The 71422-nt window shown below is 40.7% G+C and overlaps 2 protein-coding genes and 1 long non-coding RNA gene across 4 annotated transcripts; 1 reads left to right on the top strand and 2 right to left on the bottom strand.

The window, feature by feature from the left end:
- Positions 1–35504: 35504 nt before the first annotated feature.
- Positions 35505–37187, bottom strand: RPP21 (ribonuclease P/MRP subunit p21). 2 transcript variants are annotated; one of them, XM_039220581.1, is made up of 5 exons: positions 37076–37187; positions 36903–37003; positions 36725–36807; positions 35779–35911; positions 35505–35644 (listed from the first exon to the last, which is right to left on the bottom strand). In XM_039220581.1, exons 1-5 carry the CDS (start codon positions 37130–37132, stop codon positions 35584–35586), a joined length of 435 nt encoding a protein of 144 aa, XP_039076512.1. In that variant the 5' UTR covers positions 37133–37187; the 3' UTR covers positions 35505–35583. The 2 variants fall into 2 exon arrangements, with proteins under 2 accessions (XP_039076512.1, XP_039076511.1); XM_039220580.1 differs by having other exon boundaries at positions 35786–35911; positions 37076–37185.
- A 1106-nt stretch (positions 37188–38293) lies between these two features.
- On the bottom strand, positions 38294–51390 carry LOC120222661 (E3 ubiquitin-protein ligase TRIM39). The gene is made up of 7 exons (XM_039220579.1): positions 51310–51390; positions 48833–49292; positions 47734–47829; positions 42969–43199; positions 41771–41793; positions 41071–41186; positions 38294–40335 (listed from the first exon to the last, which is right to left on the bottom strand). The coding sequence occupies exons 2-7, from the start codon at positions 49283–49285 to the stop codon at positions 39788–39790; spliced, it is 1467 nt and encodes a 488-aa protein (XP_039076510.1). The 5' UTR covers positions 49286–49292; positions 51310–51390; the 3' UTR covers positions 38294–39787.
- On the top strand, positions 51065–53053 carry LOC120222663. Its single transcript, XR_005526101.1, has 3 exons — positions 51065–51528; positions 52028–52140; positions 52996–53053. It is a non-coding gene; the product is annotated as an uncharacterized LOC120222663 (long non-coding RNA).
- Positions 53054–71422: the final 18369 nt, after the last annotated feature.

Here is a 71422-nt window from a genome sequence, read left to right as displayed (position 1 = left end):
ATTAACTTTTCTTTAATGTTCTATTTATTTATTGTTTTTGAGAGAGAGGGAGAGAGAGAGGGAGAGTGAGAGAGAGAGAATCCCACACTGACAGTGTAGAACATGGTGTCAGGCTCAATCTCACGAACTATGAGATCATGACCTGAGATCAAATCAAGAGTCAGACCCCTTACTGACTGAGCCATGCAGTTCCCTTAACTCTTTTTCAATTTTTAAAAATGTTTATTCACGGGGCGCCTGGGTGGCTCAGTCGGTTAAACATCCGACTTCGGCTCAGGTCATGATCTCATGGTTCATGGGTTCAAGCCCAGTGTTGGGCTCTGTGCTGCTAGCTCAGAGCCTGGAGCCTGCTTCAGATTCTGTGTCTCCCTCTCTCTCTGATCCTCCCCTGCTTATGCGCTCGCTCGCTCTCACACGCACAAATAAATAAAAAACATTGAAAAAATAAAAAAATAAAATGTTTATTCATTATTTTTGAGAGAGAGAGAGAGAGAGAGAGAGAGAGAAACAGAGAAACAAAGTGCCAGCAGGAGAGGGGCAGAGAGAAAGGAAGACACAGAATTTGAAGCAGACTCTAGGCTCTGAGCTGTCAGCACAGAGCCCGACACGGGGCTTGAACTCATGGACCATGAGATCATGATCTGAGCCAAAGTCAGGCATTTACCAACTGAGCCAACCAGGCGCCCCTCCCCTAAGGTTTTTTTTTTTTTTTTTTTTTTTTTAATATCTGGTAGAATTCTCCGGGGCAGTCATAGAGTTTTGTTTTGGGGACATTTTTGATGACTGATTCAATTTCTTTGCTAGTTATGGGTCTGTTCAAATTATATATTTCTTCCTGTTTCAGTTTTGGTAGTTTGTATGCTTCTAGGAGTTTGTCCATTTCTTTCATATTTCCCAGTGTTCTAACATATAATTTTTCAGAATATTCTCTTATAGTTGTTTGTATTCCTGTGGTGTTTATTCAATCTCTCCTCTTTCATTTGTGATTTTATTTATTTCGGTCTTTTTTATTTTAGAGAAGTGTGGCTAAGGAGTTTATCAATACTATTAATTCTTTAATAATAAGAACGAGCTCTTAGTTTCATTAATCTGTTATACGTTTTTTTGATTCTAAATCATTTCTTTCTGCTCTTTACTTTTTCCCTTATTCTGATGGCTTTAGACATTTGTTTTTCCTTTCTTAGCTCCTTTAAACATAAGATTAGTTGTGTATTTGAAACTTTTATTGCTTCTTGGAAGGAGGCCTGTATTGCAATATACTTCCCTTCTAGGACTGTCTTTTCTGCATCTCAAAGGTTTTGGACTGTCGTGTTTTCCTTTTTCATTTGTTTTCATGTACTTTTAATTTCTTCTTTAATTTTATGGTTAAGTCATTCATTCTTTTGTAGGATGTTTTTGAACCTCCATGTATTTGTGATCTTTGTAAATTGTTTTCTTGGGGTTGGCAGCAAGTTTCATAATGTGATCTGAAAATATGCATAGAATGTTCTAATCTTTTGGTGCTTCTTGAGGAATGAGGGAAGATTGTGACCCAATATGTGATCTATTCTGGAGAATGTTCCATTTGCACTCGAAAACAATGTGTATTCTGCTGCTTTAGGATGAAATGTTGTGAATGTATGTTAAATCCGTCTGGTCCAATGCGTCACTCAAAGCCATTGTTTCCCTGTTGATTTTCTGCTTACATGATCTGTCCATTGTTGAAAGTAGGGTGTTAATGTCCCCTACTGTTATTGGATTATTATCAGTGGGTTTTTTTAAATGTTTGTTATTAATTGATTTGTATATTTGGGTATTTCAAGTTGGGGGCAAAATATTTACAATTGTTAAATCTTCTTGATTGATAGATCTCTTAATTATGATGTAATGCCTTTCTTCATCTCTTGTTACAGTCTCTGGCTTAAAATCTAGTTTGTCTGATACAAGTATGGCTACTCTGACTTTCTTTTGACCACCATTAGTATGATAGATAGCTCTCCATCCTTTGACTTTCAATATGCTGGGTTCTTTAAGTCCAAAATGAGTCTCTTGTAAGCATCATATAGATGGATCTCATTTTTTAAACCAGTTCTGATAGCGATCCTATGTCTTTTGATTGGAGCATTTAGTCCCATTTACATGTAGAGTGATTACTGATAGATAAGAATTTAGTGCCTTTGCGTTACCTGTAAAGTTGGTGTTTCTGCTGATGATCTCTGTTCCTTTATAGTTTTTGTTTCTTTTAGTCCTTTTCTCCCCACTCAAAGAATCCCCTTCAATACTTCTTTCAAGGGCTAGTTTAGTGGTCATGAATCCCTTTAGTTTTTGTTTGTCTGGGAAGCTCTTTATTTCTCCTTCTATTTTGAATGACAGCCTTGCTGGATAAAGTATTATTGGCTGCATATTTTTCTCATTCATCCCATTGTATATATCATGGACTCCCTTCTGGCCTGCCAAGTTTCTGTGGACAGATCTTCTGCAAACTTGATCTGTCTTCACTTGTAGTTTAAGGACATTTCCCCCTTGTTACTTTCAATATTCTTTCCTTGTATGTGTATTTTGTGAATTTGAGTATGATATGTCATGGCAATGGCTGGCTTTTGTTAAATTTAATAGGAGCTCTCTGTGCTTTTAGATTTGGATGTCTGTTTCCTTCCCAGTTTAGTGCCATTTTCAGCTATAATTTGGTCAAATACATTTTCTGCTCACCTTTCTCCCTCTTAATCTTCTGAGATTCTTATGATACAAAATGTTACTATGCTTTAAGGACTTGCTGAATTTCCTACATCTACATTAGTGATCCAATACCTTTATTTCCCTCTTCTTTTCAGCTTCTTTATTTTCCATAATTTTATCTTCTACAATACTGATTTGTTCCTCTACTTTGTCCATTCTCATTGTCATGACATCCAATCATATTTTTTTTTAATGTTTTATTTATTTCTAGGAGAGAGAGAGACAGCGTGAGCAGGGGAGGGTCAGAGAGAGAGGGAGTCACAGACTGAAACAGGCTCCAGGCTCTGAGCTGGCAGTCAGCACAGAGCCCGACGCGGGGCTCGAACCCACAAACCACGGGACCATGACCTAAGCGAAAGTCGGACGCTTAACCGACTAAGCCACCCAGGCGCCCCCCAATCATATTTTTATATTGGCTATAGCATTTTTAATTTTGGCTTGACCAGGTTTTAGTTATTTTATCTCTGCAGTAAAGGGTTCTCTAGTGACTTCTATTCTTTTTTTCAAGCCCAGCTAATATCCTTATAATTGGTTTAAATTCTAGTTCAGACATCTCACTTATTTCTGCATTGATTTAATCCCTGGCCATTACTTCTTCTTGTTCATTGTTTTGGGGTGATTTCCTCCATTTTTATCATATTGTCAAGGTAAAAATAAAAAATAAAAAAGGAGCTAGCTGTTAGGTGTGTTTTATATTTTTGTATGTTTGTCAAAAGAAGCTAGACCCCAAAAAAATTAAATTAAAAAATTTTAATGTTTATTCATTTTTTGAGAGAGAGTGAGCAAGCAAGAGTTGGGCAGGGGCAAAGAGAGAGGGGGATACAGAATCCAAAGCAGACTCCAGGCTCCGAGCTGTCAGCACAGAGCCCAATGTGGGGCTCAAACTCATGGACATCCATATCATGACTTGAGCCAAAGTTGGATGCTTAACTGACTGAGCCACCAGGCACCCCCCCCCAATAAAATTTTAAAACATTAAAAAAATAAAAATAAATAAATTGGTTTTTATGTATCTGGAGGTGGGAAGGAGAAAGGAAGCTAGGTTCTATTTCCCCTAGAATTGAAGCTTTGTAGCATTCTATGATCAGCACACTTGTTGCAGTGATGGGTTTGTTCTGGTCTTGGGGGTAAAGCCTGCTTTACTGATTCTCAGGTGGACTTACCCTAGTGGAGATGCACTTCTAGGTTGCAGGAGGGGAAGGGAAGAGATAAGGTGGCCGGGTAATATGGGGACCCTGAACTTGTCTCATCCTTGAAACACAGCTAGATTAGCATCAAACCATTTTGAACATCTAGGAAATTGATCTGATGATTAACACAACAACCTGTATAATTTATGCAAGAGAACTTGGCAGATATGTGATGCAGAGAGATGAATTGGGGGAGAGAAGAGTCACAGAGCTGCAGAGGGTAGGAAGATATTTTCGTAGAAATGACAGAGAGAAAAAAAGAAAGGGGGAAATAATGCAGTGCATTGGGACCATGCAAGAAAAGCACTCCCCCTGAGAGTGGCTGGAGAGAAAGAGAAAGAGTGGAAACACTAGCAGTGGACTGAACAAGAAATCTGTTCCTCAAAATCATTGACAAGGATAAGGGAGAGGGTTTCAATACCACTAGTTTTCGATCAGTAGTGGAATGCAGAATCTGAAGTTTCAGAGCTCAGTGCCTGGAAGTGCTCCTGCTAGAAAGCAAGAGAATCCCTGGGAGCAGGTAATGCAGTCTGAGGGGCCCATGTATCATCATAGAAGAGCCATTCCACTGGTTGGAGTGCATTTGGTAGAAGCAATGCAGCCTCCAAGTGGGCAAAAGTCCCAGAAGATCCCAGAGAGCTGCGCATTTACTGATATTGGGAGAAGACACTGGCTGAGTGCAGCAAAAGCTGGTGCCTATGGTATGTTGTGATTTACCATAAACTCTGAGCCTCTGCTGCTGTATGATCCTGTGAACATTTCCTGGGACAAGTTGGTTCCTGGCCTTTGCTTGGTGAGACCCTCCCTCAGAGAGTCAGTGCAGGTCCAAGCCAAGGCGGTCTCTGAAGTGTGAGGTTTTGAAACACAGCTCCTCTGAGATAAAACTTAGGAGGAAGGCACTGCCTGGCAGTCAGACAGCATGGACACAGACAGGGTAAAAGTGGGGAGTGGATGGAAGCTTGAGACAAAAGAAGGGTGCTGGACTGCTAGGAATTTACCCAAGGGATGCAGGAGTGCTGAGGCATGGGAGCACATGTACCCCAATGTTCATAGCAGCACTCTCAACAATAGCCAAAACATGGAAAGAGCCTAAGGGTCCATCAACGGACGAATGGATCAAGAAGATGTGGCTTATCTATACGATGGAATACTACATGGCAATGAGAAAAAATGAAATCTGACCATGTGTAGCAACATGGATGGACCTTGAGGGTGTTATGGTGAGTGAAATACGTCAGGCAGATAAGGACAGATACCATTGGATACTCTTTCCTGCTTTGTCAAAGATTAGTTGGCTGTACACTTTTCGGTCCAAATCTGAGTTCTCAATTATATTCCATTGGTCTGTGTGTCTATTTTTGTGCCAATACTACACTGTCTTGATTATTACAGCTTTGTAGTAGAGGCTAAAAGTCTGGGATGGTGATGCCTCTCGTTTTGGTTTTCTTCTTCAATATTATTTGGCTATTCGGGGTCTTTTGTGATTTCATACAAATTTTAGGATAGTTTGTTATAGTTTTGAGAAGAATGCTGGTGCAATTTTGATTGGGATTGCATTGAATGTGTAGATTGCTTTGGGTAGTATTGACATTTTAACTATATTTATTCTTCCAATCCATGAGCATGGAATGTTTTCCCATTTCTTTGTGTCTTCTTCAATTTCCTTCATAAGTTTTCTATGGTTTTCATAATACAGATCTCTTACATCTTTGGTTAGGTTTATTACTAGGTATTTTATGGTTTTTTGTGCAATTGTGAATGGGATCAGTTTCTTGATTTCTCTTTTTGTTGCTTCATTGTTGGTGTATAAAAATGCAACCGATTTCTGTACGTTGATTTTGTATCCTGCAACTTTGCTGAATTCCTGGATCAGTTCTAGTAGGCTTCTGGGTGGAGTCTGTCGGGTTTTCTATGTAGACTATCATGTCGTCTGCAAAAAGTGAAAGTATGACTTCTTCTTTACCAATTCTGATGCCTTTTATTTCCTTTTGTTGTCTGATGGCTGATGCTAGGACTTCCAGCACTATGTTAAACAACAGTGGTGAGAGTGGACATCCCTGTCGTGTTCCTGATCTCAGGGGGAAAGCTCTCAGTTTTTCCCCATTGAGGATGATGTTAGCTGAGGGCTTCTCATAGATGGCTTTTATGATGTTTGGTAAGTTCCTTCTATCCCGACTTTCTCGAGGGTCTTTATTAAGAAGGGATGCTGTATTTGGTCAAATGCTTTTTCTGCATTTTTTGACAGGATCATATGTTTTTTATCTTTTCTTTTGTTGATGTGATGGATCACATTGATGGATTTGCGAATATTGAACCAGCCCTGTAACCCAGGAATGAATCCCACTTGATCTTGGTGGATCATTCTTTTTATGTGCTGTTGAATTCGATTTGCAAGTATCTTGTTGAGGATTTTTGCATCTGTATTCATCAAGGATGTTATGCCTGTAGTACTCCTTTTTTTCTGGGACCCTGTCTGGCTTGGGAATCAAAGTGATGCTGGCTTCATAAAATGAGACCAGATGTTTTCCTTCGACTTCTATTTTTTGGAATGTCTAGAGAAGAATGGGTATTAATTCTGTTTTAAATGTCTGGTAGAATTCCCCAAGGAAGCCATCTGGCCCAGGGCTCTTATTTTTGGGAGATTTTTGATAACTAATTTGATTTCTTCACTTGTTATGGGTCTGTTCAGGTTTTCTATTTCTTCTAGAGTAAATTTTGGTAGTGAGTGTGTGTTGAAGAATTTGTCCATTTCTTCTAGGTTGTCCAGTTTATTGGCATATAATTTTTGATAGTATTTCTGATAATTGCTTGTATTTCTGTGGGTTTGGTTTTAATAAGTCCATTTTCATTCGTGATTTTGTCTATTTGAGTGCTCTCTTTCTTTTTGAGAAGCCTGGCTAGAGGTTTGTCAATTTTGTTTATTTTTTTCAAAAAACCAACTTTTGGTTTCATTGATCTGTACAAGTGCTTTTTTGGATTCTGTATTGTTTATTTCTGCTCTGATTTTTTGAATTGGTTAAAAAAAATTTTTTTTATGAGAGAGAGACAGCGTGAGCAAGGGATGGTCAGAGAGAGAGGGACACAGAATCTGAAACAGCCTCCAGGCTCTGAGCTGGCTGTCAGCACCGATCTTGATGCGAGGCTTGAACCAACAAACCGTGAGATCATGACCTGAGCTGAAGTCGGACGCTCAACCAACTGAGCCACCGGGGTGCCCCTATTTCTGCCTGGATTTTTATTCTTTCTCTTCTCGTACTGGGTTTGGGATGCTCTTGTTGCTCTCCTTCTGGTTCCTTTAGGTGCGTTGTTAGATTTTGCACTTGCACTTTTTCTAATTTTTTGAAATAGGCCTGGAGTGCAATGTACTTTCCTCTTAGGACTGCCTTTGCTGCATCCGATAAAGTTAGGGTTGTTGTATTTTCATTTTCATTTGTTTCCATATATTTTTTAATTTCTTCTCTAATGCCTGATGGGCCCATTCGTTCCTTAGTAGGGTGTTCTTTACCCTCCATGTTTTTGGAGGTTTTCCAGACTTTTTCCTGTGGTTGACTTCAAATTTCACAGCATTGTGATTTGAAAGTGTGCATGGTATGATCTTAATTCTTTTATATTTATTGAGGACTGCTTTATGACCCAATATTTGATCTATCTTGGAGAATGTCCCATGTGCACTCGAGAAGAAAGAGAATTCCATAGCTTCAGTATGTAGAGTTCTAAATATGTCTGTCAAGTCCATCTGGTCAAATGTGTCATTCAAGTTCATTGTTTCTTTAGTGATTTTCAGTCTAGTTGATCTATCCATTGCTGTAAGTGGCGTATTAAAGTCTTCTGCAATTCGCACATTCTTACCAATAAGACTGTTTCTGTTTGTGATTAATTGTTTTATGTATTTGGGTGCTCCTGAATTCGGTGCATAGACATTTATAATTGTTAGCTCCTCCTGATGGATAGATCCTGTAATTATTACATAATGCCCTTCTTCATCCCTTGTTACTGTCTTTACTTTAAAGTCCAGTTTGTCTAAGTATCGCTACTCCAGCTTTTTTCTTGACTTCCTGTAGCATGATAGATATTTCTCCATCTCCTTACTTTCCATCTGAGGGTGTCCTGCTGTCTAAAATGAGTTTTTTGTAGACAGCAAATAGATGGATTTTGTTTTTTTATCCATTCTGCTACCTTATGTCTTTTGATTGGGGCATTTAGCCCATTTACATTCAGTGTTATTATTAAAATATATGGGCTTAGAGTCATTGTGTCATTTGTGGGATTCATGCTTGTGGTGTGTCTCTAGCATCTTGCGTTCCTTGCAACATTTCCCTCAGTCTGCCTCAGGATTTCTTGTAGAGCTGGTTTAGTGGTGACAAATTCTTTCCAATTTTGTTTATTTGGAAAGACTTTTATGTCTCCTCATATTCTGAATGACAAGCTTGCTGGATAGAGGATTTTTGGCTGCATATTTTTTCTGTTCACCACATTGAATATCTCCTGCCATTCGTTTCTGGCCTGCCAAGTTTCAGTAGATAGGTCTGTCACCACTCTGATAGGTTTCCCTTTGTATGTTAGGGCCCTTTTCTCCCTAGCTGCTTTCAGAGTTCTCTCTTTGTCCTTATATTTTGCCATTTTCACTATGATATGTCGTGCAGAAGATCGATTCAAGTTACGTCTGAGGGGAGTTTTCTGTGCCTCTTGAATTTCAACGTCTACTTCTCTCCCCAGGATGAGGAAGTTCTCTGCTATAATTTGTTCCAGGACTCCTTCATCACTTTTCCCTCTCTCTTCCTCTACTGGGATTCCTATGATACAGATATTGTTCCTTTTGATTGTATCACTGAGCTCTCAAACTCTTCTTTTATGTTCCTGGATCCGTCTATCTCTTTTTTTCTCAGTGTCTTCTTTTTCTATAATTGTGTCTTCTAAATCATTTATTCTCCTCTCTGCCTCTTCAATCCGTGCATTGGATGCCTCCATTTTATTATGTTTCTCATTTATAGCATTTTTAAATTCATTATAACTATTTTAAGCTCCATAGTTTTTGTAGCAATAGCTTCTCTGATGTCTTTCCTGCTTTTTTCAAGCCCAGCGATTAATTTTATGACTATTGTTCTAAATTCTTGTTCAGTTATGTTGCTTACATCTGTTTTGAGCAGTTCTTTCACTGTCATTTTTTCCTGGAAATTCTTTGGCGGAAAGCTCTTTTGTGTCGTGTTTTTGGTTAGCTTTCTAGCTCTTGTTAGTTAAAAAGCTTCTTATGCACTCTGTACCTGTGAGTGCTGCTGTACCAAAGAAGGCTCTTTGTCTGTCCAGGGCCTATCCGTTCAGAAAGTGTTCTTTGAATGGTGTCTCTTGGTCTCTCTTGTTGAGATCTTGGTTATTTTATTTTCCTACTCGTAGTGTATTTGGGACTCTCCACCATGTGTACTTTGGCTTGTTTTTTGAGGTAGTCCTGGAAAAAAAAAACAGACAGACAAGTACACAGGGAACAAAAGCACACAAACGCACAGACAAATCCAACAAACACGCAAACCGAAAGGGAAAATGAAAAAAAAAAAAAAAAGAGAAGTGGGAGGAGGGAAGAAATAATAAGATACCAAAATACATAAAAAAGAAGAAAAGTAAAGGAAAAAAGAAGATACTCAATAGACAAAGAAGAGTTTAAACCATATAACCAGATTTCCCCGCTACAAATAAATAGCCGGTGTATGCAGTGCTGGTTGAAGAGCATAAAGAAAGAGAGAAATGACAGGGCCAGGATGAGGCGAAATTGGAGATGAAATGAGCAGGCAGAAGAAATAAGAAGCTTTTTTCAAAGAGTTGAAGAGTGGAATATGTTTGGAGAAGAGGTGAAAGAAACGACGATGGTGTTATTCAGAGAAACTATAGAGTCGGATTACTCCAGAGAGAAAGAGATAAAAAGGTAGTAGGTGTAGAATTTACATCTAGAGAATGTATTAAATGTGACTGTTTAAGAAAGCCAGTGACCAGAATTAATCAGGGCAGTGCATCCATGTTGGTCTTGCCCTGGCTCTGGTAAAAAAAATAATAATAATAAATAAAAAAAATAATAAAAATGAATAAATTAAAAAATAGGAAAGAAAAGGAAGAGGGCTGATCTTTGCAGGGATGTGCATGGTTTGATCCAGTGTGTCCCGTGGGAGTCCTGCCTTGGCAGTTGTGGGGAGAAGAGTGGTGGTGCTCCAGTCTCTTCTTGAACCAAGCGCTGCAACTCACTGTTTTTGGGGGGCTGTAAATTCCCTGTGCCGGGGGTGCAGCCAAGGTGAACCATGGTCTATATCCCAGGCCAGGCCTTGTTTCCAGATCCCAGTCCGCGCGCCCCGCTGAAATTGCTGGAAACACAAACTCGCAAGCGAGCCCCTCAGGGCAGTCCCAAACCTCTTGCCTTCCCCCTGGGGATTGAGGCAAAAGCCGCTGCTCCCAACTCCTCCAGGTTTGGCTGGCGAGCGAGGAGCAGTTTCATCCCAGGGTCGCCTGGGAAGAGTGCCTCCCGCCAGGGTCAGCTGGCCAGCAGAAAATTGGATCCTTCTGTGTCCGGAGCAGAGGTTTTTCTCTTTTCCAGGGACAGGGACAGTGTCTTGAGCAGTTTCGGCCACTCCATTTCCCCTCTAGACTCCCCACAGAGGAGGATTCCCACCCCCCTCCCCGTCCCTCTGTGTCTCTGGTCCCAGCCCGATTTTATCTTCCCCAGTTCACACTCACGCTAGGTTTTCTCAGCGGCCTCTGTCTCCTTTTCCTCCCAAACTCCTGGATTCTGTAAGGGTTCCTATGGCTTCAGGCCTTCTCCGTGTGAGATATGGGTGTGAGTGCAATGTACAGAGTTCCCTACTTCTCCGCCATCTTCAATATTTTAAATGTTTTATTTATTCTATATTTATTTATTTATTCCTTAAATAGTTTGTTGTCAAGTTGGTTTACATATAACACCCAGTGCTCATCCCAACAAGTGCTCTCCTCCATGCCCATCATCCCCCTTTCTCTCCCCCCCAGCCCTCAGTTTGTTCTCAGCATTCAAGAGTCTCTCATGGATTTTTTTGAAGGAGTGATAGAGACAGCATGAACAGGGGAGGGTCAGAGAGAGATAGAGACGCAGAATCCGAAGACAGGCTCCAGGCTCTGAGCTAGCTGTCAGCACAGAGCCCGACGTGGGGCTCGAAACCACGAACCATGAGATCGTGACATGAGCTGAAGTCGGACGCTTAACCGACTGAGCCACCCAGGTGCTCCATACCTCATAACGGTTTTCATATGCATTTCCTTAATGATTATAATGCTGAACATTTTTTTCATGTGCTTATTGGAAATCTGTATATCTTCTTTGGATAAATTTCTATTCAAGTCCTTTGTTCAATTTATAATTAGGTTGTTTGTTTCATTCTTTTCATATTCTGGATATTAATCCTTTATCAGATAGATTATTTGCAAATATTTTCTCCCATTCAGTGGGTTGCCTTCTTACTCTCTTTTTAGTGGCTTTTGATGCTCAGTAGTTAAAAAACAATTTTTTTCAGAGAGAGAGAGAGAAACAAGCACGAGAGGCAGGAAGGGCAGAGAGAGAGCAAGACACAGAATCCGAAGCAGGCTCCAGGCTCCGAGCTGTCAGCACAGAGCGTGACGTGGGGTTTGAACCCATGAACTGAGAGATCATGACCTGAGCCAAAGTTGGACACTCAACTGACTAAGTCACCCAGGTGTCCCAGTACACAGTAGTTTTAAATTTTGATGAAATCCAATATATCTATTTTTTTCTTTTGTTGCCTGGGCCCATGACATCATATCCAAGAAATTAGCACCATATGCAAAGTCAGGAAGATTTTTCTCTGTTTGCTTCTTCCCTTCTTTCTCCCTTTTCCATTTCTTTCTCCCTTTTCTCCTTCCCTTCCTTCCTTCCTTCCTCTCTTTCTCTCTTTCCTTCCTCCCTCCCTCCCTCCCTCCCTCCCTTCCTTCCTTCCTTCCTTCTTTCCTTCCTTCCGTCTATTGAGAGAGACAGAGAGAGTGAGTCAGAGACAGACAGAGACAGAGACAGAGGGAGAGAGAGAATGCAAGCAGGGTAGAGGGACAGAGGAAGAGAAAGAGAGACCTCAAGTAAGTTCCATGCTCAGTGTGGAGTTCAATGTAGGACCTGATCCCATGACCTTGGGATCATGACCTAGGCCAAAATCAAGAGTCGAACACTCAACTGGCTGAGCCATTCAGGTGCCTACCTCTATATTTTCTTCTAAGAGTTTTATAGTTTAAGCTCTTATGTTGAAGTCTTTGATCCATTTTGAGTTACTTGTTGTATATGATATTAAGAAAAAGTCCAGCTTCTTTCTTTTGTATGTGGATGTCCAGTTTTCTTAACTGGTCTTGGTATTCTTGTGAAAAATCATTAGATTATGTACGTAAGTATTTATTTCTGGGCACTCTATTTTATTCAGTTGGTCAATTTATCTGTTTTTATGCTATTACGACATGGTTTTCTACCAAGTTCTAAAATTAAAAAAAGTGTGTTTTCTCCAGCCTTATTCTTCATTTTCAAGATTGTTTTGGCTATTCAGGGTCCCTTGAGACTCTATGAATTTTAGGATGGGTTTTTCTATTTTCACAAAGAATATCATTGAGATTTTGATAGAAATTACTTTAATCTGTAGATCACATCGGATAGTATTGACATCTTAACAAAATCAAGTCTTTCAACCCATTGATTGGTGTCTTCTGTAATTTTTTTAAGCAAGATTCTGAGTTTCTTCCTAAATTTTATTCTTTATAATGGTCTTATAGATAGAATTATTTCCTAATTTCCTTTTTGGATTGTTTATTATGAGTGTATAGAACCACAAATGATTCCTTTTTTTAAAAGCCTTTAATTTCAGTATGTAACATAGTGTTATATTAGTTCCAGGTGTGCAATATAGGGATTCAACAATTCCATATATCAGTTGGTGCTCATAACGACAGGTACACCCTTAGTCCCATCACCTATTTAAACTACACCCTACTCCATTCTCTCTGGTAACCATCAGCTGGTTCTCTATAATAATCTGTTTCTTGATTTGTCTCTTTCTTCCTCCATCCATCTCTTTTTATCCTTTTGCTCCTTTTCTCCCCTAAATTCCACATATGAGTAAAATCATATGGTATTTGTCTTTCTCTGACTGATTTCTCTTAGCTACAATCTCTAGCTCCATTTATGTTATTATTGCAAGTGGTAAGATTTCATCCTTTTAATGGCTGAGTAATATTCCATTGTATAGGTTTACCACATCTTCTTTATCCATTCATCAATCAATGGACACTTGGGCTGTTTCTATATCTTTACTTTTGTAAATACTGCTGCTATAAACTTAGAGGTGCATTTGAATTAATGTTTTTGTATTGTTTGGGTAAATATCCAAGAGTGTGATAATTGGATCCTAGGGCAGTCTATTTTTTTTCTTTTATAGTTTACTGTCAAGTTGGTTTCCATATAACACCCACTGCTCATCCCAACAAGTGCCCTCCTTCATGCCCATCACCCCCCTTCCCTTCTCCCCCACCCCCATCTACCTCAATTTGTTCTCAGTATTTAAGAGTCTCTTATGGTCCCCTTCCCCTCCCCCATGATCTTCTGTTAAGTTTCTACTGATCCACATAAGAGTGAAAGCATATGGTATCCGTCTCTGCCTGACTTATTTCACTTAGCATAACACCCTCGAGCTCCATCCATGTTGCTACAAATGGCCAGATTTCATTCTTTCTCATTGCCATGTAGTATTCCACTGTATAGATAAAACACATCTTCTTGATCCGTTTGTCAGTTGATGAACATTTAGGCTCTTTCCATGATTTGGCTATTGTTGAAAGTGCTGCCATGAACTTTGGGGTACATATGCCCCTATGCATCAGCACTTTTGTATCCCTTGTAAATTCCTAGCAGTGCTATTGCTGGGTCATAGAGTTCTACTGTTAAATTTTTTGAGGAACTTCCACACTGTTTTCCAGAGGGGCTGCACCAGTTTGCATTCCCGCCAAATGTGTAGAAGGGAGCCCGTTTCTCTACATCCTCGCCAGCATCTATAGTCTCCCGATTTGTTAATTTTAGCGACTCTGACCGGCGTGAGGTGGAATCTCAGTGTGGTTTTGATATGTATTTCCCTGATGATGAGTGACGCTGAGCTCATGTGTCTGTTGGCCATCTGGATGTCCTCTTTGGAGAAGTGTCTGTTCATATCTTCTAGGGCAGTCTATTTTTAACTTTCCGAAGAACCTCCATATTGTTTTCCAGAATGGCTGCACCGGTTTGCATTCCCACCAACACTCGAAGAGGGTTCCCCTTTCTCCACATCCTCGCCAACACCTGTTGTGTCTTGTATTGATTTTAGCCCTTCTGACATGTGTGAGGTGATATCTCATTGTAGTTTTGATTTCTATTCATCATGATAAGTGATGATGAACATCTTTTCATATGTCTGTGAGCCATCTGGATGTCCTGTTCTATTTATGTCTTCTGGCTATTATTAAATTGGATTATTCATTTTTTGGGTGTTGATTTGTAAGAGTTCTTTATATATTTTTGATATTAACTCTTTACTGGATATACCATTTGCAAATATCCTCTCCTATTCTGCAGGTTGCCTTTTAGTTTTGTTGATTGTTTCCTTCACTGCACAGATTTTTATTTTGATAAAGTCCCAATAGTTTATTTTTGTTTTTGTTTCTTGCCTCCAGAGACTTATCTAGTAAGAAGATGTCAAAGAGGTCACTGCCTGTGTATTCCTCTAGGATTTTGATGGTTTCCTGTCTCAAATTTAGATCTTTCATCTATTTTGAGTTTATTTTTGTGTATAGTGTGAGACTGGTCATATTTCTTCCTACTGAATGCTGTGGTCCAGTTTTCTTAACAGCATTTTTTGCAGAAGCTTTTTCCCATTGGATATTCTTTCCCGCTTTGTTGAAGATTAATTGGTCATATAGTTGTGGGTCTATTTCTGGGTTTTCTATTCTGTTTCGTTGATGTTTGTGTCTATTTTTTTGTGTCAGTACAATACTGTTTTGATTACTACAGCTTTATAACATAACTTGAAGTCCAGAATTGTAAAGCCATCAGCTTTGCTTTGCATTTTCAAGGTTCCGTTGGCTATTCAGGGTCTTTTGTGTATGTTTGAGGATTGTTTGTGGTAGTATTGTGAAAAAAAATGCTATTGGTATTTTGATAATGATTGTATTAAATATGGAGATTACTTTGGGTAGTATAGACATTTTAACAATAGTTGTTTTTCCAATCCATGACCATGGAATATCTCTTGATTTCTTTGTATCCTTTCCAATTTCTTTCATCAGTGTTTTATGTTACAGGTCTTACATCTCTTTGGTTAGTTTTATTCCTAGGCATCTTATTGTTGTTGTTGTTTTCCCTGCAATTTTAAATGGGAGTGTTTTGGGGCACCTGGGTGGCTTAGTCGGTTAAGCGTCTGACTTTCGCTTAGGTCATGATCTCGCGGCTCGTGGGTTCGGGCCCCGCGTCGGGCTCTGTGCTGACTGCCAGCTCAGAGCCTGGAGCCTGTTTCAGTCTGTGACTCCCTCTCTCTCTGACCCTCCCCTGCTCACGCTGTCTCTCTCTCTCCTAGAAGTAAAAAAAAAAAAAATTAAATGGGAGTGTTTTCTTAATTTCTCTTTCTGCTGCTTCATTATTGGTGTATAGAAATGCAACAGATCTCTGTATATTTATTTTGTGTCCTGAAACTTCACTGAATTCATTTATCAGTTCTAGCAGTTTTTTTGGTGGAGTATTTCACGTCGTCTATTTATCGTATCGTGTCATTTGCAAATAGTGAAAATTTCCCTTCTTCCTTATCAATTTGGATGCCTTTTCTTTCTTTTTGCTGTCTCATTTCTGTGGCTAGAACTTCCAGTAATGTACTAAGAGCAGGTATCCTTGCCCTGTGCCTGACCTTAGGGAAAAAGCTCTCAGTTTTTCCCCACTAAGGATGATGTTACCTGTGGGTTTTTCAAATATGGCCTTTATTATGTGGAGGTATGTTCCCTCTAAACCTATTTTGTTGAGGGATTTTATCATGGATAGATATTGTATTTTGTCAAATGCTTGTTCTATGTCTATTGAAATGATCATATGGTTCTTATCCCTTCTCTTATTGATATGATGTATCATGTTGATTGATTTTTGAATATCGAACTACCCTTGCAACCCAGGAATAAATCCTATTTGATCATGGTGAATGATTTTTTAAGATGTATTGCTGAATTCATTTTACTAGTATTTTGTTGAGGATTTTTGCATCTATATTCATCTAGGATATTGGCCTGCAGTTGTTTTAGTTGTGTCTTTATCTGGTTTTGGTATCAGGGTAATGCTGGCTTCATAGAATGAATTTGTAAGTTTCTCTTCCTTCTGTATTTTTTTTTTTTTTTTGAATAGGTATTAACTCTTCTTTAAATGTTTGGTAGAATTTGCCTGTGAAGCCATCTGGAGATGGACTTTTGTTAGTTGGGAGTCTTTTGATTACCGACTCAATTTCTTTGCTGGTTATTGGCTTGTTCAAATTTTCTATTTCATCCTGTTTCAATTTGGGTAGTTCATATGTTTTAGAAACGCATCCATTTCTTCTAGGTTCAACTTGTTGGCATATAGTTTTTCATAAAATTCTCTTATAATTGTATTTCTATGGGATTAGTTTTTTTGTGTGGGATTAGTTTCTTCTTTCATTTGTAACTTTATTTATTTGAGTTGCTTTTCTTTTTTCTTGATAAGTGTGGCTAGAGGTTTATCAATTTTATTACTATTGTTTTTGTTTTTTTTTTTAAGAACCAGTTCCTGGTTTCATTGATCTGTTGTTTTTGTTTTTTAGTTTCTATATGATTTATTTCTCCTCTAATCTTCTAAAAATATTTATTTATTCATTTTGAGTGAGTGAGAGAGATAGCATGAGTCGGGGAGGAACAGAGAGAGAGAGGAGAGAGAGGATCCCAAGCAGGCTCTGCATTGTCACAACAGACCCGATGCTGGTCCCACAAACCATATCATGACTAGAGTTGAAATCAAAAGATGCTCAACCATCTGAGTTACCCATGTGCCCCTCTTTTCTAATCTTTATTATTTCCCTCCTGCTGTTTTAGGTTTTGCTTGCTATTCTTTTTCTAGGTCCTTTAGGTATAAGTTTAAGTTTTTCATTTGAGTGTTTTCTTGCTTTTTGAGGTGGACCTAGTTGCTATACACTTTCCTCTTAGAAAAGCTTTTCCCACATCCCAAAGGTTTTAAACGATTGTTTTTTTCATTTTCATTTGTTTCCATGTTCTTTTCTATTTCTTCTTCTTTTTTTTAAATATTTTTATTTATTTCTAGCAGAGAGAGAGACAGCGTGAGCAGGGGAGGGTCAGAGAGAGAGGCAGACACAGACTGAAACAGGCTCCAGGCTCTGAGCTGGCAGTCAGCACAGAGCCCGACGCGGGGCTCGAACCCACGAACCGCGAGATCATGACCTAAGCGAAAGTCGGACGCTTAACCGACTAAGCCACCCAGGCGCCCCTCTATTTCTTCTTTTACTTCCTGGTTGATCCACTCATTGTTTAGTAGCATGTTATTTACTTTCTATGTATTTTTGTCTTTCTAGGTTTTATCTTGTGGTTGACTTCTAGTTTTATAGCGTTGTGATTTGAAGAACGTGTGGCATAACTTCGATCTTCTTGGATTTGTTGAAGCTTGTTTTGTGGCCTAATATGTAATTTATTTTGGAAAATGTCCCCCATTTTCTGCACTTGAAAAGAATGTGTATTGTGCAGTTTTAGAATGGAATGGTTTAAATATATCAGTAAATCCACCTGTTCCAGTGTGTCCTTCAAAACTACTGCTTCTTTGGGGCGCCTGAGTGGCTCAGTCGGTTGAGCATCCGACTTTGGCTCAGGTCATGATCTCACAGCTCGTGGGTTCGAGCCCCATTTCGGGCTCTGTACTGACAGCCAGCTCAGAGCCTGGAGCCTGTTTCAGATTCTGTATCTCCCTCTCTCTCTGACCCTCCCCTGCTCACACTGTCTCTCTGTCTCTCAGAAATAAATAAAACATTAAAAAAATTTAAAAAAACCCTACTGCTTCTTTGTTGATTTTATTTAGATGGTCTGTTCATTGATGTAAGTGAGGTGTTCAAGTGCCCTACTATTATTGTATAATTGTCAATGAGTTCCTTTATATTTGTTTTAGCTGTTTAATGTATTTGGGTGCTCCTATGCTGGGTGCATAAATATTTACAATGGTTATAACTTCTTGTTGTATTGCCCCCTTTATTATGATATAAGGTCCTTCTTTGTCTCTTATTATTGTATTTGTTTAAAGTCTATTTTGTCCAAAAGAAGCATTGCTATTCTGGCTTTCTTTTGACATCCATTTGCATGACTGATGTTTCTCCATCCCCTCACATTCAATCTGCAAAAGTTTTTTATTTGCATTTTATTTATTTTTATATTTTAGTTAGTTAACATACAGTGCAATATTGATTTCTGAAGTAGCATTCAGCGATTCATCACTTACATACAACACCCAATGCTCATCACAACAGGTGCCCTCCTTAATACCCATCACCCATCTAGTCCATCTCCCACCCACCTCCCTCCACCCTCAGTTTGTTCTCTGTCATTAAGAGTCTCTTGTGGTTTGTTTTCCTTTCTTCTCTTCCTCCCTCTTTCCCATTTGTTCATCTGTTATGTTTCTTAAATTCCACATATGCGTGAAATTATATATTTGTTTTTCTCTGATTGACCTATTTCTCTGCAAGTGTCTTTGGGTCTAAAATAAATCTCTTTGTAAGCAGCATATGGGTGGGTCTTTTTTTTTAATCCATTCTGTCACCCTATGTCTTTTGATTGGAGTGTTTAGTACATTTATGTTCCAAGTAATTATTGATAGATATGTATTTATTATCATTTTATTATTTACTTTGTAGTTGTTTCTGAAGATTTTGTCTGATCCTTTTTTTTCCTCTCATGGTTTGCTGAGTTTCTTAGTGATATATTTGGATTTATTTCTTTTTATTCTTTGTATATTTATTAATGGTTTTTGTTATGTAGTTACTGCTAGGTTTTATATTATCTTTTCTGCATATAGCAATCTGTATTAGGTTGATGGTCATTTAAATTTGAGCCCATTCTTTACTCCTTCCCATGTTTTAGATATATGTCGTTATATTTTACATTCCTTTGTGAGTTCCTTCACTGATTTTATTTTTTTTACAAAAGTATCTATTTTCACTGACTTTGTGTTTCCTTACCTTTATACTCTCAGTTTTGGTATCTTTCCCCCAAAGAGTCCTCTTTAATATTTCTTGCAGGGCTGATTTAATGGTCATGAGCTCCTTTAGGTTTTGTTTGTCTGGGAAACTATTGCTCTTTCTATTATGAATGATAGCCTTCCTTGCTGGATATAGTATTATTGACTGCAGATTTTTCCTATTCAGCATTTTGAATATACTATGCCACTCCCTTCTGGACTGCAATGTTTCTGCTGAAAAATCTCCTGATATACTTATGGGATTTCTCGGGTAAGTTCCTGCCTTCTTTTGTCTTGCTGCTTTTAGAACTTTTTTTGTCACTGTATTTTGCCAATTTTTTGTTAAAATTTAAAAAATGTTTTATTTAGCTTTGAGAGAGAGCAAGTGGGGGAGGGGCAGAGAGAGGGGAACAGAGGATCCAAAGCAGGCTCTGTGCTGACAGCAGTGAGCCCAATGCAGGGCTCAAACTCATATGATATCATAACCTGAGCCAAAGTCGGACGCTCAACTGACTGAACCACCCAGTTGCCCCTATATTTTGTCAATTTAGTTACAATTTGTTTGGTGTGGCTCTGCTTTGTTAATTTTTGATGAGGGTTCTCTGTGCCTCCTGGGTTTGGATGTCTGTTTTCTTCCTTAGATCCGGGAAGATTTTAGCTATTATTTCTTCAAATAATTTTCTGCTCTCTTTTTCCTCTCTTCTTCTTTTGAGACTCCTATAATATGAACGTTATTAAGTATGATCGAGTCACTCAGTTTCTTAAATCTATTCTCATTGTGCATCATCTTTTTTCTTTTGTTCAGCTTGATTACTATCCATTTCTAGGTCATGAATTCATTCCTCTGCTTCTTTCAGCCTGCTGTTCATTCCATCAAGTGTGTTTCTCATTTAGTTTAATGAGTCCTTTATCTCTATGTTATTCCTTATCTCTTTGTTAAGGGTCTCACTCATGTATTTCACTCTTTTCTCAAGTCCAGTGAGTATTCTCATGATCATGGCTTTAAATTATCTATCATGCATGTTACTTATATATCTTTTGCTTAGATCTCTGGTCACAGTCCTGTCCTGTTATTTCATTTGGGATAAATTTCTCTGTCCTGTCATTTTCTCTAAGTCTCTGTGCCTGTTTCTCTGTGTTAGGAAAGTCAGGTGTGTCTCTTGTTCTTGAGGGTAATGGCCTTATGAAGATGACTGTAGTGCTCTATAGTGTAGTGTCCCCTCTTCCCCAGGGCGTGGCACTTCCAGGAGTGTCTCCAATGTTGCTGTGTGTCCTCTGCTGTTTTGTCCTGGCCACTTTATACTTCAGGCCAGTCATCTGCAGAGGCTTTCTTTGACTGTTGTCGGCAATTTTTGGCCCTGACCTGAATATGGCACATTTTACCTAGATATGCTCTGGCCTATTTGTGAAATGAGATCTGTTGCCGCTGCCATAGGAACCAAGGCTCCATAAAATTCCCATGTGGGGAGATGTGGTCTGAGAAGGTCCAGTGTTCTGGAGGAGGTGGCTCACTGCACTGGCACTGAGGCAAGTGTGACTGGGAAGGGTGGTTCCATTGGAGATGGGGGTAGGGTGGGATGAGGCTAGATGTAAGCAAGTTAGATAGCAAGTGTTGGTGTGCACTGGTTCCTGCAGGTGGCCTTGTACTTATGCTAATGGGTGTGTGTGTGTAGGGGGGTGGCATTGGCAGTTCCTTTGTTCCTAGAGGGATCTCTCTATGAATGCTGTCTCTCTGGGATGTACTCACTCGGAGATGAGTAAACATCCTACCCTCTGTGTGCCCCAGACACTCTTCAGATCAGTTTCCACACTGTATGTCTGAGGGCTGTTTGCCCTGACTTTTCTCTAAGTGCAACACAATGTCTTCTGGGCTCTATCCTTTAAAACTCCAGGCTTTAAGCCCCTCTCACTGCAAAAACTCATGAAATTCAGCTCCTCCCCCTTTCCAAACCACCTGCTTGGGTATTCATTCTCCCTGTGTGCTGGTCTGTCTCTCACCCTTCTCCACGACTGTGGCCACAGCCGTTTCTCTCTAAAACCATCTCTGCACTTCCTACTTTCTTCAGTGTAGACTCTTCTCTACCTTTACCTGTAGAGTTTTTGCTGCCAGGCTTGAGGTCAATTTCTGGGGGTATTAAGGATGATTTTATAGTTATCTAGTTGTATTCATGGAATGAGATGAGCCTAGGGTCCTCCTACTCTACTGCCATCTTTTTTTTTATATATATTTTTATTTATTTCTAGGAGAGAGAGAGAGACAGCGTGAGCAGGAGAGGGTCAGAGAGAGAGGCAGACGCAGAATCTGAAACAGGCTCCAGGCTCTGAGCTGGCAGTCAGCACAGAGCCCGACGCGGGGCTCGAACCCACGAACCGCGAGATCATGACCTAAGCGAAAGTCAGACGCTTAACCGACTAAGCCACCCAGGCGCCCCTCTACTGCCATCTTTAATAGCTATGTTTTAAATTAGACATATACAGTTATTTGTTTATATTGAATTTGGATTTGTATAACAAATCCTGTGGTAGGCAGCTTCTGAGATGCCTCCTATGATCCCTGCCTCCTGAGATTTACGCCCTTTTGTAATCCTTTTCTCGAGAGTATGGGCCAGACTCAGTCACTCATTCTAGTGAACAGAATATCACAAAGGTGACAGCATATTGCAAAAGACTGTGATCCCATGTTGAGCATCCTCTGTTGACCCTCCCTCTTTACCTCTAATGAAAGCCAATTGCCATGTTGTAAATTGTCCCACATGCCAAGGAACTAATGTGACCTGTCAACAGCCAGGAGGGGTGGGAGGCTTCCTAACAGCCATGTGAATGAGCCTGAAACCATATCCTCTCCTAGTGGAGCACTTAAATGGCTGTAGCCCCAGCTGATATCTTGATTACAGACTTCTGAAGGACTCTGAGCCAGAAGATCCAGCTGAGCTATGCTCAGATTCTTGTTCCTCAGAAATTGATATAAAATTGACTTCAGTGGGCAAAACAGCACCCCCACGTGGAGGTCAGTGCCACTTACACCAGCCCCTGACTCTGCCGCCCCCCACCCCCACTTTGCAGGTGCATCTCCACTAGGGCAAGTTTACCTGAGAATCAGTGCAGCCAGCCCCACCCCTGGACCAGCAGAAAACCCTTGACCAGAACAAAGAGTACTACAAAGCTTCAGCTCTAGAGAGAATAGGATCTACCTTCCTCCTTCCAACCCTACCACCCCCTGGATACACAAAAAGCAATTTATATTTTTATTTATGTTTGAAATTAAAAAGAAGTTTATTATTTTTTTTTTTTTGGATTTAGCTTCTTTCGACAGACAAAACCACAAAACACAGCCCCGCCCCTTTTTTGACTTGATAACATGAGAAGATGGAGAAATTCACCCCAAAAGAAAGAACAGCAAGAAATAATGGTCAGGAATTTAATCAATACAGATATAAGTAAGATGTCTGAACGAGAATCTAAAACAACAATTATAGGGGGCCTGGGTGGCTCAGTCAATTAAGTGTCCAATTCAGTTTAGGCTCAGGTCATAATCTTATGGTTTATGGGTTCAAGCCCCATGTTAGGCTGCACATTGTCAGTGTGAAGCCTGCTTAGGATTCTCCTGCTCTCCCTCCCTCTCTGCCCCTCTTCCACTTGTGTGCGCACATGCTCTCTTTCTCTCTCAGAAATAAATAAATAAACTTAAAAAGAAAACAACCATTATAGAGATACTAGCTGGGTTTGAAAAAAAACATGGAAGTCATTAAAGAAGCCCTTACTGTAGGGATAAAATAACTAAAGCTGAAATAAAATGCTGTAGCCATGATGCAAACCAAAACTAAAAAGAAATATAAGGTCCAATCAGCAAGAAAGGAGTCAAACTTTCACTATTTGCAGACAACATGATACTCTACATAGAAAACCTAAAGAATCCACCAAAAAAATTGCTTGAATACATGGATTAAGCAAAGTTGTGAAACAAAAAAATCAATATACAGAAATCAGTTGCATTTCTATACACCAATAATGAAGCAGCAGAAAGGGAAATTAAGGAATTTATCCCATTTATAATTGCATCAAAAACCATAAGATACCTGGGAATAAATCTAATCAAAGGGGTAAAAGATCTGTAGCCTGAAAAGTATGAAGGAAATTGAAGAGGACACAAAGAAACAAAAAACATTCCATACTCATGGACTGGAAGAATAAACATTGTTAAAATGTCGGTAATATCCAGGGGCACCTGGGTGGTTCAGTTGGTTGAGCATCTGACTGTTGGTTTTGGCTCAGGTCATGATCCCAGGGTGGTGGGATCCCACAAGCTCAGCATGGAGCCTGCTTCCGATTCTCTCTCTCTCTCTCTCTCTCTCTCTCTCTCCCCCTCTGTCCCTTCCCCCACCCCGTCTGTGAAACAAACAAAACAAACAAAAAACCCGTTGTACTACCCAGAGCAATCTACACATTTAATGGAATCCTTATCAAAATGACACGAGCATACTTCACAGAGCTAGAACAAACAACCTTAAAATTTGCATGGAAACACAAAAGGCCCCAAATAGCCAAAGCAATCCTGAAAAAGAAAAGCAATCCTGAAAGCATCACAATTCCAGACTTCAAGCTATTTTACAAAGCTATAGTCATCAGACAGTATGGCACAAAAACAGACACATGGATCAAGGGAACAGAATAGAAAGCCCAGAAATAGACCCGCCAACTATATGGTCAACTCATATTCAACTAAGCAGGAAAGAATATCCAATGGCATAAAGACAGTCTCTTCAAAATGGTAGTAGAAAAACTGGATGGCAAAATGCAGAAGAATGCATGTGGACCACTTTCTTATACCATACCCAAAAATAAAAAAAAAAATTCAAAATAGATAAAAGACCTATTGTAAGATAGAAAACCATCAAAATCCTAGAGGAGAACACAGGCAGCAACTTCTTCAGCCTTGGCCATTGCAACTTCTTACTTGACACATTGCAAGGGACACAAAGGCAAACATGAACTATTGGGACTTCATCAAGATAAAAAGCTTCTGCACAGCAAAGGAAACAATCAACAAAACTAAAAGGCAACCTAAAGAATGGAAGATCTTTGGAAAAGACATATTTCATAAAGGGTTGACATCCAAAATCTATAAAGAACTCATCAAACTGAACACTCAAAAAAAAACACAAAAAAAACCAAAAAAAAAAAAAAAAAAAAAACCAGTTAAGAAATGGGCAGAAGGCATGAATAGACAGTTCTCCAAAGACATCCAAATGGCTAGTAGACACAGGAAAAGATGCACAAGTGAGCAAGTTGGCAAAAGACTTGAACAGACACNGAAGATCTTTGGAAAAGACATATTTCATAAAGGGTTGACATCCAAAATCTATAAAGAACTCATCAAACTGAACACTCAAAAAAAAACACAAAAAAAACCAAAAAAAAAAAACAAAAACAATCCAGTTAAGAAATGGGCAGAAGGCATGAATAGACAGTTCTCCAAAGACATCCAAATGGCTAGTAGACACAGGAAAAGATGCACAACATCACTTATCATCAGAGAAATACAAATCAAAACCACTATGAGATACCACCTCACACCTGTCAGAATGGCTAAAATTAACAATACAAGAAACAACAGGTGTTGGTGAGGATGCAGAGAAAGGGGCACCCTCTTGTACTTTGGAATCCTTCTTGATAGGAATGCAAACTGGTGCAGCCACTCTGAAAAACACTATGTAGTTTTCCCAAAAAGTTAAGAATAGAACTACCCTACAATCCAGCAATTGTACTACTAGGTATTTATCAAAAGGATACAAAAATACTGATTTAAAGGAGTACATGTACTCCAATGTTTATAGAAGCATTATCAACAATAGCCAAAAAGACTCCAAATGCCCATTGACTGATGAGTGGATAAAGATGTGATATGTATGTGTGTATGTGTGTACGTATGTATGTATGAGTGTTGCAATGATGTAGATAGAGCTAGAGTGTATTATGCTAAGTGAAATAAGTCAGTCAGAGAAAGACAGATATCATTTGATTTCATTCATGTGGAATTTAAGAAACAAAACAGATGGACATATGGGAAGGGAATAAACAGAGAGGGACACAAACCATTAGAGGCTCCTTGTAAAAATTTTTTAAAAAATGTTTAATTATCTTTGAGAGACTGAGCACAGTGGGGAAGGGGCAGAGAGAGAGGGAGACACAGAATCCAAAGCAGGCTCCAGGTTCTGAGCTGTCAGCACAGAGCCTGATGCAGAGCTTGAACTCATGAACTGTGAGATCATGACCCGAGTTGAAGTTGGACTCTTAATTGACTGAGCCACCCAAGCACCCCTAGAGACTTTTAATGACAGAGAACTGATGGTTGATGGAGGCATTTGGGCTGGGGATGGGTAAATGCTTGATGGGTATTAAAGAGGGCACTTGTTATGATGAGCCCTGGGTGTTGTATGTAAGTGATGAATCACTGAATTCTACTCCTGAAACCAATATTACACTATGTGTTAATCAACTAGAATTTAAATTAAAAAAAAAAGTAAATGTGAAAAAGGACACAGTTTTGGAAGGATGAATAGGACTATGATCTCTTGTTAGAGCAACTGATGAAAACACAAAATAGATGAATGAACCACAAACTCATAAGTGAGCCATATTCCACATTGTTTCATCTATTTCCCAACTGGAACATGATTTCCACAGTCTTCCCACATGAGGGGTATCACTTAATGACTCAGCCATGAAATCGAAACTCAAAGTTCTCCCACTATCCCACTATGGGCATGTTCAGTCATGTGCAATCAACATCACACTCCAAACAAATTTAGCCAAAAATCAGACCTAGTGTGCAAGAGTGAATGAGATCAGAAGTGAGACTCATGGATGCAGCTAAGGACAAGAGCTGAAGATGAAAATGATCCAGTTCTGACCGGGTTTGCTCTCAGGCTGCATGTTTAATGTTGGTTGCTACAGTTGACCCAGGTAGATACTATCTCCAGAAATAAACTGTTACAAAGTAACTGAGAAAACATTCAATTACTTGCATACAACTTACTATTTTTCATGCAATTTATTACTTGCACACTATTTACTATTTTTCATGCAAGTCATTGATTGACATATGAAGGAGTCAGTGGAAAATCTGAGTCAGGGATGAAGCAAAATAAAGATGTGGTAGATTGCTACACTGGTGGTCCCCAGGGAACAAATTAACCTTCCAGTATTCATGCTCCTTCCATGCTGAATCTGGGCTTGGTTACTTGCTTTGTCAAGGGGACATTAAAGCAAGTGGGAAGAGAACAGAGGCTTGATAAATACTTGCACCTTGGAGCTTGACTTCTTGACTGCTCTCTGTGGAAGCCAGAGGATATGTAAGAGGTGCAACCTCCCCGAGAGACCTATGCTGTGAGGACATAAAAAACAGCTATGTAGTAGGCCATACAGAAAAGCAAGGAGGTGGCAGACATGTATATAAAGCTTCTTGGGTCTTCTAGACCAGGTATCATCCACATCAGCTAAATGCAGCTGACTCACTCCAGCTGATGCTATATGGAATAGAAGAAACTAGCCAGTCAAGTTCTCAGAAAGCATAGTCCACAGAATCATTGTTGTTTGAAGCCCATCATGCAGTGATGGCTTTATGCAGCAATAAATAATTACAACACAAGATTTATAAGAGAGAGGAGGGGGACCGAGATGGTGAAGTAGGGAGTTCCGTACTTCCCGCCTGCATCTCTCAACAAAGAAGGGCTGAAGCCAAAGGACTCTGAAATCCAAGAGTCTGGGAGGAAAAGAGATGGAGTCCACGAAGAAGACAGCCTCAGAGGTGCATGATTGCGAACTGGGGAAGATAAAAATGGGCCAGGACATGGAGGCACAGAGGGAAGGGAGCCCCTTCTGTGGAGAGACAAAAGGAAGAGAAAGAGTGGCTGGGAAAGTGTAGAACTGTCCCTGGAAAAGAGAAAAACCTCGGCCCAGGATGGAGAGGGATCCTATCATCTCATCTCTAACTGCAGAGGTTTCAGAGATCTCATCTCTAAATGTGGAGCTTTCTTTGGGCTAGGTGCCCAGGTCCCAGAAATTCCCTCTGGGATAGACGGTACGCAAGGGATCCAGGCAGCATCAGGAGGAACTGGTCCCCTGCTCAGTCCCTTGTTTAGACCCCTGCTACAGAGTGCCCCCGCTTGGGGGATTACATTTTGGGCGGTATCATTAATGTGCATGGAGTAAGAGCTTGAAACTCAGCTGGGTGTGGGATGTACGACAAAGCCCACCTCACTGTGCTCAAGGCTCAGTGAGATCGGACCCTAAGCAGTGATTTGGAACACCTGGTTCAAGAAGAGACTGGGAGGTCGCCATTTTCTCCTCACAGCCACCAAGGCAGGGCCTTGGGGAGAGGCCCCAAGGAACCATAGTGGAAGCGAGACCTGCCTACACCAAACCACGCCCATCTGCACTGGGTAGCTGCTTTTTTACCGGCAGATAGATGCTGCGGAAACAGTCCCTCCCCCAAGACCAGCACTGATGCATTACCGTGATTAACTCTAGATCAATTCTTTCTATTCAGATATATTCTCCCTTATCTCATTCTTATGTCTCCCCTCATCTGGACTGGTTATAGGTTTGCTAAAACAGGCATATTTAATCCATTCTCTTGGTACATGTTCTACACCTCCATTGTTACCTTCCTTTCTCTCTCTCTGAAATAATCAGACTATATAGTTTCTATGGGTAACATTATCTTCGTTTTCTTTTCTCCTCACCTCCTGCCATATTCTCCTTTTTCTCTATCTGAATTAAGCCTTTTAGTCTCTGTCTGGTCAATGTTCAATTTCTCTTTCTCCCCATCCCCGTCATTTTTCTCGTTGTGTATGCTCTTCCATCAAAATTGCCTCCACCCTGGGGCGCCTGGGTGGCTTAGTTGGTTGAGCGTCCGACTTTCGCTTAGGTCATGATCTCGCGGTTCCTGGGTTCGAGCCCCGCGTCGGGCTCTGTGCTGACTGCCAGCTCAGAGCCTGGAGCCTATTTCAGAGTCTGTATCTCCCTCTCTCTCTGACCCTCCCCTGCTCACGCTGTCTCTCTCTCTCTCCTAGAAATAAATAAAAAAAATTTTAAAAAATTGTCTCCACCCTGCTATTTGTAGCTGGGATTTCTGGCTTTATGCTTTTAGAAAGTCCTTTGTCTTTTGCTGTTTTTGTTTTGTGGTTTTTTTTTTTTTTTTTGATTTGCTTGTTTGCTTGATTTGTTTGTGCGTTTGCGTGCTTTTGTGCCCTGTTTGCTTCTCTGTTTTCGTTTCCAGAGCTACCTCAAGAAACAAGCCAAAGTACACATGGTGGAGAGTCCCAAAAATCACTACAAGTAGGGAAATAAAATAACCAAAGTCACAAGAGAGACCAAGGGACTCCATGAAAAGCATACTTCCTGAACAGACAGGCCCTGGATAGTCAATGAGCCTCCTTTAATAGGAGCAGTACTCGCAAGTACAGAGCGCATAACAAGCTTTTAAAATTTACAAGAGAAAGAAAGCTAGCCAAAATGATGAAACAGAAGAACTATCCTCTAAAGACTCCAAGAAGAAGTGACAGCTAAAGAACTGCTCAAAACAGACAGAAACCCATCAAAACCTTAGAGGAGAAAGCAGGAAACAACTTCCTTGACCTCAACTGAAGCAGCTTCTTATTTGACACATCCCCAAAAGCAAGGGAATCAAGAGCAAAAATAAACTGTTGGGACCTCATCAAGATTAAAAGCTTCTGCACAGCCAAGGAAACAATCCATAAAACGAATAGGCAACCGACGGAATGGGAAACTATAGTTGCAAATGACATATCAGATAAAGGGCTAATATCCGAAATCTATAAGAACTCACCAAACTCCACACCTGAAAAACAAATAATCCAGTGAAGAAATGGGCAGAAGACATGAACAGACACTTCTCCAAAGAGGACATCCAGATGGCCAACAGACACATGAAACGATGCTCAGCATCCCTCATCATCAGAGAAATACAAATCAAAACCACACTGAGATACTACCTCATGCCGGTCAGACTTGCTAAAATGAGCAAACCAGAGGACTCTAGATGCTGGTGAGGATGTGGAGAAACGGGCACCCTCCTACACTGTTGGTGGGAATGTAAACTGGTGCAGCCCCTCTGGAAAACAGTGTGGAGATTCCTCAAAAAATTAACAATAGAACTCCCCTATGACCAAGTAATAGCACTGCTAGGAATTTACCCAATGGATACAGGAGTACGGATGCATAGGGGCGCATGTACCCCAATGTTAACTGCAGCACTCTCAACAATAGCCAAAACATGGAAAGAGCCTAAGCCTCCATCAATGGATGAATGGATCAAGAAGACGTGGTTTATTTATACAATGGAATATTACATGGCAATGAGAAAAAATGAAATCTGGCCATGTGTAGCAACATGGATTGACCTTGAGGGTGTTATGCTGAGCAAAATAAGTCAGGCAGAGGACAGCTACCATATGTTTGCATGTATAGGAGGATTAGTAGGAACTTAATGGAGGACTGTGGGGGAGAAGAAGGGGGTAAATGGGGGGGAGAGGGAGGGAGGCAAACCATGAGAGACTCTTGAATGCTGAGAACAAACTGAGGACTGATGGGGGTGGGCGGGGAGGGGGGTGATGGGCATGGAGGAGGGCACTTGTGGGGATGAGCACTGGGTGTTATATGGAAACCAACCTGACAATAAACTATTAAAAGAAAAAAAAAATTGCTCAAAACAGACATAAGCAACATGACTGACCAAGAATTTAGAACAATAGTCATAAAATTAATCGTTGGGCTTGACAAAGGCATAGAAGAGATCACAGATGCAATTGCTACAAAGATTATGGATCTTAAAAATAGTTGTGATGAATTAAAAAATGCTATAAATGAGATGCATAATAAAATAGAGGCAGCCACTGCATGGACTGAAGATGCAGAGAGGAAAATACGTGAATTAGAAGATAAAATTATTGAAAAAGAGAAAGCCGAGAAAAAGAGGGATAAATTGATCCAGTAGGATGAAAGAATTCGAGAACTGAGTGATGCAATCAAACAGAACAGTATCCATATCATAGGAGTTCCATAAGATGAAGAGAGAGAAAGGAGCTGAGGGTTACTTGGACAAATTATAGCCTAGAGCTTCCACAGTGTGGGGAAGGAAACAGACATTGAAATTCAAGAGGGACAGAGAACTTCCCTCAGACGTAACTTGAATTGATCTTCTGCATGACATATCATAGTAAAACTGGCTTAATATAAGGATAAAGAGAGAATTCTAAAAGCAGCTAAAGATAAAAGGGTCCTAATGTACAAAGGGAGACACATTAGGGTAGTAGCAGATGTATCTACTGAAACTTGCCAGGCCAGAAAGGAATGTCAGGAATCTTCAATGTGATGAACAGGAAAAATATGCAGCCAAGAATCCTTTATACAGCAAGCCTGTCATTCAGAATAGAATGAAAGATAAAGGTTTTTCCCAAACAAACACTGAAGGAATACATCACCACTAAACCAGCCCTACAAGAGATCCTAAGAGGGACTCTATGAGGGAAATGTTGCAAGGAACACAAGGTACCAGAGCCATCACTACAAGCATGAATCCTACAGAAAACACAATGACTCTAAACCCATATTTTTCAATAACACCAAATGTAAATGGACTAAATGCTCCAATCAAAAGACACAGGGAAGCAGAATGGATAAAAAAACAAGACCCATCTATTTGCTGTCTGAGGACACCATCAGATTGAATGTCAGGGGATGGAGAAATATCTATCATGCTACTGGAAGTCAAAAAAAAGCTTGAGTAGCCATACTTATATCAGACCAACTGAACTCTAAAGTTAAGGCAGTAACAAGGGATGAAGAAGGGCATTATGTAATAATTACAGGATCTATCCATCAGGAGGAGCTAACAATTATAAATGTCTATGCACCGAATTCAGGAGCACCCAAATACATAAAACAATTAATCACAAACAGAAACAGTCTTATTGGTAAGAATGTGCGAATTGCAGAAGACTTTAATACGCCACTTACAGCAATGGATAGATCAACTAGACTGAAAATCACTAAAGAAACAATGAACTTGAATGACACATTTGACCAGATGGACTTGACAGACATATTTAGAACTCTACATACTGAAGCTATGGAATTCTCTTTCTTCTCGAGTGCACATGGGACATTCTCCAAGATAGATCAAATATTGGGTCATAAAGCAGTCCTCAATAAATATAAAAGAATTAAGATCATACCATGCACACTTTCAAATCACAATGCTGTGAAATTTGAAGTCAACCACAGGAAAAAGTCTGGAAAACCTCCAAAAACATGGAGGGTAAAGAACACCCTACTAAGGAACGAATGGGCCCATCAGGCATTAGAGAAGAAATTAAAAAAATATATGGAAACAAATGAAAATGAAAATACAACAACCCTAACTTTATCGGATGCAGCAAAGGCAGTCCTAAGAGGAAAGTACATTGCACTCCAGGCCTATTTCAAAAAATTAGAAAAAGTGCAAGTGCAAAATCTAACAACGCACCTAAAGGAACCAGAAGGAGAGCAACAAGAGCATCCCAAACCCAGTACAAGAAGAGAAAGAATAAAAATCAGAGCAGAAATAAACAATATAGAAACCAAAAAAAAAAAAACAAACACTTGAACAGATCAATGAAACCAAATGTTGGTTTTTTAAAAAAATAAACAAAATTTGACAAACCTCTAGCCAGGCTTCTCAAAAAGAAGAGAGAGAGTACTCAAATAGATAAAATTATGAATGAAAATGGACTTATTACACCAACCCCTCAGAAATACAAGCAATTATCAGGGAATACTACAAAAAATTATATGCCAACAAACTGGACAACCTAGAAGAAATGGACAAATTCCTAAACACACACCACCAAATTTCAAATGGGAAGAGATAGAAAATCTGAACAGATCCATAACTAGTGAAGAAATTGAATCAGTTATCAAAAATCTCCCAGCAAATAAGAGCCCTGGGCCAGATGGCTTTTTTGGGGAATTCTACCAGACATTTAAATCAGAATTAATACCCATTCTTCTCAAGCTGTTCCCAAATATAGAAATCGAAGGAAAACTTCCAGACTCATTCTACGAAGACAGCATCAGTTTTATTCCCAATTCAGACGGAGACCCAGCAAAAAAAGAGAATTGCAGGCCAATATCCCTGATGAATACAGATGCAAAAATCCTCAACAAGATACTAGCAAATCGAATCAACAGCAAGAATTATCCACAATGATCAAGTGGGATTCATTCATTCAGCCTTGGTTACACAGCTGGTTAAATATTTGCAAATCAATCAATGTGACACATCACATTAACCAAAGAAAAGATAAAAACCATATGAACCTGTCGATAGATGCAGAAATAGCCTTTGACAAAATAGAGCATCCCTTCTTAATAAAGACCCTCGAGAAAGTCGGGATAGAAGGATCTTACTTAAACATCATAAAAGCCATTTATGAGAAGCCCACAGCTAATATCATTCTCAATGGGGAAAACTGAGAGTTTTCCCCCTGAGATCAGGAACACGACAGGGATGTCTACTATCACTACTGTTGTTTCACATAGTGCTGGAAGTCCTAGCATCCGCAATCAGACAACAAAAGAAAATAAAAGGCATCAGAATCAGCAAAGATAAAGTCAAATTTTCACTTTTTGCAGAAACATGATTCTCTACATGGAAAACGTGACAGACTCCACCAGAAGTCTACTAGAACTGATCCATGAATTCAGCAAAGTCGCAGGGTACAAAATTAATGTACAGAAGTCGGTTGCATTTTTATACACCAATAATGAAGCCACAGAAAGAAAACTCAAGAAACTGATATCATTCACAATTGCACAAAAAAACATAAAATACCTAAGAATAAACCTAACCAAAGATGTAAAAGATCTGTATACTAAAAACTACAGAAAACTTATGAAGGAAATTGAAGAAGACACAAAGAAATGGAAAAACATTCCATGCTCATGGATCGGATGAATATTGTTAAAAATGTCATTACTACCCAAAGCAATCTACACATTCAATGCAATCCCAATCAAAATTGCACCAGCATTCTTCTCAAAGCTAGAACACACTATCCTAAAATTTGTATGGAACCACAAAAGACCCCAAATAGCCAAAGTAATATTGAAGAAGAAAACCAAAACAGGAGCCATCACCATCCCAGAGTTTAGCCTCTACTACAAAGCTTATCATCAAGACAGTATGGTATTGGCACAAAAACAGACATAGACCAATGGAATAGAATAGAGAACTCAGAATTGGACCCCAGAATGTACGGCCAACAAATCTTTGACAAAGCGTAAAGAGTATCCAATGGACAAAGACAGCCTCTTTAACAGATGGTGCTGGGAGAACTGGACAGCAACATGCAGAATGAAACTAGACCAATTTCTTACACCATACATGAAAATAAACTCAAAATGGATGAAGGACCTGAACGTGAGACAGGAAACCATCAAAACTCTAGAGGAGAAAGCAGGAAACAATCTCCTTGACCTCTGCTGCAGCAATTTCTTACTCATCTCATCTCCAAAGGCAAGGAAATCAAAATCAAAAATGAACTATTGGGACCTCATCAAGATAAAAACCTTCGGCATGGCAAAAGAAGCAATCCATAAAACTAACAGGCAACCGATGGAATAGGAAAAGATATGTTGCAAATGACATATTGGATAAATGGCTAGTATCCAAAGTCTATAAGGAACTCACCAAACTCCACACCCAAAAAAAACAAATAATCCAGCAAAGAAATGGGCAGAAGACATGAACAGACCCTTCTCCAAAGAGGATATCCAGGTGGCCAACAGACACATGAAATGATGCTCAATGTCACTCATCATCAGGGAAGTACAAATCAAAACCACACTGAGATACCACCTCATGCCAATCAGAGTCGCTAAAAATAACAAATCGGGAGACTATAGATGCTGGCTAGGATGAGAAGAAACGGGCACCCTCCTACACTGTTGGTGGGAATGTAAACTGGTGCAGCCCCTCTGGAAAACAGTGTGGAAGTTCCTCAAAAAATTTAACAATAGAACTCCCGTATGACCCAGCAATAGCACTGCTAGGAATTTACTCAAGGGATACAGGAATCTTGATGCATAGGGGCAGCACTTTCAACAATAGACAAATCATGGAAAAAGCCTAAATGTTCATCAACTGACAAACGGATCAAGAAGATGTGGTTTATCTATACAGTGGAATACTACATGGCAATGAGAAAGAATGAAATCTGGCCATTTGTAGCAACATGGATGGAACTCAAGGGTGTTATGCTAAGTGAAATAAATCAGGCAGAGAAGGACAGATACCATATATTTTCACTCATATGTGGATTAGAATAAACTTAACAGAGGATCGTGGGGGAGGGGAAGGGGACCATAAGAGACTCTTAAATACTGAGAACAAATTGAGGTAGATGGGGGTGGGGGAGAAGGGAATGGGGGTGATGGGCATGAAGGAGGGCACTTGTTGGGATGAGCAGTGGGTGTTATATGGAAACCAACTTGACAATAAACTATAAAATAAATAAATACATAAATACATACATACACAAACATTTAAAATAAAAAATTAAAAAAAGAAATAGAAGGAAGAAAATTGTCTGTAAATAGTGAATTTTGTTTGTGTATCTTTGAGGTAAACTCATTAGCTGGCACCTAGGAAGAAGTCAGTTTGAAATTCTGTCTTTGAGTAAGCTCCCTAGGGACATCAAATAAAATAATTTTTGTTGTGTACTCGTTCTCAGGAAAATCCTTAGGGTTTATACTTGTGTAGTGTCCACCAGTGCCCTTTCATTGTCACCTTTGACCTTGTTAGTTCAAGTCTGTATGACTTCCCATATTAGATTTTTATCGAAGAAAACCAAGAGATTGGGAAAGATCAGCTATGAGTAAGCCTAGAGGATCTGAAGGTATTCTGACCCCCTAACCTTTTTTTCCTTGTCTAAAAACAACATCAGTGGTATCAGCAGTCTGTTTAGCCTTTTAATCAATAGTCAGGGCTACCTAAACAAAGAAATATTCTATGAAGGCTCAAGCTCTTGCCAACAACCCAGGATCCTGAGTTCCAAATGTGGCATTGCAGTGTGGAAGCAGGGATGAAGGAGCACTGGGTCAGTACCCAGTCAGTAGCCTGGAAATGGAAGCTGCTCAGTGGGCAAGTGGTTTATAGAAATCAGGATCTTCCCGAATTGTAGGAATATGAACATGGTAAAGGCAAAGAGGTTGGCCAGTGACAGAGAAATACAAACTGAAAGAGAAGAAAGTAGAATGAAGAGTTGAAATACTCACAGAATCACACAAAGTGAGACATCATTATACTTTATTTCGAAGATAAGGTGAATCCATCACTGGTGACTGGAGCTCTGATGCTGCACTTTTTCCTCACGGAGGTGGGGTGAAATGGGGTGGGCTGTGTTTGGCAGGGGTTGTGGCAATTTGGGATCTGGGTAGATGAGAATTTGAGTTTTATAACACTGTGGCATCTAGCAACCTAGAATCCACCTGTGTAACCTCTTCAGATCTATGTCCCCCATCATTCCAATCTTCCTGGAGTATCCTCAGTTTTTCTCTACAAACCTCTCACCTGCCTGGCTCCCCAGCTGGGCCTCAGGCCGGTCTCCCCAGAGCAGATGATCAGGATCATTGAGGAACCGTTGGCTTCGCTGGCATGTTAGGCAGGTCTGTACTGTCCAGCGCTGTCCCTTGCATCCTAGGGTGTAAGTGGGGGTGGAGTGGGGAAAGAGTGCCCAGGTTTAGGAGAAGAAAAGCTATCCTTCATCCAGTTTTTGCTTCCACTCTTTTTCAGTAGAAATTCTAACCCTCCCCAACTGAATACCAATTTGAGGTGTCTTACCCCTGCTTAGAGTCCATCAATTTTTTTGTATCTTTTAAGACAAAGTCTAAAGTCCTTAAGAAGTTTCCTTAAGATCTGCCTGTTTCCTTCTCCAGCCTCATGCTTTGTCCTTGCCTACCTCAAACTCTAGGCTCCTGAACTCTGGTCTCCTTGACAGCATCACGAGCTCTCTTGTCTCAGAGTCCTCACACATGACTAGAATTTCCATATCTTCACTTCTTTTGCTTATCATGAACTTCACCACTACTAGTATAAGTAATTTAGCATGTTACCTCCCTAATTAAAGCATTTTCTACACTATTTTAATTGTTTCTTAGTCTGTTCAGACTATAATTTCAATGAGAATAGTGGATCTCATACAATACTTGATACACCTTAGAAAAATCAGTATTTGTTGTATGAATGAATGAACAGTGATGTGAATCCTGTGCTCCACAATGCAAAATAACACCCATTATTATGTATGGGTGGGTTACCTCTTTATGGCAACATTATTTCCCTATTGCCCAGATCTTAGTTTGTCCAAGATGAGTTAGCAATTTAACCCAAAGCTGGAAAATGCCGGCTGCTGCAAATTCCACGCCAGACGCCCATCTAAAGCGAGGAAGGGGATCCCCTCCCTAGACCACTGGTTCTCCTCAATCACCCCACGTTAGGAGGAGCACTCACGTCTCTGACGCTGGGTGCAGGTGAGGCCAGGGATGAGAAGGGAAGAGCAGCCACGACAGAGGGTCCTCTTCACTGAGGGGTCCCTGAAGGCGGAGGAGGATGGTGATCCGAGCGCCCGCGCTCACTTTCCCCGTTCTTCCCACGTCCCGCCCGCCCCCAGGCTCCCGGAATTTCTCACCGCCGCAAGACCAGCCGCTTTGCGATGGTCCTCTCCGTGTGGCAGTAAAACCTCGCCAGCGCCTGGTTCTTGGGGTCCTGCGCAATGACACAGTGGGCGGCCTAGGGGAGGGAAACCGTCACTCGGTGGCCAGCCAAACTCAGTTGCCTCCCCAAACGCCCCGACGGACTTGCCTGGTACAGGAAGTTTAGCCTCTGAAAGGCCTCTCTGTCCTTCACTGGCCCAGCCATCTACTCTCGGCTGCACAAGCGCCTCACAAGAGAGCGTCCGCAGGTCCCGCCCCTCCGATAGCTCCGCCTCAGGCGCCTGCGCAAGGCCTCCTGGGAAGTGTAGTTCCTGGGCCCGCAAGTCTCTCCCCGAGAGCCTTACTCTGGCGCCACCCTGTGGCCTCACAGACCTAGCTGTTTGTAAACCCATACCCATCCATGCAATCCAAGCCTAGGGTGCCTTTTTGAGTTTTGGCTTTCTTCTAGTCTTCCTCAAGCCCATGATCAATTGTACTAGGTAGGAAAGGCTAGTGGAACAGGAGATAATCTTAATCTGGGAAATCTTCAGGACAGAAGACTGGTCTCTTTATGTAGATAGGCTGGGGAGATGGTTATGCGCAATTTATACCCAGCTAGAACTTCTTCCCTACTTTCCACAAGCCAAAGGCAGATAGATGCCTGGAAGATCTACAGACCGAAGAAACAGAAGTTATAGATTCAAAAAAAGCACTGGTACCAGTGAATTGGAAAGGATCCTGAGGGTGGTGGAGGGAGGGAAGCACAGCTTATTCCCATTATTTTCCACTTACCCCAAAAACACTTCCTGTCATACAGTGCTAGACACATGGTAGGTGATCCTAGCTAACTCCCAGTCTTAGGTACTGGAGCGCAGAAACTTTTGACATCATCTCCTGTCTCCAAAACTCTCCCCTCCCCCAGACCTCTACCCAAGGCATATATTTCATATCCCTTAATCTGACCTCAGTCTCCTGTTTGTTCTGTTTGACATCCTGTGCTTATCTTTGTCTCAGAGTTAATGACCACCATTTCCTGAGGTCAAAAGTAGAGGAATGTGGGGAAGGGCATAAGATGAATGACCCCTGAGACAGGCAGAGGGCAGCATTAAGTCAGGAGAGAATGAGGCCTCTCTCCCTTCTCAAACCCCATCAGGCCAGGCAGTGAACCAGAACATCAGCTCAGAAGAAATGGCCCAAACCTCCTCTGGGATTAATTTCACAAGGGTCCCTAAATTCAAATGAGGAGTATGTTTAAAATGTAGAGGCCCAGGCCCATCCCACACTTCGATCAATCACTGAGGGTAACCCCAAGAACATGCACTTTTAACATCAGTGATTCTTACATATCAACACAAGGCCATCGTCAAATTACCACACAACACAGAGATCACTTCAGTGGATCCTTTGTTCCATATTATGTTTTACCAACCAAAGCATCTTGCCACAAAGAACCACAGTCAAGGCACAAAGGTAAGAGGAGAGTCTGGACAAAGTCCTGTTGAGGTGGTAGGAGGAAGTGAAACACCCTCAATAAACTGCAGTTTCTTGTCCCAATCTTCTGTGAATCCCTGATCACCCAAGTAGCAGATATTCCAAATCATTTTAGTTTGGTTTGCATGCATCACTTTAACCTTTTTTGACAACATATGTACCCTACAAGTTGTTTATTTTGGCCTAATGTTAAAATGATTTACATTCTCTGATAGGGGAAATGGCAAAAGGTGAAGGATGGCAACAAATAAGCAAAAGACTGGCTCTTGTGAACACTAGTTCCAGGCCATATGAACATAGGCTAAAGGAAGGTGCCTAAGTGACCCTTCGCTCTACATACCCTGTCTTCTACCCTGTCTTCAGGGTGAGGAAGACTCCATTTTCCTTCTCCCTTTTTGGCTTAGACACCTTAGCCAAGTAACAAGGCTGACAACTTGGGAGCAGCTACTTAGTAACATTCTTTAAGGCAGGGCTTTGGATAGAAATACCTTTCTCTTTCCTCTAATACCTGACTGTCCTTTCCAGGTTCCCTTGGGAAAGCAGTGAAAGGGTAGATTTGTCTTGAGGGATCTCTGGCACCTCACCTCTGCAGGAGAAAGGTGACTGACCTCTTCTTGGAGACAACCAACTCTAAGGAGAGACGCAATAAGCCAGCTTTGCTGAAGCCTGAGGCAGGGACTTGGGTTCTCCTCTCCTTTCTTCTCACCCTCTCCTCCCCACATTCCTACCTCTGGCCAATCCTACTCATAATGGCAACTTACTCTGGGAATGGAAGACCAAAGAAACCCTGTTAGGAATCTGTTCCTTTAGCCCCTTTCCCAACTTTCTTTCTAATCGTCCTGATGCCCAATCTCTGCCCTCAAAAAAAAAAAAAACAAAACAAAACAAAAAACAAAAAAACAAAACACCTCCTTAACTTCTAAACCCACGAGAGCAACTATCATTCATCTTTATTTTAGTCTAGAGGTACACAGACCCCTCTGATCTTTCTCAACAAATAAGAACCCCTTAAAAGAATGTACAGGGGTTTCTGTTTCCTCTTCTGGTTTTGAGCAAGTCAGACCCTCTCACAGACTTTTTGTTACTGGAAAAGCCTCTCCTTCCTTCCTAACTTATCCATGTGCAATAGAAAACCTGATGGACTTCAAGGGGAGACAACCCCTGGGAACTAGCTCCCCACCCTGACCGTTAGGAGAGAGACAGCTGTGCGCTCATCCCAGACCAGTCCTACCTACTCCTCCATATAAACCATTCTAGAAACCAAGGTGCTTCTCCTAAACAGTGCAGGACTGGAACCAGGCAGACATGAAGACGTTCCAGCAGGTCACAGGAAGGAAGGCCCATAGCTCTTGACCCTGACTCACCCCAATTATTCCCACATCCCTACTTGTCACTCCCAATCTGTTGGGGGCCTGATTGTAAGTGGTGCAGCATTCTTCCGACCAGCACGAATGCCTGGATAGAAGAGGGGCCAAAGTTTCTCAGTAAAAGTATCAGTAAAGGTGTAGATATGAGAGCGGTCTGTGACATTGTAAAAAGACAGTGTGCCGGCCTCATAATCTAGGAATATGCCTACCCGTTTGGGTTTCACCTTGATGTGCAAAGGGGTAAAAGGCGTGGTGGTGGCTGCATATTTGTCCCCATTCCATAGCCGCACCCGCCAGTAGCCAGTCTCAGGGAGTGGAGTCAACTCGCCCTTTCGGCTCACAGAGTCCCGGCACACGCCCACTGCCCAGTGGGTCTTATCACCCACCTCCACCTCCCAGTAGTGTCGGCCTGAGGTGAAGCCCTCAGTAGCCAGGACACAAGGGTAGAAGGTGAATCGCCGTGGTGTGTCAGGGAGATCCCGGAGTCTTGTCTCCACAAACTTGACGCTCTTACGATCTTCCGACAGGACTAGGTTAGGGTGAGCAGTCTCTGGGTCCAGGGTCACATCCGCTGGCGGGAGAAGCCAGAGTGGGGAGCTAGATGAGGATGGGAATAGCTAAATGCCCCTGCCTTACTCTTCCAGCCTGCCTTTACAGAACTTGTTTCCTTAAAGGTCCCCAGAACATCATGGTTTGATTAACTTTCTCAATCCACACTGTCACCTAAGGGAGAGGAGGGAACAATGGCTTCTCTTCTCACCCTGGCCCTAAAGTAAACAGATAATAACCTCAATTCTGCAAGGGCTGATGGTTTATGCTCCTGCCTTATCCCTTCTTCATCCCCCTCTGATATCATATCACTGTGTGATGAAGCACAAGTCACAGTCCAGGGGCCAGAAAGGACAGAAAATGTTAAGACGGATATACAGCAAGACAGCAGTATGGTCCAGGGATAGAGTGACCATGTATCTGGTTTCCTTAACAGTCCTGGTTTGTGACTATTTTCTCTGAGTAAATATTTCTCTGATTAATTATTTCTCTGATACTCCCTCTCATTCTCAAAAAGGGACAAGTTTAGGCATATTATTTAACTTCTCTGGATCCCTATTTAGAAAGGTGTGGGCCTAAGAGTAGATGACACCTAAGCTCTGTCACTCACAGTGAGACTGAAAGCCAGGTAAAGGGGTGGGTGTGGCCATGGGCACAAAGTGACAGATGGTACACTTGAAGCCCAGATAAAGTGGGACTTTAAAGACTTTCTTCTCTGCTGAATTCCTCTGCTAGTTTATTTTTGGGAACAACTCACCAATTAGCTGTTTAAGGATTTTCCTTAAGGCAAAGTACTGTCGGGGGAAATTGCTGAAGTTCTTTTCCAGCTCTATGGACACTGAAGTCACCTCCATGGTCTTCACCTTCTCACATCTAGGAGGGATAGGGAGATAGGGGAAGAAAGGGCAGGGTCAGGGGAAGCTCCAGCTGAGTGAGTATGCAGATATTGTCATCTTTAGGGAGAAACTAAAATTCTCCATCCTCCCACTTTCTCCCTCCTCCCTGAAGACAAGTACTCACTTATTGGTTTCTTTTGCCAATCTATGGAGAGCCATAGGGTCCCCTGGACAGTCTTATTTTAAGAATGAGTCTCAACTCTCTGGGAGTATTGCTATATTTCATGCAAATGGGTAATCACCCTTCCCACTCTCCCAAACCCTTTCCCTTGTCTGTCTTGTTTGGACACATTTCCACCCATGGGCACAGGTAGATTCTGGTTCTACATTACCTTGGTTTCTTCTTTACCAAGTTAGTCCTGATGTTCAATGGGGAAATGGTAATGTACCCTTACTCCCAATGATTTGCTCTGTAACAGGCTTCATGGATGCAGTGAACCTTCTCCCACATCCTACCCAGACACTGTGTGACTTTCCCATCCTTCTCCCCTAACTCCTTACTATACCCCTGGTTTCTAAGCCAAGACCTAACTCACTCAAAGAGATGCAAGAATCACTTACTTTTCCAGGGTACTTTTGACATCCTAGAGGGAAGGAGAAAAGAAAGCAATATTGGTCCTGGTAGTCAAGGGTCCTAAAGGCAAAAGGTTCCCCCTCTTCCCCAAAGTTCTAGATCTATAAAATAGGAATAGGGCAAACTGAGGGTCACAATGCAAGGGGAAGAGCACCAGAGGGATTGGAGTACATCTTTCCCAACCTGATCTCTGTTTTCAACTTTTGGATAGCAATAAGCTTGGTAATTTATATCACTTCCAGATGGTTTCGTGTATTTGTCTTGCTCCTCACAGACACTGGGAGCTCAATGCAAGGGATAGGGATTGTGTCTGCTCTATACTCTGTCCCCCAAGTACAAACCACACATGTGTCTCCTTGAGGATCAGAACAGACTGGTGGCATAGGAATGAATCACACTTTCCTGTTGTTGTTATCCCCATCTAGTACTGGTTAATAAACATTAATAATTGTGTGCCAATCCTGATTTGTGAATACTTGGGGTCCAGAAGACAAAGAAGACAAATCTCTGCCCCCCAAGGATTTTCCAGTTTAATGTGGAAGGCAGAACACACATACATGAAAGGACACAAGAATAAGTACCAAGTAATACATAACATGTAGATAAATGTACAATGAAGCCTCACTGATTCAAATGCTGGTAATCTGATCTCTAAAAAGAGATATGCTTCCTACACCCTTGCTAACACCATTCATCTGCTTAAAAGAACAAATTATTTCAAACATTTCAGAGGCATTATTTACATATCAAAGTTAATATATTATTTATACATAATTTCAAGTGTCCTTCAAACTAGTTTTTTTCTTTTTTTTTCTTTTTTTTAAGCACTAGGTAAATCAAGTTCCAGGACCTAAGAGTAATGGCAACTGCATTCACATTATTTTTAATGTATAGTTTTTTTCACTAATTCAGACTAGATTTCCGTCCTTTCAAAGGAGTGAATTTTTTTCTTTGGTACAAATTAAGCACATATTGTTCACAAGACATAAGAACACAGAAATATTAGAAGGGAAGGGAGAAATCAGAGAAGCCTTTCTGTAGAAAGAGATCCTTTGAGTATGTCTGGAAGAAAGAACTGGATTAGAGAAGCAGAGTAGGAGGGTAAGCATCCAAGGTTGACAGAATGGCCTGTGCAAAGGTATATTGCACTTGACCTGAGAGGCTATACAGGGGCAAAGGTCGAACCTTAAGCATCTCGAAGCCCGACTGTAAGCACTTGCCCTCCACCTCAGCAGCCAAATGGGCCAGGTCCCGGCGCTTGTCTCCAAGGTGAGCAGCATTTTCTCGGAGACGCTGTAGAATGTCTTGTTCCTCCTCCTCCAGGCGTGAAAGCAACATCTGCTGTTCTTCATCCAGCCGCCTATGAAGCTCTTCAAATTCCTTTAAGATCTGCTGTCGGCGACACTCCACTAGTCTCTGAGAAAAGAGGGAAAGCATTATATTTAACAGGGCCAGTGGGGCATAAGGGAGTCTTTTCCTACCCACCATGTGTATGAATTAACAGATTTCCAGTGTCATTCCAAATAGTCTAACAGGACACTAGTGTTTCTCTCCATTGAAATTTCCTTTTATAACTAACGGCTCCATTCCCATTGTCATCCCTACTAATGACTTGGGAGTGAAGACTACTGGGGAGATTAAAAAAATCAGTTCTTAAAAATATTTTAATTTTGGGGGTGCCTGGGTGGTTCAGTCAGTTAAGCGTCTGACTCTTGACTTCAGCTCAGGTCATGGTCTCATGGTTCATAAGTTCGAGCCCCACATAGGGCTCTGTGCTGGCCAAGCTGGCACACAGAGCCTGCTTGGAATTCTGTACCCCCTCTCTGTCCCTTCCCTGCTTGCTCGCTCTCTCTCAAATGAGAATAAATGTTAAAAAATTTTTTGAAAAAAATTTTAATTTTCTTCATTAAATTAACTTCTAAAAAAGCTATACTTCTATGGTTTAGTGAAAAACTACAAGATATAAGAACTCAATAATATAGAGACATCTATTATTATGTATACAAGATATATTTGCTATTCCCAATGCCAAAGTTCTAGCTAATGAAATTTAACAAAAAAAGGACAGTAATAAATACTGGAAAGTTGGAGACCAGATGATCATCATTTATATATTGTTAGACATCTACCCACTAAAAACCAGAGAACCAACTGGAAAAGTATCATAATCAGTAAGATTTTAGTTATGAGTTGTTACCAAATATACAGTTCACTGCTGAACAACCTAAGTTTGAAATGTGAGTCCACTTATACAGATTTTTTTTCCCGATAAATATGGTATAGTACCATAAAGGTATTTTCTTATGATTTTCTCAATATTTTCTTTTCTCTAGCTTACTTTATTGTGAGAATATCATATGTATTACAAATAACATGTAAAATAGGTGTTAATCACTTTTTATGTCATCACTAATGCTTCTTTGTCAACAGTAAGCTATTAAGAGTTAAGTTTTTGGGGAGTTGAAAGTTATGTGCCAATTTTTTACTGCACCGGGGTTGACACCCCTAACTTTGTTGTTCAAGAGTCAATTGTATATAGATTTCAGGGGAGAACATGTTAAATAGTTCAAGTCACTTCAGGAAACTGACAGTTCCCATCCCAGGAATAGGTTCCAGAAGTTTGCTAGTGAATTAGCTGTTGAAATTTGATGTTTGTCCCTCAGCTACCACACAAACTTAAACCTCTAACATTCCTGAAATTTGATAATATAGGACTAAAACACCAGCCATAATACTTTCTGAGGGTTATCAGCAAGCACATCCTTCCCTCTCTACCTCCAGTGCAACAAGTGATCTGCTCAGACGTATTCTCCCAAGTGTCATATGACTGACGGGGAGACTAAAACCCAAGAGGAAAGCAAGAGAGAAGCAGAGACTGGGACTCTGGAAGTAAAATGCAGATAGAAGATGAAAGGCAGGGCTGAGGGTGAATAGAGAGGGGCTGCAAAGCTAGGTGGGCCTTACAAGCATGGTGTTTCTGGATTTCAAGCTAGTTCTCAGCAGAGGCTGGCTAGCTCCAGTTCTAGAGCTGCTGCTTCCCATTCTACTGCTGCCTTCTCAGGTGCACACTGGAACAAAATATATTCTTACATTTATTCTGTGAAAATTAATAAAAGGAAGCCTGGCGAAAATGGTCAGGATGCCAGGAGGGGGAGCTCTCATGCTCCACCACTGGTCAATTGTGGACCCAACAGGAAGAGATGTACCTTTTAAGTCCATACTCCCTTACTACACCAGCAGGAGGAAAAGTTTTTTTGTAGGCAACAGGCCCAGCCAATGATAGACTGTCACAGCCTAGCCAATGAAAAGTCACTATACTCTGAACTCCCAGTTTACTCCAAGGACTTCCCTCCCAATTCCTCCCTTTCCTATATAAAAGAGTGGTCCTCTCCTTTGTTCTCTGGACTTGCCGATGGTTTTGCCTTAACTTGCTTGTCCTGAATTGCAGTTTCTCTGCTATTCCTGAATAAACTCAATTATGCTGGTAAAATGACTGAATTTTATTTCTAAGGTTAGCAATCCTTAAAATACAACCTTTTTTCCTGTGGGTGTATGTGTGTGTCTGCTTGTGTGTCTATGTTGAGAGGTGATGTATACGTAGAATTTAGGATTAATAACTGTGTCTAATAGGAAGCCAAAGTGGTCTCTCTTATATAATCCCATCATTCTTCTCTTTTTATTCCACTCTATATTTCTATGGCAGTGGTTCTTAATGAGGGTGTTACTTCCCACTAGGGATATTGTAGAAACAAGGGGCACTTTTTTGTTTGCCATAATTGGGGGTACTCTGGCAAGGCTGTTAGCACTCCAATGTGTGAGATGACCCTGCAACATGCACAGCCCTGTACCATTTTCTATGACCTGCTGGATATTCAAAAACATAGGCCTGGACTTAAATACCATTTTATACATAAACAGAGTAATTCTTACCCAGTTTTAATATACCTGATTTTTTCAGAAACAGCTGAATAAAACTAAGACTGAATTTTGTTTTTCTTAGAACTTTATCAAAAGTTACTTATCATTTTAAAAAATTATATCACCAAGAGCTAAGCTGCTTGTGGTGCTTGTTAACATTACTATGCAATTACCTGAGTCTGAGTCTGAATTTGTATTTGTTGCATTGTTGATGCTGTCACAAATAGGTGCCAGGATAAAACTACATTGTGGTGTCTTTCAGGGTAGCCACGCCCAAATATTTACATACCAGATTTTATTATAAGTCACTTTCCTTTATGGTGTGTGTGTGTGTGTGTGTGTGTGTGTGTGTGTTTGGGCATAATAGTCTCTTTTTAAAATTATGTAGATAAGTTATTTTACCTATAATTTCCACTTCAGCATGGTTAATTACAAATTATTTACTTTTAAAAAGGGCATTGGGTCTGATTCTGGAAGTAGGGATGAGGGACAGGTTTTGGAGAATTCAAACAAAAGGAATGTTGGTGGTAGTTTCAGAGACCACTGGGTTTTTAAAATACCACATTTCTGTTCAAGCATTTAGAAGTTTTTAAAAAAAATCTTTATTCCCCTTTTTATCCTTTACCTTTAAGAAGGTGATCAACAGGAACAGGAAAGTTAATGACTGGGAATAAGCTTCGTTTTCACATATTTTAAGTTTCTCAGGAGCCCTCCAAAAGAACAAAGAACTTTTTTTTAAAGTTCACCTTTGCAATTAAATTATTCAAATATATAAAGGACTAAGGTAATACTTAGTAATAATAATACTTGCTTTCTGTCAAAATGTTGACATTGTTAAAAAAATTAGTATTTCTACTATTTTCAAACTTGTGTTTAATCTCTGGTGATCCCTAAATCGCAACTCCAAAAGCTCATGATTTCTTCTGGAAGCTTTTAATGAAGCCAAATTTCTATGTTGTCTTCTTATGACTTGCAACTGTGCTTTTTGTGCCATGTCATTATCTGTTTTCTTTACTTGACTGTAAACTTAAGCAGGACAGGGACTGTGTTTTTGATAATTTGGCCTATACCGGAAATTTAATACATATTTATAGATTCATGCAGAGCTAATATCCCTGATTTTGCCACATACTGGCTATGTGATCTTGGACTAGTACTTATCCAAGTTGTTTCCTCCTGTGATAACTAGGGGTCATAATACTCGCTTTACAAAGGATCTAAGTTCACCCTTGCTAAAGATGACCTTCAAGACTTCCTTCCCTTTGTCTGATAGATGATCTAGGTCCCACTAAAGCCTAACATAACCCTGTAAGTTTGGAATGTCATGGACATCCAATGAATTAACACATAGGACTCAATAAACAGTTATTACTGCCACTATTAGGAATTGTTCACTGTCCAATAAAATGAGACAGCAAAATATCATGCTATAAATATGGTAATGCACAAAAGAGAAGTAAAATTATATGAAAATTAAGAAAATCAATTTCTGAAGGGTCAAGAAAGGCTGCATAGGAAGCAGCTTTTATCCTGCCTGAAAGACAGATAGGATCCTATAGATGTAGGGTGGAGAGGAGAACAGTGTAGGAATGAACCAACATCATCTAGCATATTTGAGATTACTTAAGAGAATGTAGTCCTAAAGTCATTGGGCAGTTTTGGGAGCTCTTCTTTTTCTACACCAGTGAACCTTCCAAGTTCTCCTCTCCTCAATCCCTCTAAGAAACTCCTATCCCTGCTCTCTCCCTGCTTCTCTCCCTGTTTTACAAGAAAAAAGGAGACCAATGGGAATGAACTCCCTCAACTTGTCAGATGTAAGATATCCTGTCCATCCGTCCTTTACCTCTTACATCTTCTTCCTCAGTACTTAGTTAATGACAAATAATTTAAGTACAATGCTTAATGACAAAGAAGCCCGACAAAATACCATTTTTGAGAGAACAGCATTTTTCCAATGAATCAGAACTGGTGGATTAAATAATGTGTGGTTAGTTGTCTGCAAAGCAGCCCAAATGGAATCACCTGCCTTTACCTTGAGCTCTCCAGGCTTCTTCTCCTCAGAGGACTTGCAGCGGGTGATCTCCTGCAGTTTCTGCTCCAGGGGCTCCAGGCACTTCTGCAGTTTTTCCTGAGGGTGGGAAGTGGGAGATGTGGGATTTGGGAGTGGCTGGTATATCCTACATTCAGAGGTTAACTCATTAGTTTTAATCCATATGTTTGCTTCCTGTCCATCTCACCACCTCTTGATCCCACTCTCTTCTTTATCTGTCATTTGGGGTGTCCACTTTCAGTCCCTCCTCCTGCCACCAGCCTGTTCCCATCATCTTCCTTGCTCACCAAGAACTTTCCTCTCACTGAATCTCAGTTGTCCAGATGTCACCAACTCCATGTCTTTCCCTAATCTTGTCATTTTCTTACTTAAGTGACTGTCTATTATGGTCAAAGTGACTTTCTGTACTCTGACAGCCTTCTTTAAACTTGTCCTCCCATTCAACTCTAACCACTTGCAAAAAAGTCCTTATTACTTATACTGTAGACTACTTTAAATCTTGCTTCTAAGATTTTATTAACATAATTAAGCAAAATACTTGATACATTGCCAACGTATTATAATCTTTAGTTCCTACTACTTGAACATTTACCCTGTGTCCCAGCAGTAATTAAACCAGATGCCACATTACCAATTATCTGGGAAGATGCAAACATCTTAGTCTAGTGGGGATCAGTGTAAACTGACGTTATCTATTCCCAATACCAATGGGAAAATAAGGAACATTTGGAGCAGACTACTTTTCAGTTTTTCCTAAATTTGATAATCTCCAAGAGGTTTTGTTCATTTATATAATACATTAGAAGACCATACATATCAATGTTCACCCATAAGACTCAAATCATGTTAGGACAAGGAGAAAGAAATTTTGAGGGACTCCTAAAAACTGCTCCTCATGCTTGGGGATAACTGACCAGATGTACTGTGTGCCCTCTGTGTTTGTAGCTCTGGGAGGACTAGAGAGTAAAAGACCAGTTACAGTCTGGCTGTTGGGAACTTAGGATCCTCTACCCAGGGAGTCTCCCATCTTCTGTGCCCCTCTCTCATGCCCCATGTTGGCATCATGTGTCTGGTTCCCCACCTTGTACTCCTGTGTGGCATCATCCAGTGGCACGACGGTGTGGGCCCGGTGGGTGTGGGAAATTGCACATATCAAACATACAGCCTCCTGGTCCTCATAGCAGAAGAGGCTGAGGGCCTCATGGTGCTGGGGGCATAGGCTCTCATCTCGGATCTTCCGCTTGACAGCCTGGAGCTGCTTGGCAATTTCCACCATGCTGCCTAGCTGTCGATTAGGCCGGAGACTGCGGTAGCGAGATGTTTTTCGACAAACAGGACAAGGGAAGTCCCTCTCTAGGTCCTCCCACCAGCGGGTGATGCAAGCTTTGCAGAAGTTGTGCCCACACTCAATGATGACAGGTTCCTTCAGGTACTCCAGGCAGACAGAGCAACTTGCCTCCACCTGTAAGTTCTCCAGTGCTGCAGCTGTGGAGGCTGCAGAGGCTCCAGCCTCTAACAGACTTGTCTCTGCCATTATTTAACTTAGGGATAAAAAGGGGGCAGAGAAAGAAAAATATTAGTTGGAGGTTTAATTTTTTTGTATCCCTGGCCTGGCATTCACTCCCATGATACATCCTAACTCCAGTTAGCCCCATCTTGGTATTTTACATTTTCTCTTTCACTAGATAAAACCTTTTCTGTTTCTCTATTTCCAAATCTTGTGACTCCCAGCCATCAATCTAATTTTTTTTTTTCTGTTCAGCAAACTGACACTGAACCACCAATCCCTTTGGTCTTTTACCTCAGCTTTCTCTTATAGAGGCTTTTTTCAACTCTGGCCCAGCACACTTCTCCTGATCCAGGCTCAGCCCACATGTATCTTAAAACCAGACCATTGTATCCCTACTAGACATATTTTTCTAACAGATGAGAAAGGAGCTTGGGAAAGTGAAAAGTGCCATAAAAGTCAAAGTATTAAGATTTCTTAGGTATATTTTAAAGTTTAATGTTACAGAAGAGTTTTATTATAATAGCCCCTAGAGCATAGGCTTCTCTGCCATTCTCACTCTTTCAAGGGTAATAAAAGGAATAAGTTAGGCAAGGATAACGACCTCTTCTTTTCAGGAAACTTGAAATCATTCTTCCCTTTTTCAGAGTAGTCTAGGGGAAGTGTGTCTTCTTCTTGAAATGACATTATTCACCCAACATTCCATTTCTTTGCATGCACTTAGACATTTAGAACTGCTGAAAGGTGATAAATACGTGGCAACTACACCTAAAGAGTATATTAGTATATACTTCTTGAAAAGAGGGCTGACAAGTGTATTCTAAATATTCAGTAGTGACTGGAGTCTTGAAATAGGTACTGATAACTAATTCCTTGAATGTACTGTGCCTCCAACTAGTTAGTAGGTTCTGGAGTCGCCGGGAATTAGAGAAAAAGGCAATTAAAGGCTCTCTCAAGTTAAGGTTCAAAATATTTGAAATGCATCAAAGAGATTTATAAAGCAGAACGTTGGTCCCTCACTCCTTCCTTGAAAATCACCACTTTTATCCATGAAACTGGATTTCTCTATCCACCCTCCCTGCCCGCAGAAGAAATGAAAATTTAGTAGGTCTAAGTGCTAAGAAAGAAGTGTCCATGCGGTGAGTAAGGTTAACAATGATTATTGGATATATTGTTGGCATACGTGAAAAGCGTTCAATTTGGAGTAGAAGCTGATAATTTATTTGGACCCAAATTCTTTCCTCAACCAGGAGAGAAGTTCAGTCAGATGATTTTTCTTCACCGAAGAGAATCCAACTTTGACTAGTGAACCTGTCCCTTTTTTCTAGAAATTAGGTGGTCTCCTCACCTGGGGTGAGTTGAAGTGTACGCAGAGTTAGGGACCAGGATGGATCTAGACTGGCAAAGAAGTGGTGTGAAAGAGAAATGGGGGAAAGGTTAGGGATGCATGGAGAGGACTTGGAATTACAGCCATAGTGAGGCCTCGGGTGCCTCTAGGTAGGTAATTTCTTTCCCTCTATTCCTTGTGTCTCAGTAGAAGAGCAAACTTCAGGGACGTCCTCATTTTGTTTCTACCACCGTCCGGGGGTCCCACCTTGCGACCCTCTCCTGAGCGCCGTCCACAACTCAGTCCCACCCTCGTCTCCATCTTCTCTCGCCAGATCTGGCGTAGGGGGATTGGAGAGGGGGAGAGGAAACGTCGTGGTTGACAGGGAGGGAGGAATGCGTGTCCAGGTGAGGAGGAGGTGTGACGTGAAGGTGGGATGCCCGCCGCTATGACGCAGCCGAGGCCCGCGGTGACTGCGTCAGAGTTTCACCCGGGGAGGCGAGCGGCAGCGGGACGGGGGAACGGCAGGGTAGCCAAGCAACGCCGGACGCGCTGACGTCGCCGGGGCGGCAAAACGTCCGCCCGGGCCCGAGGCGGGCGGAGGCAGCTGTGGTTACGTGCGGGGGGCCGGTGACGCAGTCGCGGGGCGCTGGGACGCGGCGTGCGGAGCCGGCCGGCGGGGGCAGGCCCCAGGGACCGGGCGCGGCAGCGGGACAGCACCTACCTTCCCGGCTTCAGGTCCGGGAGTGCGGGGCGCGGAGCCGCCGGAGCGCTGCCTCCCTCCTTCCTCCTCCCCCCGCCCCCGCCCCGCAGCGCGACACACAATACTCGCCGGAAGCGGAAGCCGGGCCGGGAGGCTCGTGTCAGTGGAAGCCTTGGTGTCGGCTGGCGGCCCCTGGAAAGCCTAGCAGTGCCTGCGAGAGAAGTAGGAGGGGGGCCAGAGGTAAGAAACAGCTGGAGGAGTCAAGAGCGAGAAGGGACCCGGAGGGGCAGGTGGCCGAAATGCGGTCGTTCAGGTGACCCGAGGAGTCCGCAGAAGAGGGCCGCGCATGCGCCTGGTTGAGCGCTGAAGCCCCATTGCCCGCAGGGCGCCGTTGGGTGCCAGGGACCTCTGCAGTCCCGCCCAGGCTGCGGGTCCCGGCTCTGGCTACGCTCACTGGCCCCGGGTGGGACTGGGAGCCGCTGGGGCAGGGCAAGGGCGGTTGCAGACTTCGAGCTACACTTATCCTCTTCTCCGGCCAGTCCAGGGAGAAGGTGGCTAGCTGAGGCGGCGGCCAGTTACGTGGCGGACTTGCGGGTCTTAGCTGGCACGTCACTTCCGACTGGTTAAGTTTTAGCCTTCTAACATTACGGGATTAGGTAAATTGACCCTGCCGTGGGCTTCAAACAAACGCTCCTCGTATTTCTAGACGGGCTTTAAAGACATTGTTTACTTCCTCCAGGGGAGAGGGAGTCCCAGGAGAGCTGCTACTACCATTCTGCTGCACCTTGTCTCCTCAGCTCTTCCCTCGCCGCCGGACCGCAAGCAAGCGTGCGGTAAACACCTGTTAAGTGGGTGCGAGATAAGGCCCATTTCTTTTCACCTTTGGGGCTATGGCTTGAGATCCTCCCAAAGAGCAGATGATGCTTGTGTGGGAACTCCAGACTTTTGCATTATAGCCTTCCTGCTTTCCTCTTCTGCTACTGAAAGCTTGGCAGGCCTGTAACTTTGGAGGATAGAGGTATGATGAGACTGAGGAGGAGGTCCTGAATAGAGGGGATAGAGCTGAGGAGGATCTCGTGCAGGGTAGAGGTGTGAAGAGGCTGGGGAGGAGGTAGTGCTAGGCGTGTCTGACATTGTTCGTAGAAAAGGCAGCTTGTCCGGCTTCCTCTCCCCCAACGCTTGGTGTGCAGAATGCTGACTGAATGAGATGGGCAAGTTTTGGTGTACCCTATAAGAGGAAGTGGCCCAACGGCCCATCTTGTTCCTATGTAAGTTGTGATGTTGTCTACAAACGCAGTGCAATCAATATTTAACCTTTAACCCTGGGGAACTAGAAACTATTTACTTGCAGAAAATATCAAATGTAGGGATTTAGGATCATGCATACTATATATAGTTGGTCTACTTCCCCCCTCCCCGTTTTCTGGTAGCCAGTGATTTAAAGAGGATTAAACTTGGGAAAATTACATTTAGTTTTTTCTCTCATTGTTATTTGACCCTTAGGAATGTTAGTGGCAGTAAAATTTAATTTACAGAACGCCTCAATTCTAAGATAGGGTAGTTTGGAAAGCCACTAACTGGAGGTTAGCCTCTTTAACTTTGCCTTGGAGGGTGGCTGGTGGTGGTGATGTTTGGTTTTGGTTTTGATTTGTTCATTTGTAACTTTTAAGGTGTTGCTAGAACTCCATTCTGGCTTTCTGTTTGTAGGTGACCAGGGATGTGGTTAGACTCAGGACATTCCCAGGAGGAAGTGCATTTAAAGGTCTGTGCAGAATGTGTTCGCCTGGAAAGTAATAGATAATTAACAAGACTTTATGCTGAATATGGAAGGAAAGGCTGGAGAATGTTTAGATAAAAGTATAGAATTTATGTAGGGTACGTAGTATCACATAGAACATAGGGGTTGGCAAATCTTTCCTGTAAAGAACCAGATAAGGTATATTTTTAGGCTCATACTCTCCTCTGTCTTTGTAGTGTGAAAACAGCATTAGACAATACCAAACAAATGACCATTGCTGTGTTCCAGTAAAACTTTTTGTATGGACACTGAAAATTTAATTTCATATGTCATAAAATATATTTTTTTAATGGGAGGGGGTTGCGCATGTGAGAGGGAGAGAGAGTCTTGTCTTAAACAGGCTCTATGCCCATTGTGGAGCCCGACATGGGGCTCAATATGATGACTGGAAGATCATGACCTGAGCTGAAATCAAGAGTCAGATTCTTAACTGACTGATCCACCCAGGCACCCCTAGTTTTCTTTTGATTTTACCCTTGGTCATTTAAAAATGTGAAAACCATTCTTAGCTTTCAGGCCATATAAACAGGTAGCAGACCCCAGTTTACTGACCCCTGACATAGAACAATAATGAAGTGTACCCATATTTTTCAAGAGAGAAGATTTGGGAAAGAGGGTAAACACAATACTGTGATTTTATTTCTATTGGTCTGTGTAATAATACACAAAATAATAATGAAGGAAGCCTCAAACCTTAACCCCACATTTGTTATGACTTGTGAAACTTGGTAGGCTGAGATTTATGAACATAGTAGGGTACAAGCACTGATTCTTTAATCAAAGAAGTGTCTGTTGTTCAGAATCGAAAGGGATTGTAGTTCATTCAGGAGATGTGGAATAACAGAGCTGTTATGTTGACTTATACCAAGGGATTTCCACCAAGGAGTATGAAAAAAATTAATTACAGTAATGAGATAAAGGGTAATTAAAATTAAAAATATATACATTTTAATACTGTTTTTATGTCTGGAAAGGAGAAAAGATATCTTGAAGCTACTGAGTTTTATAGAGGAAATGAGTATAGTATCAGTGCATGTAGAAAACCGGTTGAGGTCAGATAAGGTAGGTTGGGGAGGGAGAGGGTTCACCTGTACAAACATTTGAGATTCTTAGAAAAGGCAAAGCATCTAATTTTCCCTGACCATTTCTTTTCAATTTCTCAAATTATGGAAACTCACCTATAGTGTTTTGTTTACATTGTATACAACATAGTGGCTATTTTTTATCATTCCCATTCAGTGATATAGAGTTATCTCATTCTTTTTCAAGTTTGTGTTATTACTTCATTGTGTATATGTATCATATATTCAATCATTTTATTAAGAGTAAAGATTTAGAGGGTGCCTGAGTAGCTCAGTCAGTTGTGGTCAACTTTGGCTCAGGCCATAATCTTATGGCTTGTGGGTTTGAGCCCTGCTTTGGGCTCTGTGCTGACAGTTCAGAGCCTGGATGGAGCCTACTTCCTATTCTGTGTCTCCCTCTCTCTCTGCTCCTCCCCTGCTCGCACTTTGTCTCCCTCTCAAAAATAAATAAACATTTGACAATAAACTATTTGTAAAAAAAAAAAAAAAAAGAAAGAAAGAAATAAAACATTAAAAATTTTTATTTAAAAAAAATAAAAAATAAATAAACATTAAAAAAATGTTTTTAGGGGCACCTGGGTGGCTCAGTTGATTAAGCGTCCTACTTCGACTCAGGTCATGATCTCACGGTTCATGAGTTCGAGCCCCGCATTGGGCTCTGTGCTGACAGCTAGCTCAGAGCCTGGAGCCTGTTTCAGATTCTGTGTCTCCGTGTCTCTCTGACCCTCCCTGCTCATGCTGTCTCTCTCTCTCACAGAAATAAATAAAACATTAAAAAAAAAGTTTTTAAAAAACAGTAGACATTTAGTTTCTTTCCAAATCTTATTAAATAAAAGGCTGTAGTAAAAATCCTTGCAGTTATCTTTCTTTTTTCTGTTTTATTTGGGTGTAATTGACATATAACATTGTATTAGTTTAAGGTGTACAGTGTATAATGATTTGAGGTGTACAATGTATAATGATTTGATATATTTGCACATACATCATGCCATGTATTAGTAGGACAGATTTCTGAAAGTTGGGCTGCCCGGTCCAAATGCATGGGAATTTAAAATTTTAATAGAGTCTTCTAGTTTCCTTCGCATAAAGTTGCACCTATGGATACCCACACCAGCATATTATGATATAGTCTGTTTCTCTACAACGGACCCAGTGCTAAAAGTTTCATATTTTTAAAAATTTGCTAATGTTTTTCATTTAAAATTTGAATGATTGCATAACAGATCTTATTCTGCAGGTGCCATATATTCTTCAACTTCTTATCAGCAGATGGGCGTTTACTTAGTTTCCTTTTTTGCCTTAGTTTCCATTTTTTTGCTGTTATGCTAACATTATTATATAAATATTCTCTGAAGATATGTCCTTAGGTGCTAATAGATTTATTACTGAGAGAAAGGTTTCTGGAGTTGCTTTAATTTTTAAAAAAAAATTTTAATGTTTATTTTTGAGAGACAGAGCATGAGCGGGGGGAGGGCAGAGAGAGATGGAGACAAGAAAATCTGAAATAGGGCTAGGCTCTGGACTCCTTGAACCTCGAGATCATGACTGAGCTGAAATCTGAGCTGAAGTCAAATGCTTAACCAGATGAGCCACCCAGGCACCCCTGGGTTTGTTTTAATTTTAATGGATATGAGGCATTGTTTTTATATAAGGGTTATTCCTTACATTCCCCCTGGCAGCAATGTATGAGGTGGCTTCCTTTTCACATCCCCAGGAGACATAGGTATGATTTATATTTATGTTTTTCTAGCCAGGAAAGAAATGTCTTAGTTACCTGAATTGCATTTCCTCTTCCTTAGTAATTTTGGGTATCTTTGTTGTTGGAATTTTTCTTTGTATTTCCAGTCTTTGCCCATTTTTCCTCCTGTATGATTCTTTGTCTTTATTATTCAATTGCTACATACATATATATTTATATAAAATTTAATTTAGCATGACATGTTGTCTTCATTACGGTATCCATTCTGACCTCCAAATTCTTTTTTTCCTTCCTAGATTTTTAAAAAGTTTTTATTGAAATACCAGTTAACATACAGTATAATATTAGGTTCAGGTGTATAACATAGTGATTTGACACTTCCAGACATCACCCAGTGCTTATCACAAGTGCACTCCTTAATCCCTATGACCTATTTAACCCATTCCCCACATCGCCCCCCTCGCCTCCCCGTGGTAACCATCAGTTTGTTCTCTATAGTTAAGAATGTTTCTTGATTTGTCTCTCTGGCTCTCTCCCCCGCTCCCTGCCCCATGTTCATTTGTTTTGTTTCTTAAATTCCACATATGAGTGAAATCTTATGTTATCTGTTTTTCTCTGACTGACTTATTTCATTTAGCATAATACTGTCTGGCTCTATCCATGTGTTTGCAAATGGCAGGATTTCATGCTTTTTTTAAGGCTGAGTAATATTCCAGTGCGTGTGTGTGTGTGTGTGTGTGTGTGTGTGTGTAGTGTGTGTGTGTGTATGCACATACCACATCTCCTTTATCTGTTTCTCAGTTGATGGACATTTCAGCTCTTTCCACAATTTGGTTATTGTAAATAATGCTGCTATAAACATTGGGGTACATGTATCCCTTTGCTTAGTAATTTTAAATGCTTTTTTTAATTTTTTAATTTTTTAAATTTATTTCTAGGAGAGAGAGAGAGAGAGAGACAGTGTGAGCAGGGGAGGGCCAGAGAGAGAGGGAGACACAGACTCTGAAACAGGCTCCAGGCTCTGAGCTGGCAGTCAGCACAGAGCCCGACGCGGGGCTTGAACCCACGAACCGCGAGATCATGACCTAAGAAAAGTCGGACGCTCAACCGACTAAGCCACCCAGGCGCCCCTAAATGCTTATTTTTTAAAAATTTTATTTATTTTGAGACAGTGAGAATGAGCAGGGGAGAGGCAGAGAAAGAAGGAGATAGAGGATCTGAAGTAGGCTCTCTTGTTGATGCCAGAGAGCCAGGTGTGGGGCTCAAACTCATGAACTGTGAGAGCATGACCTGAGCTGAAGTTGGGGCTTAACCAACTGAGCCACCCATGTCCCCCAACTTCACTTAATATTTTTGTGTTCTTTGGGTAAATACTTAGTAGTGCAGTTGCTGGATCGTAGAATAGTTCTATTTTTAACTTTTGAGGAACCTCCACATTGTTTTCAGAATGGCTGCACCAGTTTGCATTCTCACCAACAGTGCAAAAAGAGTTCCCATTTCTCCACATCCTTGCCAATACCTGTTGTTTCTTGTTTTGTTGATTTTAGCCATTCTGTAGTATGATTTGTATTTCCCAGATGATGAGTGATGTTGAGCATCTTCTCATGTATCTGATAGCCATCTGGATGTCTCCCTTGGAAAAATGGCTATTCATGTCTTCTGCCCATTTTTAAATCAGATTATTCATTTTTGGGGGGGGATAAGTCTTCATATATTTTGGATACTAACCCTTTATCAGATATGTTGTTTGCAAATGTCTTCTCCCATTTTGTGGGTTGCGTTTTAGTTTTGTTGACTGTTTCCTTCACTGTGCAGAAGCTTTTTATCTTGATGAGGTCCTAATAGTTCATTTTTGCTTTTGCTTCTTTTGCCTCAGGAGATGTGTTAGTAAGAAGTTGCTACAGCCAAGGTTAAAGAAGTTACTGCCTGTGTTCTCCTCTACGATTTTAATGGTTTCATGTCATGAAAGACATTTAGGTCTTTCATTCATTTTGAATTTATTTTTGTATGGTGAAAGAAAATTGTCCAGTTACATTCTTTTGCATGTTGCTTTACAGTTTTCCCAGCACCGTTTGTTGAAGAGACTTTTTCCCACTAGACTTTCCAGCTTTGTTGAAGATGAATTGACCATATAGTTGTGGGTTCATTTCTCGACTTTCTATTCTGTTGACGTATATTCTCCCTAACCCTTCTTTGTTGAGGGTTTTTTTTTTTTTTAATCATGAATTGGTGTTGTACTTTGTCCCATGCTTTTTCTGCATCTATTAAAATGATCATGTGGTTCTTATCCTTTGTTTTATTAATGTGGTACATCATGTTGATTGATTTGGGAATATTGAACCCTTGCAGATCAGGAATAAATCCCACTTGATAGTGGTGAATGATTCTTGTATTGGATTTGATTTGCTAGTATTTAATTGAGAATTTTTGAATCTGTGTTTATCAGGGATATCGGCCTGTAGTTCTCTTTTTTAGTGGAGTCTTTGTTTTTGGTGTTAGAGTAATGCTGACCTCATAGAACAGATTCGGATGTTTTCCTTTTTTCCCCTCTAATTTTTGGAATAGCTTGAGAAAGATAGGTATTAACTGTTCTTTTGACAGGATCATATAGCTCTTAACCTTTCTTCTAGTAATGTGATTTATCACATTAATTGATTTGCGAATATTGACCAGCCCTGCAGCCCAGGAATGAATTGTACATGATCGTGGTGAATAATTCTTTTAATGTTGAATTTGATTTGCTAGTATCTTGTTGAGAATTTTTGCCCCCAGGTTCATCAGAGATATTGGCCTGTAATTCTTTTTAGTGGGGTCTTTGGTTTGAAAATCCAAGTAATACTGGCTTCATAGAATACGTCCATTCCTATTTTTTGGAACAGTTAGAGCAGAATAGGAATTAACTGTGCTTTAAATGTCTCCAGAATTCCCCTGGGAAGCCATCTGGCCTAGGACTCTTATTTGTTAGGAGATTTTTGATAACAAACTCAATTTCTTCACTGGTTATGGGTCTGTTCAAATTTTCTCTTTCCGTTTGAGTTTTGGTAGTGTGTGGATGTCTAGGAATTTGCTCATTTCCTCCAGATTGTCCATTTTGTTGGCATATAATTTTTCAAAATAATCTCTAATAATTGTGTTTCTGTGATGTTGTGCTCTCTCCTCTTTAATTTGTGATTTTATCTACTTGGGTCCTCTCTCTTTTCATTTTGAGAAGTGTGACCAGGGTTTTATCAATTTTGTTTCTTTTTTCAAAAAACTAGCTCTAAGACTCGTTGATCTGTAATACTGTTGTTTGGATTCTATATTGCTTATTTCTGCTCTGATTTTTATTATTTCCCTTCTTCTGCTGGCTTGGGGCTTTATTTGCTGCTCCTTTTCTAGCTCTTTTAGATCTAAAGTCAAGTTGTGTATTTGGGGCCTTGTTTTTTGAGATAGACCTGAATTGCAATGTATTTTCCTCTTAGGACTGCCTTTGCTGCATCCCAGAGGGTTTGGGCTGTCATGTTTTCATTTTCATTTGCTTTTATATATTTTTACATTTCTTCTTTAATTTCCTGATTGACCCATTCATTCTTTAGTGGGATGTACTTCACCTCCATGTATTTGGGGGCTTTCCAAATTTTTTTTTGTGGTTGTTCTCAAGTCTTATATAGCATTGTGATCTGAAAATATGCATGGTATGATCTCAATGCTTTTATATTTGTTGAGGGCTGTTTTGTGACCCAGTATGTGGTCTATTTTGGAGAATGTTCCATGTGCACATGAGGAGAATGTGTATTCTGCTGCTTTAGGATGAAAAGTTCTGAATATATCTGTTAAGTCCACCTGGTCCAATGCGTCCTGCAGAGCCATTGTTTCCTTATTGATTTTCTGCCTAGATGATCGATTGCTATAAGTGAAGTATTACAAGTCACTTACAATTACAGTATTATTATTAATAAGTTTGCTTATATTTGTGATTGACATATATTTAGGGGTTTTCCACATTGGGGGCATAAACATTTACAACTGTTAAGCTGTTCTTGATGGGTAGACCCCTTAATTGTAACATAATGCCCTTCTTCATCTCTTGTAGTCTCTGTTTTTAAATCTAGTTTGTCTGATATGAGTATGGCTATTCCAGCTTTCTTTTGACATCTAGTACCGTATAGATGGTTCTCCATACCCTCACTTTCAATCTGCATGTTTCCTCAGGTCTAAAATGAGTCTTTTGTAGGCAGCATATAGACAGATATTGTTTTTTTTAAATCCATTCTGATATCTTGTGTCTTTTGATTACAGCATTTAGTCCATTTACATTCAGTGACTATTGAAAGATATGGATTCAGTGTCATTGTGTTATCTGTAGATTTTGGGTTCATGGTGATGTCTCTGGTCCTTTGTAGTCTTTGCTGCTTTCCACTTAAAGTCCCCCTTAGGATCTCCTGCAGGGCTGGTTTACTGGTCATGAGCTCCTTTAGTTTTTGTTTATCTGGGAAAGCCTTTATCTCTCCTTCTTCTATTCTGTATGTCAGCCTTGCTAGATAGAGGATTCTTGGCTGCATATTTTTCCTATTCAGCACACTGAAGATTTCCTGCCACTCCCTTTGGACCTACCAAGTTTCAGTGGACAGGTCTGGCTACTCCCCTTATGTGTCTAACCTTGTAGGTTAAGGCTCCTTTGTCCCTAGCTGCTTTCAGAATTCTCCCTTTATCTTTGTATGTTGCCAGTTTCACTATGATATGCCATTGTGTTGACCTGTTTTTGTTGATTTTGAAGGGGGTTCTCTGTGCCTATTGGGCTTGGATGCCTGTTTCCTACCTCCCCTCCCTCCAGATTAGGAAGTTCTCCTCTATAATTTGTTCAAATAAACTTTCTGACCCTTTCTCTCTCTTCTTTGGAATCCCTGTGATATGATATTGTTTTGTTTCACTGAGTCACTTAGCTCTCTAATTCTCCCCTGGTGGTGTAGTAATTTATTTTTCCTCTTTTTTCAGCTTCATCATTTTCCATGATATTATCTTTGATTTCACCTATTCTCTTCTCTGCTTCTTTCATCCTCCTCTTCACTGTATCTAGTTTATTTTGCATCTCATTTATAGCATTTCTTAATTCATTGAGACTATTTCTTAGATCTTTGATCTCTGCAGCAGTTGATTCTCTTCTGTCTTCTAGATTCTTTTTAAGCCCAGCTTTTAGTCTGTGACTATAATTCTAAATTCTTGTTCATATAATTTGTTTATATCGGTTTTGTGCAAATCTCTGGCTGTGATTTCTTCTGAATATTCTTCTGGGGGGAATTCTGTTTTGTGCTTTTGGCTAGGTTTCATTCCTTTATGTGTCTTTATAGCTTGTTATCTGTTCTGCACCTGCGAGTACTACTATATTAATAAGTCATACCCTGTCCAGGGCCTGGCACTGCAGGAAGTGTTTTTGGAGTATTTTGTGTGCACTGTTGTTGCATATTTGGCTGATTTATCCAACTGCTTGTAGTGGTGGATTGTTTGGACTTTCAACCAGGTATGCTTTGATTTGTTCTTTGAAGTAACCATACAAACCCACAGGACAATTTTGTTTTTATTTAAAGAATTTTTTCTAATTTTTTAAAAAAATTTTTTTCTGAGAGACAGCATGAACAGGAGAGGGTCAGAGAGAGAGAGACACACAGATCTGAAGCAGACTCCAGGCTCTGAATTAGCTGTGAGTACAGAGCCCAATGTGGGGAGGGGGGGGAGTCCAACCCATGAACCGTGAGATCATGACCTGAGCCAAAATCAGACGCTTAACCGACTAAGCTACCCGGGCGCCCCCAAAACCACAGGACAATTGTCTGCTGATGCCTGTGGACCAATGGCTGTGCTGGTCTGGAGGAGACACCATCTGGTTTGGTCAGTGTCAGTTTCACTTTGGTAGATAAGCAGGTACCAGGCTTATCAGGTTTTGAAGTAACTCTGAAAAATAAGGAAAAAGGCAGGGGGAGCCTGATCCCATAAAAAGAGAAAAATAAAACGGGAGAAAATATCAAAAAGAGAATAAAAAATCTGTAAGGCTGGTAGTATGGAAAACTCCACATCTGAGCAGACTGTGACCTCTGTCCACTGGCCATCCCCCTAAGGAAGTCACTGCACATATCTTTTATTTATTTATTTATTTATTTATTTATTTAGTGTGTGTATGTGTGTTTTCCTTACAGCATTCATTTTATTCTGTTCTGTATTATATTTACTTGTTTACACATATATTTCTTTTTTAAAAAATAGTTTATTGTCAAGTTGGTTTCCATATAACACCTAGTGCTCATCCCCACAAGTGCCCTCCTCCATGTCCATCACCCCCCATCCCCTCCATCTCCACCCCCATCAGCCCTCAGTTGTTCTCCCCATTCAAGAGTCTCTCATGGTTGGGGCACCTGGGTGCCTCAGTCAATTAAGAGTCCGACTTGGGCTCAGGTCATGATCTCACGGTTTGTGGGTTCAAGCCCCGCATTGGACTCTATGTTGACAGCTGGGTCAGAGCCTAGAGCCTGTTTCAGATTCTGTATCTCCCTCTCTCTCTGACCCTCCCCTGCTCATGCTGTCTCTCTCAGAAATTAAAAAAATAAATGAATAAAAAATAAGAAAGAGTCTCTCATGGTTTGCCTCCCTCCCTCTCTCACACTATTTTGCCCCCTTTTCTCCCCCATGGTCCTCCATTAAGTTCCTCCTAATCCTCCTATACATGCAAACATATGGTATCTGTCTTTCTCTCCCTGACTTATTTTGCTCAGCATAATACCCTCGAGTTCCATCCATGTTGCTACACGTGGCCAGATTTCATTCTTTCTCATTGCCATGTAGTATTCCATTGTATAGATAAACCAGTCTTCTTGATCCATTCGTCCTTTGATGGACACTTAGGCTCTTTCCATGTTTTGGCTATTGTTGAGAGTGCCACTATGAACATTGGGGTACATGTGTCCCTATGCATCAGCACTCCTGTATCCCTTGGGTAAATTCCTAGCAGTGCTAGTTCTGGGTCATAGAGGAGTTCTATTGTTAAATTTTTGAAGAATCTCCACGCTGTTTTCCAGAGGGGCTGCACCAGTTTCCATTCCTACCAACAGTGTAGGAGGATGCCCGTTTCTCCACATCCTCGCCAGCATCTAGACTTCTCTGATTTGCTCATTTTAGCCACGCTGACCGGCGTGAGGTGGTATCTTAGTGTGGTTTTGATTTGTATTTCCCTGATGAGGAGGGATGCTGAGCATCGTTTCATGTGTCTGTTGGCCATCTGGATGTCCTCTATGGAGAAGTGTGTTCATATCTTCTGCCTACTTCTTCACTGGATTGTTTGTTTTTCGGGTGTGGAGTTTGGTGAGTTCCTTACAGAGTTTGGATACTCTAGCCCTTTATCACTCCACATGTCTTTTAATTAGAGCATTTAGTCCATTTACGTTCAAACCAATTATTGATAGTTTTGTATTTATTGGCATTGTTACTTTTTTAATGTTTGTTCTTGTAGTTCTTCTCTGTTCCTTTCTTGCTCTCTTGTGTTCTGATGGCTTTTTCCCCCTTGTGATATATTTGGATTCCTTTCTCTTTATTTTTTGTAGTTGTGTGACAGGTTTTTTTTTTCTTTGTGGTTGCCATTGGTTAATATATAACATCTTATGCAGAGAGCAGCGTGTATTAAGTTTATGGTTGCTTAAATTTGAACCGTTCTCAAAATGACATTTTTTTCTCACCCCTCTCTCCACTACTTTTTAGGTATATGGTGTCATACTTTTTTTGTGGATCCCTTGACTCTGTCTCTCAATAATAATTTAAAAAAAAAAAAAACATTAAAAAAGAACTGTTGGACGCTTAACCCACTAAGCCACCCAGGTGTTCTATTGTGTGCATTTAATCTGCACATTGTAACTGAGGTAGGAATAGCTAACATTTCACTATGTAAGTGAAGCAAACTGATGGCTAGAGAAGGTTAAATAATTTTTTCTGAAGTTCTCAACTTGTATAAAGCCTAAGCCAGGATTTCAAGTCAGGCAGTTTGATTCCAAAGCTGGAGATTTTATCTACATTTCTAGAAAAGGAAAGGGAATATGGAGTCTAATTAAGGAAGGATGTATGATGTAGTTTGTGTGTAGAGCATTTGTAGTGGGCTTGGGGTACTATTAAAGATGGATATATGTATATCCGTGACTACATATGTATGTACTTAAGAAATACAAGAGGATGTACATAAGACGAGTTAAGAGTTCCACTAGACTGTGTGTGTGTGTGTGTGTGTGTATAGGTGTGGTGGAAATCTAATTAAGAATGTCACGGGGCGCCTGGGTGGCTTAGTCGGTTAAGCGTCCGACTTTCACTTAGGTCATGATCTCGCGGTTTGTGGGTTCGAGCCCCGCATCGGGCTCTGTGCTGACTGCCAGCTCAGAGCCTGGAGCCTGTTTCAGTCTGTGACTCCCTCTCTCTCTGACCCTCCCCTGCTCACGCTGTCTCTCTCTCTCCTAGAAATAAAAAAAAAAAAAAAAAAAAAAGAATGTCAGAACCAGGGGTGCCTGGATGGCTCAGTTGGTTAAGCATCCAAGTGTTAAATGTTTTTTAAAAAATTTATTTATTTTTATTTTTTTATTTTTGAGAGAGAGAGAGAGACAGCATGAGCAGGGGAGGGTCAGAGAGCGAGGGAGACACAGACTCTGAAACAGGCTCCAGGCTCTGAGCTGTCAGCACAGAGCCTGACGTAGGGCTTGAACCCACGAAACTTAAAATCATGACCTGAGCCAAAGTTGGATGCTCAATGACTGAGCCACCCTGGCGCCCCTAAATTCATTTATATTAAGAGACAGAGAGAGAAACAGAGCATGAGCATGGGAGGGGCAGAGAGAAGGGGAGACACAGAATCTGAAGCAGGCTCCAGGCTCTGAGCTGTCAGCACAGAGCCCAACGCAGGGCTTGAACTCACAACCAGCAAGATCATGGACCTGAGCCACACAGGCACCCCTCAACTGTTTTTTTTTTTTTTTAAGTTTATTTGAGAGAGAATGCATGAGTGGGGGAGGAGCAGAGAGAGGAGAGAGTGAGAATCCCAAGCAGGCTCCCCACTAGCAGCTTGGAGCCAGACTTGGGGCTACTCTTTATTTCAGCTCAGGTCATAATCTCACGGTTGAGATTGAACCCTGTGTCAGCTCCACAATTGGCATGGAGCCTGCTTGAGATGCTCTCTTTCCTTCTGCCCATCCCCAACTTGTGCACATGTATGCGTGCGCTCTCAAAAAAAATGTCAGAACTGTGCTCCTAGAAATCTTGTACTGACTGGCGTTCCAAGAGCAGCTAGTGAGCAAAGGGTGAGGAAGATCTATCCCTCAAGGGACAGACTGAATCCATGAAATAGATAAAAAGCATTTGGGAGTGAAACTGGACTTAATGGCAAAAGAGGATGGACTAGGCTGATGGACTAGGAAAATCAGTTGCAAGGTTTTTGTCATGCAGAGCAGTTCCCTTTGCGACTTACCAGGATGAAAGCCACAGTATCATATGCTTTGAGGAAAAATTCAATTCAGTGTCAGCAAGTAAAGAGAAAGCATGAGTAGGGGTGTCTGGGTGGATCAGTCGGTTACGTGTCTGACTTCAGGTCAGGTCATGATCTCACAGTTTGTGAATTCAAGCCTCTCGTTGGACTCTGTGCTGACAGCTTGGAGCCTGGAGGAGCCTGCTTCAGATTCTGTGTCTCCTCCTCTGTTCCCCTGCTTGCTCACTTTCTCTCTTTCTCTCAAAAATAAATAAACATTAAAAAAAAAAAAAACCTTTAAGACAGGGCAGAGTCCTATACCTTCTGTTATTCCATAGAAGAACAAACTGGCCTCCCTCCTGGACATTCATTGTGGGGTTATGTGGCAGAGGGAGGGATCCTGTCACATATTACACTCTTTTCTAAAACAAGCATGAGAAAAACCTTATTGATGGGGAGACACAAACTGGTTAGGCATCAAGCATCCCAGGCTAGAGTGTCAGCTATTTAGTGGATGTGATGAGCAGATGTATACAGTGGCCCCTGATGACCCTTCTCTACTAGTGTTCACACCTTTATGAAATCTCCTCCCTTTGATTGTGGGCTGGATCTAGTGACTTGCTTCTAACTAATAGAATATGGGAAAAATGAAAAGATACCTTCACGAGTAGGTTATAAAAAGTCTGACTTTCATCTTGTAAGGAAACTCTCTCCTTTATTATTGTCTTTGTTGAGGCAAACTCCAGTGTTGGTGAGACACATGTGGTAAAAAGCTGAGAGTGGCTTTTAATAGCCAGTGAGGTTTCAGGACCTTAGTCCAACAATCCTCCAGGTACTGAATCCTGCCAACAAATATGTAAGTGCATTTGAAAGAAGAATGCTGGTGATATTTTGATTATTTTATTTGATATTCAATTACATTAAATGTATGGATTGCTCAGGGCACCTGGGTGGCTCAGTCGGTTAAGCATCCATCTTTGGCTCAGGTCATAATCTCACGGTTCATGAAGTAGAGCCTTGTGTTGGGTGGGCCCTGTGCTGACAGCTCAGAGCCTGTAGCCTGCTCCGGATTCTGTGTCTGTTTCTTTCTGCCCCTCCCTTGTTCACGATCATGATCTCTCTCTCTCTCTCTCTCTCTCTCTCTTTCTTCCCCCCCAAATAAAAATAAATATTAAAAAAATTTTTTTAATGTATAGATTGCTTTGGAAAGTGTAGACATGTTAACAATGTTTGTTCTTCCAATCCATGAGCACAGAATGTTTTTCTGTTTCTTTGTGTCCTCTTCTATTTCTTTCATCAAAGTGTTCTGTAGTTTTCAGCATACAGATCTTTTACCTCTTTGCTTAGGTTTATTCCTTGGTATCTTATGGTTTTGTGCAATTGTAAATGGGATTGATTCCTTGATTTCTCTTTCTGCTGCTTCATTATTGGTGTATAGAAATGAAACTGATTTCTGTATATTGATTTTCTATCCTGCAGCTTTGCTAAATTCATGTGTTAGTTCTAGCAATTTTTTTGGTGGAGTCTCTCAAGATGTCCATGTAGAGTGTCATGTCATCTGTGAAGAGTGAAAGTTTGACTTCTTCCTTGCCCATTTGGATGTATTTTATTTTTTTGTTGTCTGATTGCTGAGGACTTCCAGCATTTTGTTGAGTAACAGTGGTGAAAGTGGGCATCTCTGTTGTGTTCCTGACTTTACGGGGGAAACTCAGTTTTTCCTGGCTTTGGACTCTTATTTGTTGGGAGATTTTTGATTACTGATTCAGTCTCTTTACTGGTCATGGATCTGTTCAAATTTTCTGTTTCTGTTTTGGTAGTTTGTGTGTTTCTAGGAATTTATCCATTTCTTCCAGATTGCCCAATTTGTTGGCATATAATTGCTTGCTTTAATATTTTATTATGTTATTATTGCTTGTATTTCTGCAATGTTGGTTGTGATCTCTCCTCTTTCATTTGTGATTTTATTATTTGAGTTCATTTTCTTTTTGATACACCTGGCTAGGAGTTTATCAATTATGTTAATTCTTTCAAAAAGCAATGCCTGGTTTCATTGATCTGTTGTAGTGGGTTTATAAATTTTGATGCCATTGATTTCTATTCTAATCTTTATTATTTCTCTTCTGCTGGTTTTGGACTTTATTTGCTGTTCTTTTTCTAGTTCCTATAAGTGTAAGGTTACGTTGTGTATTTGTGACATTTCTTTCTTTAGGAAGGTCTGGATTGCTATATCCCTTGGTCTTAAGACTGCCTTTGCTGCATCCCAAAGGTTTTGGACTCTTGTGTTTTCTATTTTCATTTGTTCCATATACTTTTTAAATTTTCTCTTTAACTTCTTGGTTAACCCATTCATTCTTTAGTAGGATATTTTTTAGCCTCTGAGTATTTGTGGTCTTTCCAAATTTTTTCTTGGGGTTGATTTCAAGTTTCATAGCATTGTGTTCTGAAAGTATGCATAGTATGATCTCCATCTTTTTGTACTCGTTGAGGGCTGATCTGTGATCTCATTCTGGAGAATGTTCCCTGTGCACTCAAGAAGAGAAGAACATGCATTCTGCTGCTCTAGGATGAAATGTTGTAAATATATTTGTTAAGTCTACCTGGTCCAGTGTGTTATTCAAAGCCATTGTTTCCTTGTTGATGTTCTGCTTAGATGATCTGTCCGTTGCTGTAAGTGGGGTGTTGAAGTTCCCTATATCAGTACTGTTATAAGTATTAATAGATAGTAGTATAGATAGTATTATTATCAATGAGTTTCTTTATGTTTGTGATTAGCTGATTTATATATTTGGGTGCTTCCATTTTAGGGCATAAATATTTATAATTGTTAGGTCTTCTTGGTGGATAGTCCTCTTAATTATCACAGAATGCCCTTCTTCTTCTTTTGTTACAGTCTTTGATTTAAATTCTAGTCTGTCTGCTATAAGTATCACTACTCTGGCTTTATTTTGATATTTATTAGCATGATAGATGGTTCTCCATCCTCTCACTTTCAATCTGCCAGTGTCTTTAAGCCTAAAATGAGTAATCTTGTAGGTATAATATAGATAGATCTTATTTTTTAAATCCATCCTGATATCCTATGTCTTTTGAATGCAGCATTTACTCCATTTATATTCAAAGTGATTATTGAAATATGAATATAGTGCCATTGTGTTGCCTATAGAGTTAGTGCTTCTGGTGATAATCTCTGGTCCTTTCTAGTCTTTTTTGTTTTGTTTTTTTCCTCAAAATTTTCTTGCAGAGCTGGCTTAGTGGCTATGTTTGCCTGAGAAACTCTATCTCTTCTATTCTGAATGACACCCTTGCTGGATAAATAATTCTTGACTACTGTTTTTCCCATTCAACACGTTGAGTATGTCCTGCCTCTACTTTCTGGCTTGTAAAATTTCTGTGGACAGATCTGCTGCAAACCTGATTTGTCTCCCCTTTTAGGTTTAGGACTTTTTTCCCTTGCTGCTTTCAAGATTCTTTCCTTGTCTGTATTTTGTGAATTTGACTATGATATGCCTTGGTGATGGTCAGTTTGTTGTTTAATATAATAGGAGTTCTCTGTGCTTCTTGGATATTGATGTATGTGTCTTTCCCCAAATTAGGGAAGTTTTTAGCTATAATTTGCTCATGTAAGCCTGCCCTTTTGTTTCATTTTATCTTCTTGGACTATTATGATAAAATGTTAACTCCTCTTTAATAAGTTGCGGAGTTATTTAAGTCTTATGATATTTCTAATCATGATCCTTGGGCTTTGTTTCCCTCCTTTTTAGCTTTATTATTTTTGTTGCGGACGAAATGACACAAAGGACAAGACACACACAAAAGACGGACACAGACACAACTCCGGCCGGAGGAACAATTCTACGCAAGCCCCTCTTGCGGTTTATTTTATACCCTGGTAACTGGATACAAACTGAAACCTACAAGATGCATTCCTTTACCAATTAAGGGCAAGTAGCCAAACACATTTCAAGGACAGGGGGGAGCAAAGGGAGAAAGCGACCACAACATGTTTACTAAGAGGCCTGCCCACAATTCCAGCCTTCTCCTTACTTCTAAGGAGGGCATGCATGTTCCCTCGTTTGCGAGCGGACCATTAAACTTGGATATTGTGTGCAGGTCTCCTGGCAGAGCATTCTGTTTGCAGGCATGCTTTGCCCAGGCAGGGAGCCCCGTGTGCAGGCACATCCCCGCGTCCCTAACCACGCTTTCCTGTGGTCACTGTTGGGCTCCCACAATTTTTAATAATTTTTTTTTATTTCATTTTATTTTTTTTTATGTTTTATTTATTTCTAGGAGAGAGAGAGAGACAGCGTGAGCAGGGGAGGGTCAGAGAGAGAGGGAGTCACAGACTGAAACAGGCTCCAGACTCTGAGCTGGCAGTCAGCAGAGTCCGACGCGGGGCTCAAACCCACGAACCGCGAGATCATGACCTAAGCGAAAGTCGGACGCTTAACTGACTAAGCCACCCAGGCGCCCCAATAATTTTATTTCTATATCACTAATTCACTGGTCTGCTGCTTCATCTTCACCATCATGGCATCCATTTGAGACTTCATCTTGGTTGTACCATTTTATTTTGGCTGTACTAAATTTTAGTTCTTTGATCTCTGCACAAGGAATTCTCTGGTGCCTTTATGCTTTTTTCAACCCCAGTTAGTGTTCTTTCTTTTTCCTTTTTAATATTTAAAATCAAGTTAGTTATAGTATTGGTTTCATTAGTACAACCCTGTGATTCATCACTTATAACACCCAATGCACATCCCAGCAAGTGCCCTCCTTATGGCCATCACCCTTTTAGCCCATCCCCCCCCCATCTGTATCCCCTCCAGCAATCCTCAGTTTGTTCTCTGTATTTAAGATTAAGTCTTTTATGGTTTGCCATTCTGTTTTATCTGATTTTTCCTTCCCTTCCCCTATGTTGTTCTTGTTTGTTTCTTCAATTCCACTTATGATTGAAATCATATGATACTTGTCCTTCTCTGACTGACTGACTTCTTTTGCTTAGCATAATAAACTAGTTACACTACATTGTTGGAAATGTCAAGATTTCATTCTTTTTGACTAGGGAGTGGTATTCCATTGTGTATATTTACCACATCTTCTTTTTTTTTTTTTCTTTTTTTTTTTGTCTATTTCTAGGAGAGAGAGAGAGAGACAGCATGAGCAGGGGAGGGTCAGAGAGAGAGGGAGACACAGACTCTGAAACAGGCTCCAGGCTCTGAGCTGGCAGTCAGCACAGAGCCCGACGCGGGGCTTGAACCCCCGAACCGCGAGATCATGACCTAAGCGAAAGTCGGACGCTTAACCGACTAAGCCACCCAGGCGCCCCACCACATCTTCTTTATTCATTCCTCAGTTGCTGGAAAGTTGAGCTCTTTCCATAATTTGGCTATTGTTGATCCCAGCTAGTATTCTTTTTTCTTTTTTAATTAATTTATTTTTTATTTTATATCCAAGATAGCATATAGTGCAACAATGATTTCAGGAGTAGATTCCTTAATGCCCCTTACCCATTTAAGCCCATCCACCCTCCCACAACCCCTCCAGCAACCCTCTGTTCTCTATGTTTAAGAATCTCTTGGGGCGCCTGGGTGGCTTAGTTGGTTAAGCGTCCGACTTTGGCCCAGGTCAAGGTCTCACGGTTCATGGGATCGAGCCCTGCATCGGGCTCTGTGCTGACAGCCAGCTCAGAGCCTGGAGCCTACTTCAGATTCTGTATCTCCCTATCTCTCTGACCCTCCCCTGCTCACACTGTCTGTCTGTCTCTCTCAGAAATAAATAAAACACTTAAAAAAAAATAAAAAAAGAATCTCTTTATGTTTTGTTCCTCTCCCTGTTTTTAAATTATTTTTTGCTTCCCTTCCCTTATGTCTGATTTGTACTTTAATTCCTCATATGAGTGAAATCATATGATATTTGTCTTTGACTAATTTCGCTTAGCATAATACCCTCCTCCTGTTCCATCCATGTAGTTACAAATGGCAAGATTTCATTCTCTTTGAGTGCCGAGTAATACTCCATTATATGTATGTGTGTGTATATATAGTGTATATATATATTTAAAACCACATCATCTTTATCCATTCATCCATTGATGG

Source organism: Hyaena hyaena, unplaced genomic scaffold (assembly GCF_003009895.1).
Source record: "Hyaena hyaena isolate Hyena2069 unplaced genomic scaffold, ASM300989v1 scaffold_906, whole genome shotgun sequence".
Taxonomy (NCBI): Eukaryota; Metazoa; Chordata; class Mammalia; order Carnivora; family Hyaenidae; genus Hyaena; species Hyaena hyaena.
The sequence above is the reverse complement of the archived record's forward strand: the minus strand, read 5'-3'. Positions and strand labels throughout refer to the sequence as shown.

Excerpts from the sequence above, each read along its gene's own strand:
- RPP21 (XM_039220580.1), bottom strand. The coding sequence starts at position 37,132 with ATGGCTGGGCCAGTGAAGGACAGAGAGGCCTTTCAGAGGCTAAACTTC. Across the intron at positions 37,004-37,075 it reads GGCTAAACTTCCTGTACCAG|GCCGCCCACTGTGTCATTGC; the intron begins GCAAGTCCGTCG and ends TCCCTCCCCTAG. Across the intron at positions 36,808-36,902 it reads AAGCGGCTGGTCTTGCGGCG|GGACCCCTCAGTGAAGAGGA; the intron begins GTGAGAAATTCC and ends CTCCGCCTTCAG.
- LOC120222661 (XM_039220579.1), bottom strand. The coding sequence starts at position 49,285 with ATGGCAGAGACAAGTCTGTTAGAGGCTGGAGCCTCTGCAGCCTCCACA. Across the intron at positions 47,830-48,832 it reads ATGCCACACAGGAGTACAAG|GAAAAACTGCAGAAGTGCCT; the intron begins GTGGGGAACCAG and ends TCCCACCCTCAG. Across the intron at positions 43,200-47,733 it reads AGAAGCCTGGAGAGCTCAAG|AGACTAGTGGAGTGTCGCCG; the intron begins GTAAAGGCAGGT and ends CTCTTTTCTCAG.